The sequence below is a fragment of the Calonectris borealis genome, chromosome 2, assembly GCF_964195595.1.
Source record: "Calonectris borealis chromosome 2, bCalBor7.hap1.2, whole genome shotgun sequence".
Taxonomy (NCBI): Eukaryota; Metazoa; Chordata; class Aves; order Procellariiformes; family Procellariidae; genus Calonectris; species Calonectris borealis.
In genome coordinates, this window is record NC_134313.1 from 41,916,333 (window position 1) to 41,988,421 (window position 72,089).

General features: G+C 38.6%; 1 protein-coding gene across 3 annotated transcripts; it reads right to left on the reverse strand.

Annotated features, from left to right (window-relative positions):
• Window positions 1-346: 346 nt before the first annotated feature.
• On the reverse strand, window positions 347-48,484 carry RAB2A (RAB2A, member RAS oncogene family). 3 transcript variants are annotated; one of them, XM_075141781.1, is made up of 9 exons: window positions 48,400-48,484; window positions 48,016-48,147; window positions 35,686-35,757; window positions 31,936-32,003; window positions 21,920-22,002; window positions 20,516-20,608; window positions 16,739-16,850; window positions 4,275-4,343; window positions 347-1,979 (listed from the first exon to the last, which is right to left on the reverse strand). In XM_075141781.1, exons 2-9 carry the CDS (start codon window positions 48,059-48,061, stop codon window positions 1,884-1,886), a joined length of 639 nt encoding a protein of 212 aa, XP_074997882.1. In that variant the 5' UTR covers window positions 48,062-48,147; window positions 48,400-48,484; the 3' UTR covers window positions 347-1,883. The 3 variants fall into 3 exon arrangements, with proteins under 3 accessions (XP_074997882.1, XP_074997881.1, XP_074997883.1); XM_075141780.1 differs by having other exon boundaries at window positions 48,241-48,415; XM_075141782.1 differs by lacking the exon at window positions 48,400-48,484 and having other exon boundaries at window positions 48,016-48,386.
• Window positions 48,485-72,089: the final 23,605 nt, after the last annotated feature.

Genomic DNA, 72,089 nt, shown 5'->3' on the forward strand with positions numbered 1-72,089 from the left:
AAGTACTCTTGTTCGTTCATTCCTTCTTGTGAATTATCTAGTTACTGCAAGCCAGTTTTCCCTCAGCATCAATGCAATTCAGTCCTATGGTTTTACTGTCATGCAACACAATTTTCAAACTTCAACTGAAACAGTAAGTGTTTGTGTTTTATAAATGCAAACATCATAAAATAAACAGTTAATAGTTTAAAGTATGTAAATGGAGTACCCTCTTAAGAATTTAAATAGTTGAAACAATTATATTGCATTGCTTATAATGCTCCTGAATGTATAAGAAAGTTGAAGTTGGCACAAATGCAAACCCTTACCGGTTGTCTCTTCCCCCAGATACAAACAAAAGATTCCACACATTTTTTAAACTTTATTTAATCTCAGAACCACTGCTACGTTACACCTGTCAGGCTGATGTTTATTCATTTCCGATGTTAAAGTTCTGACAATAAGAATGGATGACATGAGGATCCATGCCCCCCAGTGTTGTGTTGCAGTCAGTATTGGTCCAGCGAGACAAAAGTTTTGCAGTCACCCCCCCCCCCCTTTTTTTTTTTAGATACATGAAGCACGGCCTAGCATTAGTGTCACCCTTTTATCTGCAATTTATATAAATAAGATGAAGGGGAAACTCAGTTGTTTCCTCATTTGTAGGAAAAGTGACATGAATATTCTGTACTTTAACAAATAAACACTTAAACACAGGATTTTGTTTTGTACTGTTGCAACCCTTTCATTTGAGGCAAAACATCCCCCCCCCCCGACCATCACCATAATAAGTACCAAAGCATTTCTAGTTTTGATTTTCATCAAGATTTCCAAACTGGCAGGTTTTATTTTCACACCCTCTTCACAATAGACAAGATGCTTACCATATATTTAGGATTACAAGTTGTCACTAAAAGAAAACTTTACACAACCACTGTACATTTAGGTTGAAAAACTGTCCTTGCATGAAAAATATACCTAGAAATCAAGTGGTAAACAAGAAAAAACATTAAGAAAAGATTAACGTTTTTATAATGTGCCATTTTAAATTTATCAAGTCCTCCTCTACTTTTCATTCATACTCTGTTTTTACCTACAGTATTCGTTAAGGCAAACAGCTAATCCATTTCTGAAGAGGTGCTGTGGAAATTGTGGACAAACAGCAAACATTTGGCATTAAAATAGATAGCACGTATGTAGCCTCTAGTAATATACATCAAGCATTTCTCTTGGACTTCAGGATAATGACAGGGGAGGATGAACATGCTAACAATGTCAAAAAGGCTTAAAATTTAGCGTCCAAGCAATTTCTATTAATGCTTCTGTAGTTTTCAAGCTCTAAGTAGTATAGAATTTATGCAAATGCATTGAAGAATTCTAGCTTGGCAAGTACACCCAAGCAGATTATTAAACTATATATACAGAAAGTGATAAATACAGAATTAAAAGAGTCCTTCCGCTTCGCTTTATAGCCTTGAAAATTGACAAAAAACTTGAGGACAGCTCTACAATATTAAACATTAGGTAACCGCAGGAGCTGGGAAACCTAACTACACAAACTGATTAAAATACTCAGATGACTTTGTAGTGTTTAATACAATTCAGTTCGTAGTCAAGGGCACAAGACAACATTTAACAAAAATAATCACATCAATTGACCTAGAAATCAAATGTAAATAGATATGAATACAATCTCCAAAATCTGTCTTTAAGTGAACATTAACCATTTATTCAAAGTTATACAAGAATTTGAAGGATAAAGTCTTCTTCTGCAACAGGAAACCAACTTACAAGTTTCATGTCTCAGCTGAATTGAAGTGGAGGCGAGCGGGGCGGAGGGGGAGGGAAGGGTGAACAAACAAGTTAGTAGGCCCCATCCAGGCAGCTAGAAAGTAAAAACAGGCTCAACAGCAGCCTCCTCCAGCTTGTTGTCCTCCCTGATTGCCTGCAAGTGTTGCATTAGTAGCAGCATGTTGAGGGCCAATTTTTATGCCATTTGCCTGAAATGAAGTTTAATATACAATGTAATTATTTTAGAACACTAATACACTTCCAAACCTTTTTTTTTTCCCTTAAGATCATCATCTAGCAAATTCTCCTAATGTATGCAATAAATACAGCAAAGTTGTTGTGTTTTTTTTTTTTTTTTTTTTGCAACATGTCCTTGGCAATTAAATATAGTTTAAAGGAAGATGCTTTCCTCCTATTTAAATTTTATTTCTGTGTTAAACTCTGTACCTTAAACTCCTAACACAAACACAGAGTAAGAATTTTATCTGAATGCTATTTGGCATAAAGCTTTAAAAATACATAGCATTTACTAGGAACGTGTAACCTCTCCCCTCTCACCAAAATCTCCATTAGTTTAATAGTTTAATATAAAACTTTTCCTCTCTAGACAGCATTTCTTTCTGTGTTGAATCAGCTGTAGAGGCTAAGGGCATACGAGTGTTCTGTGTCATCAATAATTTCTATGATCCCGAAAGACATGGCTACTTGCCAAGAACCCACACACAGTGTAGCTCTTTCATTCATCAAAATCACACTTATATCTTAACCCTCACTCCCTCAAGTGGATTTTACCTAAAAATACAGCACTTTGAGAAAAGTAATACAGTAGCTTCAGAAATTAAGCTCTTAAGGAAACTTTGCGTCACAGTAAATCTCAGATTTATAGTGCTTGGCAGTTGTTCTGCAACAGTAGTAGCCTTGGGGTTTCTGGCACTAGCTCAGTATTGACAGCAGCTGATGTGGTTTCTTTTCGCTCTTTGACTCCTCTTTAATAAAAAGCATGCCCTATGGCTCATTGGTTTTGCCCCCTCTGGGCTGATAGCAACTTCTTGAGGAATCAAGGAGCCAGACTTGGCATAAAGCCAAATAAATAGCATGGACTGTTGGCTCTTGACAGCATATTGCAATCAAAGCTCCATAAGGCACAGTAAAGCAGTCAGCTACTATATGAAACTCGACAGATACAATGAGCGTGCTTTTTCAGACACTCTGATTACTGTCCAATTTATATTGCACTACTGAGTGCATTTCCTTTAGGAAAAATGTTAAAGAAAATTTTAAGCTTTTCATCACTAAACTGAATTTAAAAAGTGTTTCACCAAAACACCATATATACACACACACACACTTTCCAGTCAGAACTAGCGTCTTTGAAGGATTACTGTTCAAGTCTTATTTAGCTACAAGTTTCCTAATGCAAATACTTTGTATACTACTGAAGTTTCTCATTATTTCCTCTCTAAAGTCATAAGAGCAGTATTTTTAATAGTCTAAATTTTCTCATGTTGAAATATATTAAGCAGAAAGAGGTGAAGCTATTGAATTGAGTCCTGCCAATTCCCTCACTACTCTTTCAACAATTCTGCAAGGACTATCACGCTTAAGAGAAGCATCAGACTGACAGTCCCTGACAGAGAATGCACCTATTCACAGAACGGATACAGAACAGAGAGTGGTGGTGCAGATTTTCACATGTGGTTTCACTAAGCACCTCAGCAACGATATTTAGGGACAAAAAAACCCTGGGCATCAGAAAGGACTGACCACTTCACATTGTCAAATTTAAACTTTATGCGGTGTGACTTTTTATGTGAATGTTAACAGAGAGCGTACACGATCCTAACATTTCTATATGATCCTGATATTTCTATTCACTACCACTGAATCTGAATCCGCTTTTTCTGCAGCTGTGAACCTCTCTCCTAACTGCTCAGGATTTTCAACAGCACAATCATTTCAAAATTCAAGAGCGACATTATAGGTCTTTCTAGGCTCTTGCATTACAAAAGTGGTCCCTGCTCCACCTTCCCCCCCCAAACAAGCAAAGAGACAGTCCCTGATAATCTGTAATTTCAGTAATGTGCATAGGCAAAATGGCTAATCTTTTATTCCCTACACAATCCAGCCACCTAAACCAGGAACATTTCAAAAGTCTTTTATGTAACTCTCAAAGCAATCCCTCCCCTACACTGGACAGCTCATGGAGTGCATCTGGCATATCAACGTGGTCCCCCATTTACATAGTGGAAAATTATCTTTGAAAACAGATGACACCATATGGAGAAGTGGATGAAAGTGGATTTTCTTCTCTTTTGGGGATTTATATTATTTTGTGATGCTTCATGGATGGATAGGGTCACTTATTTTAATCCATTTTTATCACAATGGCAGACAATTCTATACCCAAATGGAACAGACAAATATTTTACCATCCAGCCTTCTAGGGAAGGTGAATTTTGTACATTTAAAAACAAACAAAACGTGTTCAGAGGACTAAAAGTTACCTCATTATTAATGTCAAAAACTCCTTCCTGGATTTTCTCGTAGATCTCCTTTGCAGTGTTAATAAATGCCTAAAATAGAGGGGGGAAAAAAAAAAACACAAACACAATGAATGCAATATCCTTTGGTGTAAGATGCACTAATTGGAATCCAATCTCACATGCAGTTGTTTCAGCGAGACTTTTCTTCCTGACCTCAGCAGGAACAGGTATAACAACAGCATCCTAGAACCCACCCTGAAGTAGCAATAGATCACACGCTGTTCACAAAAACAGTGGCGTTTTCATAACATCTGTATTCTACAATCTGTTGTCCAGTAATTACAGGGAAAAAGTGGTTTTTAAGATATATAAATTACTTTTAAATTATTTATTTCTGACCCTTATGGATAGATTGTGTGGCAGATGGTTTCCCCTACCCTTAATATCTTTGTAATAGGCCACTCTAGATTAGAGTGCTTAGCAACATAAAACCACAGGGTACTTACAATGATGATGTAAGGATGCTGTCTGCTGGATGAAACCTTATGCTATCATTTAATATTCACCTAATTTTAAGAACGTATTCTCTTTAATTAATCTTGCACGCGATAGGCAATAGACATCTTAATAGTAGAAAGGAGAGGCCCCAGGTTTTATTATGATTTCTGAAAATCTATTGTTTTAATTCAGAGAAAATATTTCGACATTCAGGTCTGAAGAAGTGAATGACATAAATGTTTTTGGTTAAAGTTTACAATCAATGATTCCATTCTTCATCTCTCATTTAACTTTATAGGTCAAGTAATGCCTAAAATAATGTATAATTTAAGAGGTGATTAACAGCAGCTAATAATTACAATCAGTATCAACACATAGTTCTGTTTTAAAATACCAACACCAGGCAATCATACAAGATATGCTATCTTCTGCACAAGCCTATTACAGCAAATACAGATCTAATTCAAATATAAAAAAGTAAACAGGGTTCATGGAGAGGAACAAATCATACCTTTCCTCATTTCTACACTGGAAGCATTTGACTGCTGAACTTGCCACCAGAGCTTTGTTTCCTAATTAACAGGACTGATATGTTTTCACCTTTAAAGGCCTTACAGCTCCCCAGAGTAATCAATCTACTGCAGCTCAATTACTGCACCAAGCACACACCACAGCCAGTGAAGGAGACTTGAACGACTGCAGCAGGAGCGGAAAGATATGAATATGCATAAACTCTAAGTGGGTGATCGAATCATCACAGAGGGTCATGAGAATTTGCAGCAAAATAATGAGAAGAATTAATCATTGCAGATTCACAAGGCACTTAGAAAGTGAGTTCGTTTTTCAAACACGCGTTAGAGTCGAGGAGAAAAATTGGCTTTTGGCCAACTACGAATTGATTCAAATTCCTCAGAAATTGAAGTTTTCAATGTAAGAAAAAAAAATTAAAACTTATCTTGGTTTCTGATAACACACTAATTATTGTAATGGCCTCATAGTGGGCCTACCGAAAAGTATAAGTCAAAAACTTTGGAAATTCACACAGCTGGAATTTGTGAGGATACTTGCTTGCTTCTATTTCAGTGGGACATTAAACAGAACTTGGAAGTCTTAAAAATGTGTTATGGTAACTTCATGTAAACAAGCACTTAACAATTGGCACTTCTAACAATTCTAGATGATGGCTAAGTACGCCTAGGCTCTTAGAATTAATTTAATGAGAATACATTAGATCTATAAAAATCACTTTAGAGCAACAAAACTAGAATTTTAACAGACTACAAACTCCAAACTAACACAACTGAGTATAAAGTGTCTTCTGTATGCTACACTCAAGAACAAATCACCGCAGGAAAGCATTTATCCTCACAAAAAATAGTAAAATGCACTGTAAAACATAGTGTGATTTAACAACACTCAATGCACCCCCCACCTTCAACATAGTTATTACACATGTACTGTACAGAGCAAAAAGGCATACTGAGTTCAGTACAGTCTATTTTAATATTAAACATATTGCCTAAGAAACCGTTGATCTGAAAAATCCAAATATTCCATTCATCCCAGTTCTATCATTTCAGTTGTCTTGAAAAGACATAATCTGACTACCACATTCCCATCAGTGATTCTGGTGCACCACGTATCAGTGTTAGAACAGCACGTACTGTTATTCTGCATGGCAAAATGCCAGGCTGCACTGGGTCACATATAAATAATTCCTATTTGAAAACAATGGTTTGACAAGAATATAGCACATAATAAATCTACCTCATGTTTTCTTCAGTTGGTATGGATTCTGAAAAATTACTACTAATCAGCCATGAAAAGAGACTTGCATCCCTTGAGACTTCCATTTGTTTCTTGCATCCATGTATTTTAAGTTAGCTTACACTTCAAAGTGTAAGCAGACTCAAAATAACCACCTGCAAACTTTACTGAAAACAGCAGTCTACTCGCTTTAAGAATATCATATCAGATTTTGGCATTGCATGGTAGTGCCCCAATTAGCAAGGACAAGAAGGTGAACTCTGTATAATTGACTACTTCTAAAAATCTCTTTTAATACTGCATGTTCTAACTCTTATCTGGAACATGCAGTATACTATAAACTCTCAATTATTTATGGGCAGTTTATCCTATTTGCAGATTAACTGAGCCATGGATGCAGAAAGACAGCGTGGTTTTCCCCTCAAATCCAGTTTGGATTTATTAGACCATGTGCAGGGGACTGCAAGAACACAGCTGTAGCACTTCACACGCCAACTTGGATCCAGGTGCAGTTTAGCCACTTCCACACGACACAAGACCTCGACCAGTAAGCCCACAGGGACTCAGCTGGCTGCGTACCAAGCCTACTGCGTTTGCACTGTACATTCCCGTAACGCTGCTGTTACTAAAACACTATACAAAGATACTCGAGCACTTCCACCCCAAATCAGCTCAGGTCCAGGTTTATTTTCACCATCCCAGGAGAGGCAGTATCAGATTCAATCTGGATTTATGCTCAGTCACCTGAAAGATGGCAAGGCCCTAGTATACAGTACCTCCATTACTCATAAAAGGAAGAGAGACTTTTGCAAAAATAGTATGTTAGACTTCCAAATATAAAAATTCTGGACTGCATTTCAGGAAAATTAAAGAAAACAATGTAACTTCAGGAAAATGTCTACATTTAAGGTTTAACTCTTGGTTTTAATTTTTCTAAATCACAAATTACTCATGCTTTTATGCATGAGACTACTGAATGTATCTGTACCACAGCATTAAAAAAAAAAGGTTGTATACAAGTTATTCAGTGATTTGTTTTAATATAACAAGTTTTTCAATTGTGTTCACATTATAACTAGGTTCTCAAATAATAGTAATACCCTGCTGAGGAAAATTACATTACCGAACAAGTGGGAAAGTGAGTCTTGTAAGATGTGATCTGCCTGTTGTGTCACACCTGCACCTATTGCAAAGCTAATGAAGGAGGTTTTTGAGTCCCAATATACCAGTATAATATCACTTTAGATGATTTGTATATGGAGTTTCCTAGATCATATTGCTACATGGGAATCAAGAAGTCAAGTCTCACAATGCTCACCTCAAAAAAAAAAACCCAAAAAACCCCAAACAACCCAAACCACAAAAACCCAACTACGAAACAGTACAGATGCTGCATTTAAGATAAATTAATCCTAAAAACACTGAACATAGAATTAAATCAACTTTCACATCCATTTTATCACACAAAGTAAACAAGTAATGTAGGTTTACCACTCTTGAGACAAAAATGGGAAGAATGAATTCTGTAACCGGTAAAAACAACACAGGAAGTAAGGGAACAAATTCCTGATCCCTCTGTCTTACAGAAGTTGTATGCAGGAGTAATAAGCTAAGGGCAGCAGAATGCAAGTTACAGAACAGCTACATTTAGTTTTCCCTTGGCAGATGTCAATAACATCACTTCTCGTTCTCAGAAAGCTAACGCCATGCTGAGTATTTGAGGACTCAGCTACAAGTTGAGTATAACACGAAAAACTTGTAATGAATCACTGATACTTTCCAAAACTCAGATTTTACAAGTTCATGTTTGCTTGAAGTCAGAATTTATCAGGTTCTGCACTGCCAGCTCATGTAACATGCTGCCCTCTGGTGGCAATATTAAAGTTAAAATTAGTGCTTTGAAATACAAATTGGGTGGTCATTATTTCTGAATGCTTTCTTACAATTAAATGAGGACTGCTTAAAGGTTAAATATCTCACAAATTCTAAAACGTGACCCTCACCTCTGTGGTCAGCCAACACCTAGAATTTCCACCTCCTTTCCAATTTCCTGTCTTATCTTTAAGCAGTAAGATACAATATAGTTAGATTACTCTAGTATTAAAGAATGCATTTGGAAACAGTAACAACATGGACCACAAATGGATTTACCCCTAGAGCATTCACCATCCCAGTGGTGCTGGATGGCCACTTAAAAGAGTGAGATCCCAAAGCTCTGAGCAGCTGTTTTATGCACAGTAAGACAATCCTTTTTACAACTAAATGATCCTTCAGAAAGAAGTCTAGGACACTAAAGGGGCTACAGAAGGTTAATTATCAAACAGTAGGAAGGTGCTTTATAATGAACCTATACCCCAAAAAGCACCCCAACACTTCTGTGGCCTTGTTTTTGAAGTCAAGGTGCACAGGCACAAAACAGAACTTGACAGCAATTTGTTGACATGTACCCATTGAAGTGCAATCTTTCTGAAAAACTTACTGGGAAGATGCACATTACCAGAGCTCGAAGTGTCTTGAAAAGTCCTGCAGCTGCTTTGAACAGTTACAAAGGACAGAGCACCCAAAGGAAAAAGAAGATTAAAAACCCCAGAACTAAGGATCCATCTCTCCAGCAGAATCCACAGCTCAGGCAGGCAGCCATATCACACTTTCCATGCTCTTCTATAAAGCCTGAAACCTTCCATTAACTGAGACTTTTTATTCGGATTATATCTTGGGATGTCCAGAAGCCCCAAGAACTGTGGCAGAGTCAGTGTTCCTTACTGCGCAGTTAGGGCACAGGCCAAGGGTTTGCCAGAAGGACGTAAAAGCTGTGAATCTTCACTGGAGCCACGTGTCCTGCCCCTTCCCTCTCTCCCACAGCTGAGCCAACATGAGCCTCACATCTCTGTTTTCTCATGGGAGAAACTGGCTAAAGTGCCAGCTTCACAAAGCTGAAAGGTCACAGAACTTTGATTTCAAGGAACTTGAAGGAATACTGGTTTTGATACAAGTTAAGATAAACCTAATTGTTGGCATTTTTTTAAAGACTCTCATGAACTAGAAATCCTGCTCTTTTGCAAGTTCGAGTCTTGTGTGTCACTTTACCTTACTATGAAAGGTATTAACATCCTAGGATTTTCAAGTTTTATTAACTAAATCCCTGCTAACTATACTACAAGGTCAAATAACTGTTTGTTTACCAGCAATTAGTTGTGCTTAGGCAGGGTGTGGAGGGTAAATAAAAAACGGTTCAAATTTGGGAGCTATTGAGAATCTCATCTTTCCATGAGATTTTCATTTTTACCCTTCATAATATTAAAAAGGCCATCTCCCTTCCCTTATCTGTGACCGAGTAGTACTGCTGTTGAAGCTACAGGGGTTTTGAATATTCATTATCCATTTAAAAAAACTATGAAAGCAGCTGCCTGAAGAGAAAATTAAGTTACAGCTGAAACAAAACCATCCAGCTACATGTAGCAGAAGTGCTCCATTGCTCAGTCAAAACCGTTAGTCTATTCAGATTTAATCCTAAATAATGAATCCATTATCGCATTCTATTTATGTGCAGACAACTTGGAATAACAAAGACAATACTCTTAAGATGAAAGCTTGGCATAGGGCTATATAATCCCCTCCATATGGGAAACAACTTACTAAAACCAACTCCCACACCAGGAGTCAGTGATACACTAGCACAACTCAAGTGAGATCAGCTTCTGAACAGTGATGGCGTTTAGTAGTGGTTGGACCAGTATCCAGAAAACTTTTGCTTAAGCTTGATCACATTAATCATTATTAAAAGTAGCAGTCTGGAGTGAAGAAGAATGCACAATTATTCCCAAATACAGCTAGGTATCTTTACTTCTTGAGAATCAGTGCATGTAAATGGATTCAAACAAATGATATTCCAGGGACACAAAGGTAAGTATTGTGTGCTGTAGGAGACTGCATGGTCACCCTGAGTTCATGCAGATGATTCTATTCTGCCTCTAAAAGTGTTAGACACTGCCCAAGCAGAAAGCACTCAGCAAGCTCTGAACTGCATGTTTCAGATAAGACTACAATTAACAGCCACACACTGTTGTTGAACTACCAATGAAAAAACAAATCTGATAAAATTGTTAATGTCTCTTGCAAATGAGAGAAAAAAATTCTTAAGTATTATGTGTAGTTTTAATGCAAGGTAGGAAAGTAACTGATGTTATGATTAAAACAAGCGCAAACATGCCTGAGGTTTGGACCTCAGACTTAAGCGCAAACAAGTGAAAAGCCTACTGATAGGCATCAGTGTTTTCTTAGAAAAAAAAATTACATAAGCGACATTGAATTCTGCAAACAGTACTTCAGAGTGCACACCCTTCCATCCACAATTCAAAAAAGAACAACAGATAAGATAACCAAGATTCTAAAAGTTAACACTAGATTCTTTTCAGCATGAATTAAAAACAAGTTCAATGTTTCAGGTCAAATTAAACTATGCATTCTACTGGGAGAAATCCAACAGCCATGCTCAGAGTGTACATTACTGAACATCTCCAAAACATAATCAAGATTTTTTTTTTTTTTTAAACAGAATTGTAAAGAAAGAAATGCACTAGTGATACAGCTTAGAAATCACTGCAGAAAAAAGGCACAAAAGTTCAGTTATGTTTTGATAGCTGGCTAGCTTTAGACAGAGGCTAAAAGGAACTCAAGAACATCAAGAAAACCTGTTTAAATAAATATGATACCACTGAAGAGACTAGTATAACTGGCCTTGCACAGCAGTCAAATTGTAACACTGTGTTTACCCCCCCCCCCTTCCCAAAATAATCCTTCTACCCTCCCAATGATTCAGAAACTCTTCTCACCCAATCCCATTCCATATTAAACATGACGATTTCACTCTGTGGCCACTCTGAATTCTTAGAAGCCTCCACAGAAACTATAAAGGAAGAGCCTACATCTACTTCCCATTCCAACTATCAATTACCTATTGTGCAAATAGGGTATAAACATCCCCTAACAGCCTTGCACAGGATAAACAGCTAACAGGATATTCTCCACTGCTAAACATTTCTATCCAAGATGTATGTTACAAGACATAATCCTGAAGAACACAAACATTTTTAAACTGTCTTAAGATCCAAGCACTGCACAGGTCAATGTACTGCTATGGCTAGAGATTGACTAAGGCATTACACAGTGGTGGAAATTAGGTTTAAGCAAGGGAAATGGCTTAAATAACATTAACGACAGAAGCTGATTTGTTCATATAAACTGCTAAAGACTCCACCATTAGCTTGCAAACATCTACAACAGACATTTATGACACAAGGTAAGATAAATTTGGGTCAGAAACAATGTCAAACTGATCAAAACAAACTCTAGAGGCTTGTCTTGTCACTGTTGACAGAGAAACATGTATTTTCAACTAGATAGATGAAAAAAAACATTACGAAAAAAGTATCCTCTGGCCGTTTAACTGCTTCTGGTACAACACAGGAGACATACACCCATGTGCTGCTGTTTTTCAGTACTACATTCGCATGAAATGCAAGTAGTCTGTACACTGAATGGCACTGACAAGGACCGCAAGATTTTTATGGCTATCTGCTTGTGCTTTACAATGGAGATCTGTCTGTTAACTTATGTAGCACCACCAGTTTGTAATGCCACATTGCCTCTCCTGAATTCCCCAGTAACAAGAACTTGGTATTCAGCGTACAAAAGCCACATAGTTACTAGCCTTTTAAGGGCTGCAGGGACAGGTATTAGTCTGGACATGGACTTAAGAACTGCATGCCATATCTACAGATGCTGTAGAAATGCTCATGTGGTAAGCAGCCTAAGCTTCCCAAGGTAATAGGACAGACTTGATAACAAGGCAATGCCTGTACCAAAGCAGCTGTTCAGAATACGTGGAATGTGGTTAGATAACCCACTAACTGAGAATCATACAGTAACTTGTATAGCTAACAGTGTCTCAAGAATAATTAAAATGGATAAAAAGCACTCGCTATACAGTTTCTTTGCACCTGTAGGATGCAAGCTGTACAGTGATGAGACTTATTAATGTCAAACCAAAAGATATATAAGAATTAATACATTTTCTATAAACTAAAGACTTGAAGACACAGTGTGAGCAGTTCAGAAGAAAAAATTAAAGACTGCTACAATCTTGCTTTTTTAGAAAGCAGAGTCATTTAATACAGAACACTTCTGAAATTATTTTAACTTTCTCCATGAAGAATTACCTCAGAAGGTTTTTAGAACTGCCTGAGAAGTTTCCTTTACTACTTCAGAAATTACTGATACAAGCAGCCATGCTAAAGAACTAAAGAAGATGAGTTTACCCCATTTTCTACTCTAAAAACATGCATTAAAGCATTTTTGTTAAAATAAATAAATAAATAAAATTTCAGCGACTAGTATTTCGAGCAGCCGTGTATGTTTATAATGAGATAAACTGCTTCCATATACTGAGGTAGGCTCCAGAGGACTACAGGATTCAAGTGATTTGAGGAAGGGCTTCTGTGAACAATCCAAGATGATTATTTCTAAACCCGTAACAGTCTTGATTCTTTTGCTATGAGTACTCTTGCCTCAAATTCAGAAAGCAAAGTTTGAAAACCAGCTCTGTAATGTGAAAAAACATTTAATCCACAAAACAAGTTTGGCCAGGAAAAATGGATATTCTTCCTAATTCTACTTTGGACAGATACCTCAAAGTTGGATCTAACTATTTCTCTTAAATGAGTGGAAGAATAGTTTAAGCCCTATTACTGGATACTGTGCAGCTTCTTTGTTGTCACTTTTCCTGGCAATCACACTTACATTACTTCCTTCAATACCCAGAAATACACTTCCATTACTACTTTGTTGTGTATAGCAACCACTAAGCAACGCAACACAGGCACAAATGCAGCAGGCCAAGGCTTTATTAGTCAACTACATGATCTCAGTATGGTAAAATCCCTCTTTTGGGAAAGGAAAGAAAACAAGACACGAGTTGTTATCTGGGAATGTTCTAGCCTGTTATATCTATGCATTTCCATACGTATACACACATGTGCTTTACAGTCAAGTGTCTTTCTCCAAAGCACCCTTTTTGAGGAATATTTCCTATTGATGGGTAAGAAGGACTGAAGGCCAGTAACTGAACTAAAAATAAATCTTAAACATTAGTTCTACCATTCTATAAGACTTTGTTAAATACAGAGTTGAGAAAAGAACAGAGGCCTAATCGGTGCAAATAATTCTTAAATATTTCTGAAGCTGTATTCATGTAAACTTTTGTTTGCATAAGCCTTCACTGTTATCTAGTTAGAATCTACATCTATCATTTTGCTCTGGAGCTATGTCCTTATCTCAAGTAAAATCACCTGCTCTTTCAACACTGCTGATGCTGTACCTTATACAGACATGTTTGGCTTTAAAGATTTCTACAGGTCTTGATCCTGGCGTTGCAGTGGTGAACTACATAATCCATGCATGATACACTACAGTCACCAGTGATTTATCAGCATGGATTAAAAATCCTGCTGAGTAATTAAGGGGATATTTCTTCTTCACCCCAAAATCCCATAGCTTTTTTCCCCCCTCATCCCCCAATAACCTCCACACAATTAGAGAAAGCCCCTTTGACCCAGTAGTTCTACCTAAAGATTCTGATACATTCGGAAAAGATGAGCGCTCTGAGACTCAAATGCATAAAAAGTATTTTGACAATTTATCTCAAACCTAAGGAAGTAGAGTGCCTGCTTCAACACTTAATACAAATGCATTTGAAAACATCTGATATAATAATCCAGATGCAAATTCAGAGACTTGCAATGTCCAGCTTTTAGATCCAGTCTATTTCCATCAATGCAAAAATTCAACAGTATAAATACATACTTTCTAGTAAAAAAACCAAAAAAACCAAAAAACCCCACACTTTACTTTCTTAGCCCTTAATCTCCCAAAGAAGCCAGTAAAAACGTTCTCCATTGCCACCACATAAGATAATATGAGTAGACACAAGGCCACAGATTTCTTTTGCTTAAAATTTCATCTAATTTTAGCTGAATTACCTCAAAAGTTGTTCTTCCTGTTTAGTTTCTGCATCCTCAGGCAGTCACAAAACTATCATTTTTTTCCAGTCCTAAAGTCAAGTACTAAAGGCTTGCTAGATTTGTCTCCATTTTGCATACTACTTGTTCTTTCCTCAAATGTTGCCCATTCCACGTGATTTCCTCATTCCCTCCTATTTTTTGATACTGAACAGTCCAGAATCAGCATTAAAATGAAAATGGTCTCTTCTTTTGTTCTCAAAGTGGTATCTTTCACTTACCATGCCTACTATTTCTCCTCACTTATTTTTACTGGCTCAAAGATTAAGATTTTGCTCCTTCAGCTGTAACTACTCTAGATCATGCCACCTCTTTTAGTGTTGACTGAGAATAACATTTAAGGAATACATTTGATTGTCACTAAAAAGGATTATATCCTAAAGCTTTTCCATCAGAATTAGAAAGTTAGTACATGCAAGCAATCACTCTTATCATCAGAAGGAGAAGATTCTATTTGAACTTTTGAGAACTTTATGCTCATTTTCCTCTTGATAATCAGAGATGCATTAGGTACTGGACAACTCGTTCTCTAGAATGTATTTTTTGACATGGAGAGATGTGCTAATGTTAGAGTCAGGTAGTAACAAACCAGAATGAAGTCAGAGAAAGCTGTTTGTTACTTTTACTGTAACTTTTCAAAAAATACTAAATATTTCAAAACTAAATGAATTTTACCATTAAATGAATACTTCAACGGTTTTCCATCATTTTGCATTTAGGACAATTTTGGAAAAGAGTAAGGGCAGATTATGTAGCATGAGAAGCTGAACTATGCCATGTTATTGTAAAAAAAGGTTAGTAAGTGGCGATGTATGAACTGAGTATGGGTCTGAAAGACATGTGAAGCAACCTTTCTGCTTTACATAGCACTAACGTCTCAGCTGGAGCTCTTTGTCCACCGCTGTACCGTGTCTGGCTAGGATGGAGTTAGTTTTCTTTACAGCAGCCTGCATGGTGCTGTGTTTTGGGTTTGTGACTAAAACAGCATTGATAATGTTTTATGCTATCAACACACTAATGTTTTAGCTACTGGTGAGCAGTGCTTACACAATGTCAAGGTTTTCAGTTTCTTAATCTGCCCCCCGCAGTGATTAGGCTTGGGTAGGCAAAATCTGGTGGGGGGGATGGGACACAGCCAGGACAGCTGACCAGAACTGGCCTAAGGGTTATTTCATATTATATGACATCATGCTCAACAATAAATACCAAAGGGCAGTCTTTCCAAAGTAGCTGTTGCTCAGAGACTGTTTGGGAATCAATCCGTTTGTGGGAAGTTGTGAGTGATGGCCTTTCCGTTACTCTTCCCCCACCTCTTTCCTTCATTCATTAAACTCTTTATCTCAGCCCCCTGAGTTTTTCTCGCTTTGGCTCTTCTGGTTCTTTTCCCCATCCCGCTGGATGGGGGGAGTAAGCGAGCAACTGGATGGGCACTTAGTTGCTGACTGAGGTCAACCCACCACAACCAACCTTCAAGAAAGGCGTGCAGTAAATCAAGGTGAGGTATGTAAGAACTCACATCTGTCCAGGAATATGAACTATAAGCAAAGCTTCAAAAGACTTAAGTTCCTTACTCTAAAGTAGCAAAGACTGAAAAACTTATTCAAATACATAGGAGACTACAGCAACCAAGATAATGACCTCTACAGCAGCTCTGTAGAGGACAGAAAAAGAAATCACACACATGAATTGCAGCAAAGAAGATTCCTGCTAGATAGCGGAGGGGAAAGATGACAACAATACAAATTCCAAAGCATTGCAATAGATTGCTCTGAAGAGCTTGTGAAATATTAGAGGTCTTTAGAACAGGTTAGATTGACATCTGCCAAGGATACCAATAGCTTGGCTTGCTTTGGACTAGCAAATCTATCCTAGTCTTACTTTTTAGATTTTAGGACAGATAGAAGTACCCATTTCCCTGATCAAATATTTAAAAAAATAATAAGTATATTAATTACTAGAGTCTCAACAATATAATTAGTGCCATGCAATCAGATACAACGTAGACATTGTCTTTCTCTAACATAAATTCACAAGTAGTTAATTCAAGTTAAGGAATCCAAAACCTAGAGGAATAGTATCTGAAAAATAACAACGTGCAATTCAAAACAACTGTTTTACTAAAATACCAGTATTAAGCAAAGTTACCTCCTCTACATTGGAAGCAGTTTTGGCAGATGTCTCCATAAAGATAAGTCCATGCTCTCGTGCAAATGCTTCACCTTCCTCTTTCTTGACTTCTCGTCTAGATTCTAAATCACTAAGATGGAAAAAACCAAGTCAGTTGTGTGGTCTAACCTGTCCATGTAAGTATTAGTCTTCAGAGACATGCTTATAAGCCAAGAGCCCTCATTAGAACTTACGTACATTGAATATCTACTCAAGCCCTTACATAAAGTAGAATTACTGTAAGTCTTGCACTTACAGTATATGGAGTAGCCACAGACATCACACTTGCTTGAGCTATCAATTCTAGCTGACGTAGGTCTTATCAAAGACTTCATGAAATGGCTTTCAACAGGATGCGTGTATACTTATCTAGCTACTCCCTGAATGCTAACTTTAGACATTGTCATTTTAGGTAAACATTATACTAGAAAAAAGTGATATTATCTGCCAATCCACACTTTAAAGCTGAACTCATAAGGGAGTTTTACAGAAGATGTCTTACTGATATTAAAAATAATTTTAAAATTAGAGTTCATTTTTTCTATTCAGTAACAAATCTTCATACAGTCAATTTCTGTTCTGATAAAAAGACTTAAAAACAAAAATAAATTATTTTGAACTACATTAACTGTTCTCTCACAACAAGCTAGCATTTCGATTTTAGAACTCCAGGCCTGGCCCTCTAACAGCAGAAGAACTTGAAGTGACTGTTACACAATCTCGTTTCCTGCTTTTCAAGCAATTTAGATGAAAGTTAAATATTACATAAAAGAACAGAAAAAAAACTCCTCTGCGACTGGACAACTAAAGACAAATTTGCTTCTGTAAATCATACAGACACATAAGTATTTCACTCTTACTTTTTAAAGCTTCTTTAGGAACAAGGAGTACGCAGTTTCTGTGCTTCTTTGTAAGTGTATTACATCTTGAGCAATAACAATGCTACATTTATACATAGATAATAAATATAACATATATTTAAATAAAGTTTCATTTAAGTTGTGCATGTAAAAATATCTTGTCAGATACATATTTTTAAACTAAACAGCATGCAAATACAGAGGTTTAATTTGCAGCCAGAATACCAGTAAAAAGTATCATACTGGGCTTCAGTGCTGCCATCCTTGTAATTACATATATATTAAAAATAAACGATACTCACTGTGGCATCTATTTTGCAGCAAAGCAGGTTTTTGTTATTTTTACAACTACTGCTAGCTCAGATGAGTTATAGAATCAAGACAATTCAGCACATCATTTAAACATGGAGCATTTGAAGATAAGGATACAAGAAACGTCTTCTCAAAACATTGTTAAAGTTGATGTTCATTATATGTAAGCGTTCCCAGCATCTCAGCCTCAGGCTTAAGATATCTTAACAAGGTGTTCATTCTCATGTCCCTGAAGTAGCTATCCGACATTGTATTTTTGAACTTGAGCAACGTCTATATTTGCTACTACCATGCTACCCTCAAAAATATCTTATTTAAAACTTTGATTCACTACAGTGTTATCTGCATGATAGAACAGAAATAAACTCTTCTGACTTGAAATAGTGCAGCTGCATCGAAAACTGCAGTGATAACCCAGTCAAAACTCCCTACTGATATCTAAACATATTCTTAAAGAGCTTTAACTGCTTCTACTAACCACAGTTGTCTTCCTCTCTCCATTCCAATAATTCGAGGCATTTGGTCTTACTAGATCAATATAGCTATGTTTTGTTCTGGAAAGAAGATTAAGTACAGTATTTGTCATGTTTTAACACTAGTATTTGTAATGTTTTCAAAAAACAGCTATTATATTTCAGATTAAATTCTCAACACTCTTCAAATCCAGCAATAAGTCAGTACTACAAACGTATACCAAGTGCACTTTTGGGACTCGTGAGAACAAAATTTATTCCTTCAAAAATATTATGCTAGTATACACGTTCTTCCTTCCACCCATGCCTTACTATAAGAACTCCTGTAACACACTTTCAGGATAACACAATATAATTGAAGGAATTTCTTTCCCGTCCTCCTTTTTGAGGCTTGAAAATAATCCCATTTAAAAAGCTTATTAATTAACTTTTAAGCACCTTAATCTGTAACTTAAAATACATAATTTAAGTAAATTTATTGTTTGAATAAAACCTAGTTGTAACTGGAAATTACTGAGCTAGTTGCAAGTAGCATATTATAACATACAATCATGTGGTACAGTCTGCATCAGCAGAATGCACGATATAAAAATTTAGTTTAACAGCCTAGAATAATCAGGAATAGTTACAGATGTCAACTAAATATGCAGACTTATGAAGCACTTATCTCAAGTAAACAGTACACTTTACTGTTTCTCTCAGTGCCATATTTTTACTCACATAAGCATAAGAGCAGTCGGTCAGGGACATCATGGGCTTACCAAAGCTTCATTTAATAAGAGACTACATTTTTATATTAATTTGTGAAGACTATGCTTATCACATTCCTCAATTAAAAAGAAGGTCGTTAATAATTTTCCAAATTATGTATAAAAATGTGGACAAGCTTCAAAATTACTTAATGCTTAACATGTTTTTCAGGGGGGGGTAGAGGGTGGGGGTCAGAAGGAGGAAAATGGAAGGGAGAAGAAGGGGGAAGAAGAAGAAAATAAGAGGTGAACAGACCAGAGTAGCAAAACCAGACTCTCTTTACCACAAGGCTGTTTCTCAGTAGTATCTAAGAAAAGATCTGGCTGTTCATTAAATTTTAAGGGACAAGCATACACACCATTATTTCAGCTGGCATTTTTACCTTCAAGAATTGCTGAGGCATGGAGACAAGTTAAGGTCAATTAGGTAAAGGCCCATAACTAATGGGTTATTAAATTCTGAGATGATACTTTTGATATTTGGAAAAAACTCTACATCCAGCAAAAAAATCTAGACGTGATGCTACAGTTCATTGGATCAGGAACTAGAAAAATTACAGATAAACTTAATTTATTCACTGATATGTTTTTATAAAGACCTTCAATACAGATCAAAGTCTCAGCATCAATAGGAACCATTTTAGAACTTTGGACAGTCTAGCTGATGAGAACACCAAGTAAATAATCATTTACAAATTGGGTAACACACTTCCAAAACTTTTAGGTGTGTTTTCATCACCCAGTGTCTAAGAGCAGCCTGAATTCATCAGGAAATGGTCAAAAAGCATCCTCCGTCCCCAACCCCAGCTAAAACATACAGAATATGAAACAGGCTCAGAATTCAGAAATGTCTCATATAACCACTGAGGTATGCACTTTTTACATTTGAGAAAAGTTTTTGAAGTGAATCCTGTAGTATGGGCTACTTTTTTTTAATGACATTTTCTCTGCTCTGATTCTTAACCAAAAACTAAAGCACTTTAGAACACCTAAAATTAGGAGTCATATTCTCTGTATGAGGGAGAGATCTAGGTGCTTCTAAATGGTGATTCCAGATGTAAAAAACGGTCACAAGAAAAATAATTAATATCATCCATGACTTGATGCATTCAGTCAATCTTTTTAAAATAAAATTACTTCTAAAAAAGGTACTCAGAACATAAGGTATTTGATCTACATGTGCTGCACATTGTATTAGTCTAATTAGAAAAGGAAAGGTTTTAGATTCACCATAGAACTATGTCCAGTAACTGAAAGTAATTTAAAGTTAACATACTGCCTACAAATAAGAAAACACAAAAGCTGAAATCCAGAAGTCATAAATCTTTACCACTTACAAAATAGTAACTGGTTAAGTTTTACCTTTTATTTCCAATAAGCATTATAACCATGTTGGAATTGGAATGCTGACGAGCATCTTCTAACCAAGTTGTCAAGTGGTTGAAAGTGTCCCTCCTAAGTATGGAAGAGAATGAAAATTAAAAGCAATATTTAAAGAAATCTCTTTCCCTTCTGTTAATCAGCTTCTCTACTTGAGTAACCAACTCATTTATTAGTACACATGCTCTAGGGATAAAAGCTAGTAATCCCTTTGTGAGAGGGAGAATAGGCAAACAAAAATTTAGTAAACAAGAAGCATTAATGAACTCTGCATAAAAAGTAACTGAAAACACGTTTGCTACAAAGAGTAAAGAGGATTCTTATAGCTGTAAGAATCTGTAATTTTATATACATATAAAATCTGCTGAACGGAATTTAAAAGTCCCTAACAGCCTCAACCAATTCAAACAACAGTACAAATAACCACATACTCATAAGTAATATTTGTTCTACTGTAGGCAGAAAATGGTTGACCATTTTCATGAGTTTATAAACTGAATAATGAATTTAGCAGCAAAGTATTTTAAAGTAAGGTACACGAATATGGTATGTTACAAATTTTACAGAATGTGTACACGAAATATTAAATCACATGCTTGTAAAGTGTGTTTCAGATTTCACAAGAGTAAAATCATCTATTTATGAATCAAAGATTCATTTGCTGCAAATCCAATGAAAAGAATACATTGCTTCCCAATATTTAAAAATAAACGGGGAACAAAAGGAAAAATGTCTAGGAAGTCTCTAGTAAAAGTTGTTGCTTAATTCAGCAACGAGACCCAAGATCCACAAAGGGAGCCACCCACCCTAATAGGATTTTGGAGCCTGAACATTTTCATAAACCAGCCACAGCACCCACAGTTTTGCAGATAAGAAGTTGTATAGACACTTCTGAACAGCTGCCACAAAAATCACACTAAGACCTGTATTTTCCCAACCCCATAAACAGCAATGGTAGAAGTTTCCTGGTATTTTTATGTAACCAAACTTTGATGTATTACTATTTCACTCCTTTGCAGAATGGCACTTCAATAAAAACTCTGCTATAATTAAAGAAAAATTATAGCTCATGGTAATAAAAATACTAGAAAGGAATTAATGAAATATTTTAAGGTCTTTCTCAATAAAGGTAATCCAGAGGTTCATGGTCAAATAGTTTATAAAAATATTTTTCTCAACCACTATACAGAGAAAATTGGAAGTATATAGGTTACATATGCTATATCTTTATTTTGAGCACTTAAGGAAAGTTGGCAAAACATTAGATTACAAATATCTATACAAAAAGCCAAACTAAATTAGACATTTTAACACTGCTATATACCATAGCACAATTCTACAAAGACATGTAATTTTAATCCCGTTATACCTCCTTGGTATTCTCACCTTGTAATGTCATACACTAGTAAAGCCCCTGCTGCCCCTCTGTAGTATGACCTTGTAATGGAACGGAAGGACTCCTGCCCTGCCTGTGGAAGACAAAGTTTCATTATTTCATATCTCAAATTTATTTTTTGGTGCTGAAAACCACAAACTTAGAATCACAGAATCATAGAATTCTACTTTGAGATGACAGGGACAAGAAGGAGTATGGAAGAGAAATCAGAGAGGGGACAACTGGGGACAAAGTCTTTGACACTAGCAAGAGAAGGCACATAAGGAGAAGACACCAACTACAGCACAGTGCTTTTTTTAAAAAAAAAAAAAGAAAAAGAAATAGAAAATCGGAACAAGACCTCTAAACCTTTTTTGGCAATCCCTGACAACCCAATTTACTGAATGGCTTCACAATACATGAATCATTATTAGAGCACAGAATGGACTCCTAGCAACTAAGCTCTGAAGACAAATTTGAAAGGAAGCAAATAACCCAGAGCTTCACATTTGAATTCAATAACCCGCTCCCTGGGGCAGCTGTTGACACTAGAATAAATAAAGCCCATTGTAAATAAATGATGAATGACATCTTTACGCCCACCATCTGCTGGTGTAAAGGTTGTTGGAAGGCCAAGGATGCAGATTTTATCCGTTATATCATAAACTGCAGCCAGCTTTCAACAGTCTTCAGATGGAATTCTTTCAGTAATCATTTTATTATGAAAAAACAGAAAATGGTTCTGAATTCAATTTTACACAATTCTGCTCCACAGTTAATCAATTTCCTCTGTACTTGATAAATAATGCTTGTCAAACAGCTACAGGATGCAAGAGTCATCTTCATATGCACTGGTGAAAAACTTCAGAGATCCTACATAAATTAGATTGTTCTTTTGAGCATGTTTTTTTAAGTGCTGAGATTTTTACGGAATACTTTTCTGTGAGAACTCAGTCCTGAAAAATAAATATTCATAGTTGCAGACCTTGAGCTCCCCATGCTCATGTTTTTCAGAAGTGCTATCTAGCACCTGACAGTTGTTAGAAGAAACATTTACTTCTAATATTTAGTAATAACAGAAGCTTTAGCATAATTCAAAGATAACACAGAACAGTATTAAGAAACACTAATATTAATGCTGGAAAAAACCCTATATGCAGTAAGATAGTTATCTGCAGAACTATAGGAAATTACCCTGATTCAAAACCATGAAAAGCAAGAATGAAATATTTATCAAATACAAGCTACCCTTCAGCCCTACCTACAAAATTAGTGTACAGAGAACTTTCTCATCTCACAGTTACTGTACTTTTCTTAATATAAGGTCTTCTTGGATTCAAGAAGAACTTGATCTAGATTCTGTCATTGAAAAAGAACAGTAGCACAACAAGTTTCGACATGTTCAGTCTTCAGAAAGCATCTTTACCTTCCAGAATAATCAGTTACTTCAGTTTAAGAAAACACTTTCTCTTAGCCATTCCAGTGGAAAAAGTTACAAAAGACAGACAATATATTTAATAGTTTCAACACGATTAGAATACACTAGTGTTGCACTTGGCCAAGAGTCCAAGTGCATCTTTACGTAAACTGAGGTAATAGAATACAGACAATCTGCTAGAATGCACCAAGGAATAATAAAAAACCAAGTTTTTAGCAGAATACTTGGTTCCCTACCCAGAAGCTCCACTAAGCTCTACAACTTTTTCTTCGTGTGGTGATTCACTCAAGTGCATGGCACATGCATAAAACATTTTCCTCCTAAGTAGACAACAGAGAAGTTGTTACCTGTGTATTCCATGTACTGCCTAAAATCATACATGAAGTGGACTTAGCCTACCACATTAAGATTGCCTATTTCACCTTCATAAATTCCACCCTGACACATGAAATTGTTTGTCTCCCTAAGTAAATTAATTATGGTCAACCAAGATTGTTAGAAGTTCTAACAGATCTTACAAGAATGTAAGAATTTTGAGATCTTACAAGAATCATCTACTTAGAACTAAGTTCGATATCCAAATCCTGAAAATACTGTAACATTTTTAATTGTGTCTCACTTGCCCATGATGCAATTTGAATATCATTGCCTGAAGGAATGACTGGGGAAAGGGTGGAAAAGTGTTACCCCTCCTTCACCAAAGATACAATCTTCCATATAGCAATAATGAATTTTTGCTTACATATACCAATAGACAACACAAATTGAATTCCCTTTGAATTCAGAAGAAAATTGAGTTTCTTTAAAGAAACTCCATGATATTTACATTTATATAATATATATTTTTATATTATATATAAAATAATAAGAAACACTATGTATCATTTATTGACTATTTTAACACTATCATTCTGAATGAGAGATCTAGAAGGTCAATATAGCAGGGTTAGGCATATAAAATATAATCCACAGCTTTTTTTTTTTAGTATCATTATTACTTTAAGCATTTTTCATCTGACAATTTGCTCCCTGCCCCCCTCCTTTTTTTTTCCAAGGGGAACAAGCTGTTTCACAGAAGACAAAACCAAAAAAGCATAGGCTATTAGCCAAAACCGATTTTTTTTAAAAAAATACAAGTGTGTTATAAACGTACTTTATCAGTCTTGCAAAGTAGGACCAACCCAAGTTTAGCTACTTGCTACAAGGAGCAACAGATAGAAGTGGCAGTATGGAAGCTCAGTATAAATTAAAAACAGCTTTGATACCACAGAAAAGCCCTTTATCTTAAGTGGAATTAACATTGCTCTTACCATCCTTTCCATGTTCCCCCAAAATCCAGCACTTCCTTTATTTTTTCTCTTCTATATTAAAAAGGTTTTTCATAGAATTACAGAATGGCTGAGGTGGGAAGGGATCTCTGGAGGTCACCTGTTCCAACTCCCCTGGCTCAAGCAGGGCCACTCAGAGCTGGTTGCCCAGGTCCGCGTTTAGATGGCTTTTTAAGATCTCCAAGGATGGAGACTCCACAACCTCTCTGGGCAACCTGTGCCAGTGCTCAGTGTCGGGGGGCGCATGGGGAACAGTAGTGGCAGTAAGCCACTAAACAAATGTTAAACAGGGTATTTCCCAAGGCCATATTACATCTAGTCTAGGCAACACAAGCCTTTGCTCCGAGGCAACCCATGGTTATATCCACTTTCAGAGTTACACTGCAGTGGAAGTGGGAAGATGGAAGATTTTTTTGGTAACAGATAGACCATGACAGCTATTTCACATGTAGAAATTCTAGCTCAGAGAAGGCTGTCTACAGAAACCAATAAATGCATACTGAACAGGCCTGAACATGCATCCTCTCTCCTCAGAGAAAAAGGTGCTAGCTCTGACGTGAGTAGTTCACTAATCATGAAAAAGCGTGGGCCTCAGATAAACAAGTGATGTTTTAAGTGCCACATAACATTCTTTTTGGCCGTTTTCTGGACTGTAAACTTTTACAGTTCATATCATATTTGTTAACAAAAACAAACTTTCTGATATGAGAGACTTATATAATCATAGTTCTAGGAGTTACAGGCCTTCAAAATAGTACAAAAATCTTCATTCCTGTTTAGCTGTAGAACTGCATGGACATATATCCCATGTGCTTCTCTAAATATACCTCGGTATAGAGACCAAAACGCAATTTCAAAATAATGATGTAAGCAGAACATGAAGCATTATCAATCACCTTAGGTCACTAAGATACACTGAGATTTAGGGCCTGCACTAAAGTTTTCAGGAACATTTAAGGTATGTAACTGTGTTACCATTGACACAGTATCTGTGGCACATTTGAGAAAAGACTCCAAGCGTTACTGTTCCTGTAGGAAATCCTGGTGTCATTTCCAAGTGTGTGGTAGTCACATAGGTGTCAGTTGCAAAATGTGCAGGCAAGTCTTTGCTATCAAAAAGCGTTTCGTGCAAGTTCCTCAACTGCCTATTTTTGAATCTACAAACTGGGAGGAGGGGAAGAGAAGAGCCATAATGCAGTACAAGAAAGTAGTTAGATAATGAAATAGGGTCCACAACAGTGCAACTCCCCAGAAAAGAGTCCATTAATGTTACTGAATTCTCTATTCTCAGTGCTGAAGAATTTAGAAAGCTTCTTCAAGGACAAACTTATCTGAGCACATCCCAGCAGGCCTTCAACATCCAAGCTGACCAATAGTTTTTATTAGGAGGAAACTTTATAGTATACATGTACATGAAAATGAGAAACTATAATGCACCATAGGTAGCAACTCTAGACTCCTTCACTCTTAGAAGGGGCATACATGTGTGGTATGTTCAAACCCGGTGACAGAACACCTCATTCACACTGGGAATTATTACTCATTTAAACTAGTTTACACTTTTGTAAGCTGTATAGAAAGCTAAAAAGACATCCAAGAAACAACCAACTCACACAACTGTCACACTACCTATGACAACTGCCATTTGGGAACTACTCCACAAAGTTGATCCCTGGAACAAAATGTTCCATAAAGAGAGAGGAGCAATACATACCTTTGAATATAGTTTTGAAAGTTAGAAATAAATTAACAGCCTTCTAGTCACATGGCAACTTGTTTATACAAATGCATTAATCTTTCCTGCAATCTTGTCTCTACTCCAGAATAAAAAGAATTTTAAGGTGATTTATTAGCATGTAGTACAAAGAATAGGCACAAAAGTTGTATAAAAATAAAAAAACCCCACCCCTGCTGCTTTCCAGCAGAGACGGTCCTGAACAAGAACAGAACTAAAGATGCTTGTGAAGAGGAATCCATAACAATTTAAGAAAGTGTCAGAATTTATGTGGAGGATTCAGCCAAGTTACATGTTGCTTCAGAATAACCCTGTCATCTTACTAAGAACTGAAATTTCAAGAGGACTAAAGATCCCCAAGGGTGAAACCGTACATATGTCTAAATACAGATCATTTGTACATATGCCTTTTCTTCTGATGTTGTAGAATGCATGCCGTTTAGACATCCAAAGCAATTCCCAACACATCAGAGAAACAGAAAGCTTTAGCCCTCCATTTGAAGTGCCCTTATGATTTATTTCAGGTTATAAATATATTTGAAACCTTTAGGTTTTAAGTAGCTACCGTCACTAAAATGGGAGTTCCACTATGGACAAAAGGAAGTGATTCACCCTCCTTCCATCTAAGGCCTTATCCTAAGCAAAGGCTTGCTCTACTATTGTAGAAAGCCACAGATAAACTGATAAGAAATCTACAACTAGTCAGAAAATAAAATACCAATAATACAGTATTTCAATAACCAAACACATTTAAGTACGTGACAAAGGTTTGTGAACACTAAGCTGTAAGTTGTATCAAGTTACCTTAGCTTCCTAAAGTGCCATCATGGATGTGAACAATAACTTAGCTACTGGCACCAAAGTTCAGATAATGGTCCTATTACACAAACTGCAATAGGAATAACTATTAAATGGACAAATTCCCCCCTCACGATCCATGAATCCAGAAATAAGTTAATGCTCCCGCATAGCAGCAAACACAGTCTGTGAACTGATGATCAAACTAGTTTCAGGAATCAAAATAGATCCTCTGCAAGTTCTTGATGTTACTTCACAGCAGTAAAACAGAGGGCCATGAGCACTGGGTCATCATAACTCAAGCTGTAAGATGTAGCCCCATTCTTGCAGGTACAATGGTTAAAGAGTCAAATTAGTAAAAATTCAGTAGAAGAATTCACCAACTGCCCACGAACATAAAAATAACTAGTTATTTTTACTTTAACTACAAAGCAAGTAGAAAATATCATGGAGTAGACAATTAGTAAAGAACTTTAGGGGGTGAGCGCTACATCCTAGCAATTGTCAATATCACTAAGATTAAATGAATATTCATTTAATGAATTAAGGGAACTTTATTTGGTTCTACTAGATCCAAGTCGTTTGCAAATACATGAAAAATAACTGAATTTCCAAGAAGGATTAGTATATTCAGAATATCTGAAAGTGGACGGACAAGTCACACTATGGTTTTAGGGAAGAGACATGCCTTCAACAATTATGCCTTATGTCTTGCACAAATGCGCTTTTTTTGTGCAAGCTCTCAACAACTAGAAAACACTGTCAATTTGATTAGAAAGCTTGCTTGTATTGAAACCAAGAAATTACTTGAAATTATCTTCTAAAAAAGATGATTTCAGATATTTGTCTTGCTCAGACTAAGGTGTTATAGAAACTTAATAATGAATAAAAATAAACATTTTTTATCACAGATTTCCATGAAATGGAGCAGAAATAGATATTAAAAAATTATTGTATTTAAATACATAGGAAATATTCTCATTCATATCAATTTAATTTAGAGAACATAGGTAGTATTACTGAGCACCATCACTGATCTCTTCCCCTGCAGTGTCTGAGAGAACTTAAATTCCCTCTTTCAACTACTGCTTACTTTTGCTGAACAACGACGACTTGTTAGTAACAGTCAATACAATACAGAACATCCCCCTCAACAACAAAATGAAGGCTAATGAGTCGGCCTGGTAACAAGCCCAGTATCTCTCTACAACAATGACATTTTTCTGAGGAGAAGCAATTTTAGTATTTCTCAGTGTTACACTGCCACAAGACAACCAACCTCATCTACACAGCTTGCTTAAACTCACAAAGCTTAATAGCTCCCAGAACAGTCATTTTGATCCTTACCGGCTTCTGTTGACCACTTTTAGTTCCCTAGTGTCAGTTACTTTTGTAACTGACACTAACTCAAATACCACACTTCCGCAAAAGAGTAGCTTAACTTCTCAAAGTAGGCAATTATCAACTAACCAGTTTTGACAAAAATATTTCTCAGTCTATTCAACTATTGAAAACCATTACTAAGATTAAAAGACACAGGAAAGGAAATAATCTAGAGGCTAAAGATAGACCAGACAAATTAACAATTTGGTCCAATACCTGCACTTCCCTTGACTGACCTAAATGCATCAGAAAGGAAAAGTGAAACCCAAGGACTCACAGACCTAAAAACCCAGGCATGCCACAGCACACATAGCAAGCAAGCTTGCAGAGCCCAGCAGTGGGGAGATCAGGAGCAGCCTGCAGCTGGGAGAGAACAACAGGACACACTATTTGCTGGTGTAGACATACGAACAGCAGTAGAGCCAAGACTGCAACACCTAACACTAAGTATGCAAGGACCACACTGAATATTTTTCATGGAATGTGGGGTTTTCTTGTTGTTGGTGGTGTTTCGCATGCAGTTTTTTGGTTCTTTTTTTGTTATTGTTGGTTTTTGTTTGGGGTTTTTTTTGTGTGTGTGTGTGTTCCTTTTTTTTTTTTTTTGGCACCAGACTAGTTTTACTAAACTACCAGCTCACAGGACCAAATACTGGATTAAAATTTCTAATGAGCATCCGTGCATTGCTTGAGCGTATCTTCCAGTTCAGCCTCATCTGAAAGGAATTCAGTTTGCGTACTCCCACACGAAAACCAGACTGCAGTAAGCAGAGCTAACTTCTGTAACACACTCCTGATCCAAACTAAGATGCCAATGAAAAAGTCAAATATTCTTGAGTTATGATACAAGAAGAGCACAGAAATGGATCTCACAGACATGCAACAGTGTTAGCTTCAGCTGCCCCTGTAAGTTACGACATACTCCTGCAGCGAGGCATGCTCTAGGTTCCATATATTCCCATTGTTAAGATACTCCTTTCCGTGGAGCTGCAGTGATCTGCTGAAGGCAGCACAAACTGAGCATCGCTGCATAGAAATATCTGGCCAGAAAAATCTGAATTAAAGTGCTTGATTCTCTTAAGAAAGCAGGTCCTGATTCCTTGTTAACCAGTCAAAACAAATCTTATCCAGTTCTCCACTTCTTATGTCTCTGCTCAAGATGCTGAATTAAAAGCAGGTATGTAAGGCTAGCACTAGATCAGAGAAGTGCTGGTGCTGTGACACTCAGTAAGCACCAACTGAAAACATAAATGCTTCATGTGTTTCCTTAACCACAGGTGTAAAACAAACTTTCTCTTATCAAGCAGAAATTGTTACAGCTTAATAAATATGGAGATAGCATCAGTAACAGCTAGTAGTTTTTGCTAACAGAAAAAGAAACTCAGGAAATACTCAACCCAGATACACAATACAGACATGGTAACCTTGGTCATTACAGACATCTTTGTGTACCTTAACATTCTTAAATAAAACATCTCTTGACAATTACCTCATCATATTTCTTATCTTGCTATTCCTTCAATACCTTTGCACCCAAGATCAGAACTGAGACAGTGGAATTCAGATATGCTTACAAGCCAAGACTGGATTAGAATAGAAATATCCTGTGTTTTAAAAATCAGATTGTATACAGTTAAAATTTTAACTATAGCCAATATATTAAGTCATTCATTGCTTACAATTTATAAATTATTAACTACAACACAAGCATACAATCTACTCAGTGTATGAATGCTTTTAATGAAAATTTTTAATTTATGTATGATACAGTTAAGAAGCTAGCCAGATAAAATCCCTACCCAAAAACAGTTTGTAAGTTATCACCAAAAGCAATTCTGTTGAAATTTTGGTTATCGGACACATTGCAAGCATTCAAGAAACCAAACACTGCAAAGAGCTACTGAGTCAGAGGCACTAAGAAAAACACAATCTACTCAAAAATCGTTGAAGTTCACTTGGATACAAGAAGCAGATAACAGCACAGTAACAAAATCAGTTCAAAAGCCAATGAAAGACGTGGTTGCATTGGTAGTAAAATTAGTAATTTTGCCTACAGAGAATCTGTCCCAATTTTATGAAACAAGGACTAATGTAGATACGTTCTCATGTAGTCACACTACATACTAAAAGTCTGCTTCTGAAGCTCCTGTTTATGCAGAGATTTGCTTGTCTTTTGAACTTAAAACTGATCAGCCACCTTGGTAGTCAGCAATCCACAGTTATAACAGTAAAAATGCCCAGGGCAGAAAAAGTCTGAAGTAAGCACAATCCAACCATATTCTTCTATACCTTTTCATGGAGAACTTCCAAGGAGGCACAGGTGTTAGATGCCATTTCAAATAATGAACTTGTAAAATAAGTAAGGTACTTTAGACCTTACCTACGAAGTTAGCTAAAATATTGCATTTGTTTACATTTTTATATATACACGCATGTATGTAGGCATGCATATACGACTATATCTCCCTGCGTTGATTTGCTATGCCAAAAAGAGCACATCCGTGAGGCTATGGCTCGTGTATCTGTCCGTTTCTAAAGGTATCCTAAAATGCTTTTGGGAAAGGAAATAGCCAGCCCTGCCTTAGGGAAGAGTTAAGCACATTTGAAAGACATAGCTATCACTATAAGCATCTTAAAGCTGTTGCATCACAAAAAATGTAGACATTGAGGCTGACTGCTCTATGGTAAAGTGATTGACAAGAAGAAAACAGCTGTCTTTGCTAATTTATGTTCTTAACCTGAATGCCCTCAAAAGTCAAAGTCTGGATTTTGGTAGGCTTTTCGAAACTTTAAGCTTTTACCAGTCCCTTCTTGATTGTCTGGAGTATTTACTATCTTCATGATTACAGTGAACTTGAGTTCTTAAGTTGTCTTCTACGAAAACAGTGAGCCATATCTTTTCTTCTACATTGGAAATGCAAACATTTCCTCTAAAGAATTCTTGATTAAAGCTAGTAGACACACCACAATTTCCCAACAGGATGTTGTATTAACCAGACCTTGCATGAATGCACAGAGAAAGACTATTTAGAGAAATTAAGTTCTTAATAATATAGAAAACTTTCACAAAAAAGTGAGGCAGTGTGAATTCCAGTCTTACAAATCTGACAAAGTATTACCTGAGGAAGTAAAGTTACAGTACAAACAGCAGAAATTTGCACTGTTTTAAGAATACATCACACTAAAAAAGGAAATTTTAGCAAATTTTTAATCTTCATAGAAACCAAAGAAAGCTGCAAGACAAAGTACATACTCTTACATGGGTGCTGATGATACAGAGCTTAACCAGAACAAAGGGAAAGCTAGTGGGGCTATATGTTTAAATAATTTCTATGATTTGTTACTTACCGTATCCCATATCTGAAGCTTTATCTGTTTTCCATCAATAGTTATCATTCGAGCCCCAAATTCTACACCTGAATAGATTTTACAAAAGATTACATTATTAGCATATATCAGAAAGAAGAATGTCAAGTACTATGAAAGCAAGAACGTAAGTTTAAGTTAACTCAACACTGTATTTGTAGGAAACAATCTCTTTCACAATCTGCTTTTAGTTAATTTTCCAGCTGCTTGAAAGAGCCGGAAAGTTTTCCAGAAGGAAGAAAAAACTGTTACTTTCCAAGTGCTTTAAAAAATGATTAATTAGAGCAAGTGTCAAGGAAGTATTTCCTACAAAGTTTTCCAAACCATTTAGTAGCTCTAGATCAGAGGGAGAAAAACATGTCCATTTGAATGCAAACAGGAAATTGAGGAGTCACAGTTATTTTAATACTCTACCAATGATAGACTGCTGAAGCCAGTTTAGAAGAAATTAAACCTACAATTCTTTATCAAAAAATATTCTATTAAGTGAGCATACAAATTTCACCTTCAACGAGATAAATTTTATTACTGTATTAATTAAAACTCATCTGCCTTTATGAAAAAAGTGCTTCCAAAATTCTAGCTATTTAAAGATCAAATTTAATAACCGAGGGATATTAAATAAACAAAAGGAATTTCTTCAGTGGAAAAATTCAGCCTTTTGTACAGTCTTTTAAAGCAATTTTAAGATTATTAACAGTAAATTAAGCACAAATTGAGGCTATTACTACAGTAGTTAAAATTTGACAAATGCCTAGAGATAGTGGACATATTTAAAGGCTATGAAGTTTCCATTAATCTATGCTTCATATATCCATTATTTCAGAAAAAAAAAGATCTGGTAGCTTAAGTTTTGTCTAAAATTGATAACTGTCTAGATTTGGACTGAAGTCTTCCAATTAAGCAGCCCTGATTTGAAGTATTCCAAACGTCTCTTCAAAAGCTTGTTTAGAATATTTGGGGGGGCAGCATTGCTTTCTGCAGAATGACTTTTGGGGAAGGGGACAGGGAGGAACCACTCTCCCCCAACACAGGATATAGGAGCCAAATAAAAGTCATGGGCCAAAGAACATTGTGCTCTCTTTAGCATCCAAATTACTTGCAGTAACTGTATGTAAACAAGTTGAAAGAATGGAGTGGGGGGGGGGGGGGGAGGGCAGAAAGGAGGAAGCAGGTGAATGACAATGCTCTCTGTTGATTGCAAAGCCAGGGGAAGGTCCTTGGACTACCACAAGTGTCAACGCTGCAGGTATTACTTGATCTCAAAATAGAGCTGCCAATTTAAATCCAGCAATCACCCTAAATGTTTAGTTTCTACACATAACCCTATAGAAAAATTAAAAGAATATTTATCCTGTTCCATCAAAATATCTGCTGAGAGAAAATTCTGAATTTGGAACAACACACACAGTTTGATGGTAAGTTTGTTCTCTTAAAGAAGGAATAGAAGCTGTTCAGGTTTTACAGCAAGGGCATTTCCTAAGGGCAATGGGCAAACCAAAGAGAATATTTACCGTGGCTTTTGTCACCCATATCTACCTACAAATGTTGTGGGGTTTTTTTTTTTTTCAGTTGGGTTTTTGAGTGTGTGTTTGGGTTTTGTTGGTTGGGTTTGTTTTTTTTTTTTTGTTTGGCTCTCCTCCCTGCCTCCTTCATTTCTTTTAATAACAGATACTTAAATTCCCAAATGAAAAATAAACTGAGACAGTCGTTGCATTGTAAGCTCTTTTAGAGTACACTATTACAATTATGCACAATTCTGAATGTAGCTCAAAGACAGAAAAATACCTGCTTCTATGTATTCTAGCTATCTTTCCTCACCGCCCCCACCCCCCCCATCTTGTTTTCATTAGAGGTAAGGTTTCTCTCTGAATTTCTTAAACCTTAGAGATAACATTCTAGGCTAGCTATACTAAAATTTGGGGCTGAATTCTGCACAACTCTAGATGAAATGTCTTTTTTCCACGTGTCCAATTTCAGTTTCCTTTCTCCTCTCCCGAGTTGCTTACAGCAGGAATAGAATCTGCACTCCCATACGCTAAAATCATTGTATTACATTGAAAAAAAGTTAGGCTATGTAACACATGCCTTTTTATTCAATCTACAGGTTCTCAGGAGTTTTAACATCAGTTGGCATTAAGTAACATCAACCCATCCCATCTCGCCCTGCATGGGCATTCCTATAACTTTGAATCCATGTTCTTTATTTATCTCTTTATTTATTTATCTGTCTTTCTAAATCTGTTTGGGTACTAGGGAGCAGCATTCTCCTGGCCAAAATACACACACACGCCCTATCAGTTAAGCAAAAGGAGGCTGCTTCCAGCCTATGCCCCTTCTTCCCCTTTCTAAGCAGCTTCCCATGCTCCATTCCCACATCCCTCATTACGTTGCTATCTAGGTTCACCTTCTCATCCCACTAGCTTCAGTTTCTGCTCCCAGATTTCAGCTAGCTATATGCCAGGCAAAGAACTAGCACTACAACCACCCTGCTGAGGTGAAGCTGTTTCCCACAGCCTATTAGTTTGCTGATGTGACAGGGCTGCCAAAGGCATAAGTGATATATATGGTGTCATATATTTGGCAAGACTAAAGAAGAAAAGATGACAATAACTCATGCTTCCCTAAAGAACTCAGGCTCTTTATTCAGTCAGCCTATCTGCTGCCAAGACCTCAGAAATATTTGAAAACTGATGTTAGCCTAAGAATTTGAATTATATCAGACAGCCACACACAAGGTGTGGGAGGACTGTCAAACGAGAAAGGGAAGCCATAACCAAACCACCTGATACATTCTGTTACATGAAGAATATTTGTTTATATTTCAAGCGTCTATTTCAGTACTCCCAAACACAGGAAGCCTACCTATTCCAGGGCACAAACTAAAAATAGAGACTAGGGATACATTTTGTGCAAGGCTCATCATGATTAGAGGTGATAGGTTCCTTGAAATAACACCAAGAACAAGTTCAAAGGTTCTGCAACCTTATCAGAGGCTAGCATCTGTTATGCTTAACATTGAAACTGATCTGAAGACTAAGCTTGCCTACAGAAGAATTTATTCCTATACTATTCCTCATATTTTGTGTGGAAAGATAAAGAAAAGTTTGTATCATTTACTGTAGTTAGATCAGAAGCAATGCATTCTGTTAACATGTATTCATTTCCCCTAGTATCAATAACAAATTATATCAAACATAAATGGTCCACATCCAGTTGAGGAGTCAGGAAGAAACCCCCTTGTCCCTTCCAAACAGTGAATACCTTCACACTTCAATCCTTCTCTATCCAGAAGTTAGTCTTCCCAAATAGTAAATTAGTTTATTCACCTTTCAGGTTAACTTTGTTTTAGTTTATCTGTAACTTATCTTCAAGGTTCTGTGGCCAGGCTAATATTCTGTTCCCTAGTGAAAAATCTGCCATTTGCATCACCATCAATGCATTTCAAGCTTGACCAATTCTGCTTCCATGTCCAGTTTTTAGCTTTTCTGAAGAGACAGCTGAGATACTATAGCTATGAATTTTTTAAATTGTTTCAGATTGTACCTCCCCAATAAGAAAAAAGGCCTCCACTTGGCTTTATTAGCTAAGAAATATTCATCAGCTAAAGATTCACTGCTACCTTAATACAGCACAAATCCTACATTACTGCAGCACAACAAATTCATAAATGCATGCTGAGGCACCCTAGCTGCTTAACCATTAGCATTGCAGGGGACAAAAGAGACCTACCAATAGTGAGATCGTGGACTGGTTGAAACCGCTTGTCTGTAAACTGTAACAATAAACATGATTTCCCAACACCTAAAAAAAAGAAAGAAATTTTAAGCAAATTAAAAAAAAAATCTGTTAAGAACCCATAGAAATTAATTTAAGTGAATGGTATATATTGTTTAAAATTCATTACTAGAACTTGAGATACTAGGTTTTACCTACTTCGAAGTGTATGCAACTCTTTCATAACATAACAGCTTTTAAAAGTTCCAGAAACATTAGAGTCAAAGCAGTTATTTTCAAAAATTGAACAAAAATTAATTCTTCTTTTGAAAAAGTAGTTCTGCCTTTAAAATTGAGCAGAAAAGTTTCCTAACAGACCTTCCAAGTATCATTTCACATCCTCTCTCCACAGCAACTACAGGTCTTGCTGCTCCTCACAACCCTACGTCTGCTTCCCCTTCAGTACGTTCAGCTTTCTTCCAAGCTAACTAGATCCTCAATAGCACCTCACTCCCACCTATCTCCTAATTTATCAGCTGAAATAACAGCAGTATACATATGGCTGCTTACAACCACTATGTGTTACTGCCCACTGGTTCCCAATATGCCCAAAAATAGTCCAAGCAGAATTGGCAACAACTGAGTTCACATTACAGCCAGACAGACAACACAAACATTGTCCCTCTCAGATATCCTGATTTCAGACCCAAATGGGTTAACTACTTCACATTACATGGACACTGTATGGTGTCACAATGGTCAGCAAAAGGGCAATTTCTTCTGTTCACGAAAGCACAGAAAAGCAAAAGTTAATGCAGTCAATAGGAATACTCAAACTACCTAGGTTTATAAACTTTATATTTATAAACTAGATTTATAATACTTTTTACGGTTAATTTTTCCTTGTTCTTTTACTTGGAGGGGTCATTCTTCCCATTCTGCTCAGTCAAATTTCGTATTTTCAGCCTTTTAAAACTTGACAGTCATACATTTGGTTTACATACATTTAAACTCTGAACTATATCACATAACATATAATACTGCAGCATCCAAGTTCCCGCTGTACTTTGCTTTATCTGTCCAGCAAGATAAGGTTACTTTAGCCACATACTAGAGGTCAGCAACAACTGATCAGGAGTGACAGATCTGATAATAAAAAACAGCAAACAAAGGGATAAGGAAAAGAACCATACTGCAAGACACAAGATGCGCATACTAGAGGTTCGCATGTAGTGACATTGATCTTTCTACTACTAAATTCAGCATTCTCAAAGCTTTTTAGTATGGTTTAATGAGGAATCAAAGCCTATATGGTTGTAATCACTGCCCACTTGCCATTTTGGTCTTAAAAGCTAAGTGGCCAGTTTCAATCACGTCTAACAGAAACAGGGGACTTGCATTTAATTTTGTCACAAAATGAGTTGTGACAAATTGATGATACTCTGAGATTAATATCCCAAGCAATGCAGAAATTCCAGCAGCCTAAGCCAGTTGTTGGTGCTGCTATCCCTACTCTCTTCCCTACAGCATGTTTGTGCCCCTTTCTCCATATTGCTTCAGAACTCATCTAAACCATTTCAGTTGTCTGCTGGGTTAGCATGCTAACCTGACAAGTAGAGTGACAAAGTAAACAGAAATGGCTTCATGCAGGGTCAGACAAGCACGAGAGTTAGTTCAAATGAGGGAAGAGAAATGCAGCAGCCAGCAGATCAACAGCTTAGAGTGGCATGGAACTACAGCCCAAGGCAAAGTTTGCAGCATTAGCCTTTACAGGTCTCTCTTCTGTAGCTCTCTGGCTTATGACAGCAAGCTGTCAGAACACAACAGCTTGGAAGCAGGTATAGATTTTATTCAACAAAATGAGTGGACATAAGAGAAATGGATGAGGAATGGGGGAGAGCGCTGGAGGTAAGAAAGAAACAGGGAGAAGACAGGCAGAATACTGGAGCTGTAGGGACAGAGAACACAAATCTCTACGGAACCTTAAAATATTAAAATTATTCTACTCCCAAAACACTGTTTACATACACAGATAATTTTTATACCACTAATGAAATACAGCTGCCCCATCACAGAACATAATCACCATCCCACTTACAAAAAACAACCTATAAATCACACCAGAAATAGAATGTGGAATAGCTTTTGCCATTAACTTTACAAAGTGATTTCATATCATTGGATAAATGAGAACCTCAAAATTATCCAATATTCCTGCACAAATCTGACAAACATTAGAAAAATATTTCAAAATCTAATCAACAAAGTGACACACATTAGGTGTCCCAGCACTAGTTCTCAAGCGGCAATCTGATATTTCTTCTTCTTTTAAGGCTGGTGACCAGCTTGTTGGTTCAGGAGAACATACAAACACTAGCATCAGCACAGTGAAGATGACAGACAAGCACAGCCACTTTGATACAAGCCCCGTCTCAAATGGGTACAAGATGACTGCACCTCTAGTTACTTCTATGTATCAGGCCTTTCAGAAGCAGACTGACAGCTGTAGTGCCTGTTAAGTTTAGGTTATAATCCATTTTAGATAGTACTTATAAATATTTTATTGCCTACATTTAATAGTAATATTTTGTTTTAATTTTATAGTTTTAAGACATTGCAAGTTTGTAACAGGAAAGTTCCTACAAGAATAGCTTGTGGCCTATTCACTTCCAGAGCCTGCGTGGACTGTGCTATCATAGACACAGCCAGGAACCTGCATCAGGAACAGGAGGAGCTATATATGAAGTCCTGAGCAGTTTATCACCTTGTGGCATAAACAGATGCTGCAAAGATCAATTAACAGTTGCATGGCAGCTAATTCCATGGCATCCAAATGGTTTAAAGTAACTACACTGGTTAACTCTAAGAGCAAAGTGGCAGTTTACCGGGTATCTCATTCACTTAGCACTGTAAATCTTATACCTTGAAATGAGGCAGACACTCTCGGAAAAGTAGTTGAGCATGTGTTATGATAGTCAATTGTAGAACCGAAAAAAGAAATTCAGTTATTTATTAACTCATTCTCCATTTTACTGCCACAATTACTTTAATATAGCTTCAGATAAACCACCCCCAGAGAAAAAAATCTTAGTATCTTGAAACAAGAAATGAGCAGAGCTTGGATACACTTCACCAACAAACACAGTAAACAAAAGCTCTTGCTTAGAACAAATTAAAGCAATGGATTATGTGCTCAGAGGGGAGATGCCTGTTCTAGAAGTCCTTCATCACTTCTTAGTACCCAAACAGTCATGGCAAGTGGAACTTGTGCTACAGTAGTTTCACCTTCCAGCTCTGAATTCCAAACTGTCAGCCTGAGTTGGTTCTCCAAATTCGTCTGCCTCCCTTAACAGTTTCCTCTATCTGGGTGCCACTCTGCAATCAATTTCCCTAGGCAAAGCATTGCCAGAGCTTTGCTATTGTCCACCTTGGCCCAGCCACGCTCCAACACCTCCCTTCCTTATATCAACACAAGTGTTCAGTTCGCTGCTCGGCAAGCCAGAACAGCTAAGTGGTAAGCTAACCTCTCCCTTCTCACTCATAAGGTTATGCAATGAGCTAAACCAAGAAATGGATCCAGCATAAAACAGTCACCCAAAACACTAGCCGCGCACGAGACTAGGGCTACAAAATACATAGCAAAGGGAAGCGTTGTTCTTCTCATAGCAGGCTGCACTCATGGCAATTAAAAAAGCAGCTCTGGAACCATAGCACAGGTGATGATAGAACTAAGACAGGTAAATGGCTTTTGCTAAGAAAGCTGACTTGCATCCTCCTCCCCTTCCAGCTCCTGTGATTCCCTGTGAATAGGGCAAGGAAAGTTCAGTTGTCAGCTGCAAAGTCAGAGGTGCACTACTGTCAACATGAGGAAAACTTCCAGGCTTTTCTTACCACTAGACGAAACTCATCAGTGCTCCTTCCACTGATGCTTGAGAGTCTTAGAAAGCTGATCTGGCTCAAAACTAAAAATGCCTCAAAAAACGGGGGGGGGAGGGCGGGAGGGGCACGCTAAGATCATTTCCTTACTTGTTCACATAAGCATCACTATAGCCCAAGAAAAGTGACAGAGGAAAAGAACTGCAGTAGTAGTCAACCTGGGTACCAAAACTGAATCCTGAAGACCAATCTCTTCAGTTAATCTGCTAGCTGCCTCTGATGGGTAGACTCACTCCTTCCCACACAGTTCCACCTCCTTACTCAAAATGGCTCTTACGCTTTTCTGACCGTACCTGCTATTTGTTCGGTTTTGTTTTTTAAATCACCTTTGTGAGCTGAACTGCCTCTCTGAAGGATCAGACAAGTGCTGATGCTGACAGCTAAAAAGCAGAAGTTCATAGCTGAGACAAGGAGTGGTAACCAGCTCCACCCATTTTGGCAGCAGATAAACATTGGCTTAACTCAGCCATCTCACAGAACTGTATTTTTCTTGCTGCTTCACAAGACAGAGTGATCAATCAGCTCACCACCCACAGAGATGAAGACCTACTCCCCCTTTGATATCTTGCTATCACCAATCCTCCTAGGTCCAGTTTCCTCTCTTGAAAGTACTCCAGACCTGGGTAAGCACTTCCCTGGGCCAACTTAGCCAATTCAGCCACCAAGCAAAAATTTAACCCAAAAAGTAGGTAGTTTTCTACTGCGTTAGCAGGTTAATTCAGCTCATGGTAGACTACTGAAGTCGCCACAAGGTAAAGGGAGCAAGACCTCTTTTCACGTGTAATCAACTATGTCAGCTTGGAAGCCCCAATATCGACTGAGCTGAAACAAGCTTCCTGCTTCTCTTACCTCCCTTTAGAAAACAAACAAAACCAAATCTTTAAATAGGCTAAGGATGGTCTCAAACAACGGACAAGTCTCAAATAACATAGATTTTTAAAACTGACTCAGATTTAAAACAGGTACTAAAATAGTACAAATGACACAAGATACATACCGCTAACCTGGCTTATGAGCTACTTCTGAATTTCCTAGTAGTCTGCACAGCTTCTAGATGTTTCATAAGCCCTTTTCTTATCACAGGCCACAGCTCATTCCCTCTCTCCTTCCTTTCCAACCACAGCATCTTTATGCAACTCAGCAAAGTGCAATATTACCCTTTCACAGGCCTAAGCATAATGAGACATTAACCTAAAGCAAAGATTTTTCTTAAGCTCTTTTCAGCCAGTTATCTGTTACTCATAACCGTCACCAAATGGGCAAATTTTATTTAAATTAATAGGGAGGACAAACTACAAAATTCCAAACTGCCAGTTACAGAGCAAAGGGACTTCACATACCAATTATGGCATGGACAAGAAGGGAAGAAAAATAACAAAATACTTCACAATGGCTACACAAGTTTGGGAAAAGTAATGTCATAAAAATGGCTTTTTAACTCTTAAAAGATTCAGCTTCAACACTTAAATAAATAAACATTGCTGTAAATTATTTACAACAGCATATCTGAAGCCAATGATGTAAGTTTTCCTTTCTACACAAAAATTAGTGCAGACCTACGAACTGAAAGGAGCTGTTCAGCTTTATCACATTTCATTTAATATGGCACTACACAAGTGCTAACTCTGCAGGTTTTAAAAATAAATAAATAAAAATTCTTTCCAAACAAAATTAAACTACATGAGTCTGTAGAAAACCTCTTCGTGTCCTGGATGATCACAAAAGACTTAGAAAACTGCCAGCCATTCATAATAAAATGGTTTTAGTCAAGGTGGGGGCGGGGGAGGTGTTTGTTGTTTTGGGGGGGGGGAGTTAATTAAAGGTTAGAATTCATAGAATCATAAAGGTTGGAAAAGACCTCTAAGATCATCCAGTCCAACCATCAACCCAACACCACCATGCCCACTAAACCATGTCCCTAAGCGCCTCATCTACACGTCTTTTAAATACTGCCAGGGATGGTGACTCAACCACTTCCCTGGGCAGCCTGTTCCAAGGCCTGACCACTCTTTCAGTAAAGAAATTTCTCCTAATGTCCAGTCTAAACCTCCCTTGGCGCAACTTGAGGCCATTTCCTCTCGTCCTATCGCTAGTTACTTGGCAGAAGAGACCAACACCCACCTCGCTACAACCTCCCTTCAGGTAGTTGTAGAGCGTGATGAGGTCTCCCCTCAGCCTCCTCTTCTCCAGGCTAAACAACCCCAGTTCCCTCAGCCGCTCCTCATAAGACTTGTGCTCCAGGCCCTTCACCAGCTTCGTTGCCCTCCTCTGGACACGCTCCAGCACCTCCATGTCTCTCTTGTAGTGAGGGGCCCAAAACTGAACACAGGATTCGAGGTGCAGCCTCACCAGTGCCGAGTACAGGGGCACGATCACCTCCCTAGTCCTGCTGGCCACACTATTTCCGATATAGGCCAGGATGCCATTGGCCTTCTTGGCCACCTGGGCACACTGCCGGCTCATGTTCAGCCGGCTGTCAACCAGCACCCCCAGGTCCTTTTCCTCTGGGCAGCTTTCCAGCCACTCTTCCCCAGGCCTGTAGCATTGCCTGGGGTTATTGTGACCCAAGTGCAGGACCCGGCACTTGGCCTTGTTAAACCTCATACAATTGGCCTCGGCCCATCGATCCAGCCTGTCCAGGTCCCTCTGCAGAGCCTTCCTACCCTCAAGCAGATCAACACTCCCGCCCAACTTGGTGTCGTCTGCAAACTTACTGAGAGGGCACTCGATCCCCTCATCCAGATCGTTGATAAAGATATTGAACAGGACCGGCTCCAGTACTGAGCCCTGGTGAACACCACTCGTGACCGGCCGCCAACTGGATTTAACTCCGTTCACCACAACTCTCTGGGCTCAGCCATCCCTGTCTTCCAGCTCAGGGGGCTGAGTACCCTCAGGATAACTGGTCTGACTATTAAAGACTGAGGCAAAGAAGGCGTTAAGTACCTCCGCCTTATCCTCGTCCTTGGTGGCAATGTTCCCCTCCGCATCCAATAAAGGATGGAGATTCTCCTTGGCTCTCCTTTTGTCATTAATATACTCGTAAAAACATTTTTTGCTGTCTCTCACAACAGTGGCCAGGTTCTAGATGGGCTTTTGCCTTTCTAATTTCCTCTCTGCATGACCTAACGAGATCCCTGTACTCTTCCTGAGTTGCCTGCCCCTTCTTCCAAAGGTGGTAAACTCTCCTTTTTTTCCTGGGTCCCAGCCAGAGCTTCCCGTTCAGCCAGGCCGGGAAGCCTTCCCCGCCCGTTCTTCTTACGGCACATGGGGACAGCCCGCTCCTGCGCCTTTAAGACTTCCTTCTTGAAGAACGTCCAGCCTTCCTGGACCCCTTTGCCCTTCAGGACTGTCTCCCAAGGGACCCTCTCAACCAGTGTCCTGAGCAGGCCAAAGTCCGCCCTCCCGAAGTCCATGGTAGCAGTTTTGCTGGCCTCCCTCCTTCCTTCACCAAGTATTGAGAATTCTATCATTTCATGGTCGCTAAGCCCAAGCCGGCCTCCAACCACATCCCCCACCAGTCCTTCTCTGTGAACAGCAGGTCAAGCGAGGCACCTCCCCTGGTGGGCTCGCTTACCAGCTGCGTCAGGAAGTTATTTTCTACACACTCCAGGAACCTCCTCGACTGTTTCCTCTCTGTCGTGTGGTATTTCCAGCAGACGTCCGGAAAATTGAAGTCCCCCACGAGAACAAGGGTTAGCGACTGGGAGACTTCTGCGAGCCTCTGGTAGAATATTTTGTCTGCCTCCTCATCCTGGTTAGGTGGTCTATAACAGACTCCCAGCAGGATATCTGCCTTGTTGGCCTTCCCCCTCATCCTTACCCACAAGCACTCGACCTCATCATCACTATCATTGAGCTCTAGACAGTCAAAGCACTCCCTAACATACAGGGCTACGCCATCGCCTCTCCTTCCTCGCCTGTCCCTTCTGAAGAGCTTATAGCCATCCATTGCAGCACTCCAATCGTGAGATTCATCCCACCATGTTTCCGTGATGGCGACTAAGTCATAGCTACCCCACTGCATAATGGCTTCCAGCTCCTCCTGCTTGCCGCCCATGCTGCGTGCATTGGTGTATATGCACTTGAGCTGGGCTACCAATTTCTCCCCCAACATTGGCGTGCCGCCCCCAGGCTCTTCTCTAGTGAGCCTGGTTTTATCCCCTTCCCCCTTTGAACCTAGTTTAAAGCCCTCTCGATGAGCCCCACCAACTCATACGCGAGAATCCTTTTCCTCCTGTGAGACAGCTGAACTCCATGCAAGGGAGTTAGTACAAGGGAGCACAGTAACAGTCTCATGAAACCTTTTGTATGGGCATCTACTTACAGTTGTTATTTCTAGTTAACTTCTAAGACGCTAAGAAGATGTACTATACAACACCTAATATCTGCTCTTTTAGGGATCAAAAGGGTCTCAAAGCAAGATATAAGTAGTACAGATCAGTACTCTGTTTTTCAGTATGAGCAAGTTCTCCAACTATCATGGGATGTTAACATCAGCTCTAGTGGGATGAAAACCTGTTTAGTTGAGAGGTATTGTTACATACTCATAGAAAATCAAGGCAAGAGGTTCTGGTCATGCACATTGCTAGCTACTAACGACTGCTGTTCCAGAACAAAGTGCACTGACACTAGAAACATTTCACAAGAAGGCCTGAAAAATAAAGCCAATGCAATTGCTTAATTTCAACATTTGAGAATCTCCTAGACAAGTGAAATGGTTGACTAGACAGCTTACTTTACTCTAGAGAGTAAGGAGAATTAGATCACCAAGTAATTCTATTTTCCTTCATCATCTTCCCCTAATAAGAATAACTTTGAGATATTGTTGGTTTATAACTAGCAACTATCCGCAGATATTGAAAGGCAAGTGAAAGTTCATTACACAAGAAGCTCTGAGGGTTGCTGAACTAACACATTCCAGAAAAGCGGAAGACAGACCTGCTCATGGATGCAGCAACACTGATCGTTAAGAGACATTTAGATGGGATACAACTTACAAGTTATGTTGGTGGCAAGAAATCTGACCATTGCAAAAGTGGTATTTCAGGCATACTAAAGTTCAGTAGCATTCTCTGGTGGAATCTAGTAAACTAATATAAGAAAATCCTGTTTAATGCATATTAAATATTCCAGAAAAAAAAAAAAACAGCTCTAGTCTTCACAGAAATCTCATGTATCATTCACAGTTTAGTCCCATGTGGTACACTGCTGGTAACGAAAATATTTAAGCAGAAAAGATGACTTCACTGTCATACAGAAAAACTTTTAACTAAAAAAATGACAGAGTTCCAGTCACCACTTGCAAAACTAGGCAATACTTGTGTGCTAAGAGTGTTCATCCTGGCTCAGCTCAAGGTCCATCTCAACTGGTGGCCAAAAACAGATGTGTAGGGAAGAGTGGATGAACACAACAACTCCTACCAGCAATCAAAATGAAACAAACACTATCAACCACCAAGGCAAAGGTCTTGGAAACCTAAGCAGAACGCACCACATGTGCTTCTAAATGCATTTGCAAACTCCTATAATGTTTTGGAAATACCCAAATCAAAAGATTTTTCCTGGTTAACTCTCACAGCAGTCACTATTCCATAATACTTGCATTTTTCTCTTAACAATACCAACTCTATGAAATTCCGCAGCTACTGTCCCTGTGATACAATGTAAAAACCATGCAGATTTATGACAATGTTGTTTCAGTACCTGAAAGACATCCATGTCATTTCAGGTCTCTCCTACAATAGAGAACTAACTAGATCTTAAAGTAGTTCCGACTACATAGAAAAAATATATATTTTTTATATATATATATAAAAAAATGTAATAACCATAATAGAATCAATCCCATGTTCATAAAGCTACCGTGCCTGAAGTACCAGCAAAAGAAAAAGTCACTGAATGTCAACAACCAATGAAGCAAGCAATGCAAGGGGACAAGAGCTGTTGAGCAAAAAGCAGTCTTGCAGAGTCAGTTTCTGTGGCTGTCATTTTAAGAGACTGAGATCATACTGAATTCCTGTGTTTAAGTAGATGAAAGTATGTGGAATCACAATTCAGAGAAGACACATGCAGGTGTCTTGTATGACAGCAGGGATTTTTCATTGGGTTTGTTTATGGCTCGCATAACCCACTTTGTTTTGTACTGCTGAAAAGGAAGATGAGCTAAATGTTAACATCTGTCTTCAGCTGATGCTGTCTTACTTTTCTCCTACAGTTTGTTTACAACTAATTGCTGAGTCACCAGGCAGCTGATCCATTTCCAAAGACTCTAAATCAAGTCCCAGAGATAAATTTCTTGATCGCTATGAAAATTACATGGCCTGCAAGGCCACTGGCATATCTTCACTGGTTGGAATGCTGTCACAGACCACCACTGGAACTGAAGAGGACAGTCCCGATCCACTCTTAATTTCCATCTGCAGAGCTGTGTGAGGAACAGTAGCAACACCTAAACTATCACAGTCATTTTGGCAACAAACAACTGTGCACAACATAAATGGGCTCTTCAGTGCTAGCTATATTAGAATACTTTAAAAGTTCATAGGAGATCTAAATAAAAGCAAAACCAACTTAACACTATTGGCATATTTAATTAACTTCAAGAATGATTGTTGCAGTAGTTTTAATTAGCTTTCTGTAGCAACTCTGAATAAAAGCCACCAGAATTAAAAAAAAAACAAAACAAACCACACACCACCAAAAAACCCAAACTTGTGAGCTGTTTTCCTCTCTGTGTTTCCCTTCTCTATCTCACTCTTCCCATATTTGGCTCTTAAGCAGCTGAAACAACTTCAGAAGTGACACATATCCATTCTGTATTTCACATTTCAAGCAACTGAAATGCAAAAGTGCAGCACACGCCATTACACTGAGCATATTTAATTGTAAAAATTCAATCAGTATACGATCAATGTACCAAACCAATTATTTGCCGCCATCTCTACCACTTTAACGATTATAGTTTTTAGAGATGCACCAGAATTGGCCACCTGTTCTGAAGCACTGTCATTCTGAATTCTGCACTACCATTTGGCATCACCCTGGGCAGACAAACCTCTTCTTACTTCCCCTGAATCTCAGGTAATCTCTTGTCCTCTGGTTTAATGAACTGTCACTCACCTAAACGCTCAAGAAAAATCAGGATTTTCGCTTATCATCTATATGCTTCCAACACAGTCATTATAGCTGTGATGTATGTCTTAAGATTCATTTGTACTACAGCTGCTACTGCAGTAGTCTAAAAAAGCTTCCAGAGTTTAAACGTAGGTTTAAAAAAAGATACATAGTAGCTACATCCAGTGTATTTAACAACCTCACATATAACGCAACTGTAGTGTATAATTACACTCCAGCAACAGATAATTTGGTTCATAGGTATGAAGTACAATTACACAGGTATCCTTAGAATAGCATGTAAAATGACAGCTGTGTCATGAAACTTATTAAAGAAGGCATTTATTCAGGTATGAGGAAAACAACAAGACAGACGCACAATACACAGGCACAATAGTTAACTATGTTAGTTACCTGACAACAGTTTGATGAAAGTATGCTACTTATATCCACACTATGCTGAGGAAGCATAGAATATACTGGCAAAGGGGCTTCAAACAGCAATTGCTATCACCGTATGGTTACGCCTGCAGCACTTGTAAGCATTATTTATTACACAGCAGCCAATGACAAATAGAATGGAGTAAGTTTTTAAAAAGTGGCAAGCAAATGGGTGAGGAAGGGAAGAGACCACAGAAGTAACTTGAAGCATCTGGGAAAGCAGTAGTCAAAAAAAAAAAAAAAAAAGAAAAGAAAATAGTCCCTGTAAATTAGAAGGAAAGAGCCAGGGCTTTGAATTTTCCTTTGACAGCATGTCTCGACACTTTCACAGTTTGCTACAGCACCTCCAGCCGGGGCTGGAAAGAGCATCCTTGTGGCCTGAGCTGAAGGTACTGCACAGCAGTAGTCTCGGCCCCACCACAAAACTGCGGGGTGGCATGTGGCACCTCTCAGGCCTCATTGCTGCGGGGATACAAGTAAGGGGCACTACCCAGGTACAAGTTTGGCAGTGACAGCGCCTTCTTCCTCCCCCCTCCCCCGCTCAGATGCCGCAGCCAGGGGCGTGACACAGCCCGACCTGCCCCGCGGCCTGTCAGCCAGGCCCGGAGGCGGCTGTCAGGCTTCCAGGCCTGCTGCGCGGCCCGAGGCCGCCGGGTGCGGAGCTGCCGAGAGGCAGGCCGAGGCCCCGGGCGGGGCCCAGCGCAGAGGCGGGGGGAGCCGCCTCTTCGCGCAGAACCACCACGTCGACGACGCCAGCACTGCGGAAATGGGAGCGGGGAGCCGGGCCCTGCTCTCCGCTCCGCCCGCCCCCCGCTCCCGGGGCGGCCTCGCCTCCCCGCCCCCGCCGCTCACCTGTGTCCCCGATGATGATATACTTGAAGAGATAGGCGTAGGCCATGGCCGCTCGGTCCTCGGCTCTCCGGCTCTCGCTCGCTCCTTCCTGACGCGCGCGCTCTCCCCCCGCCCCCGCTGTCAGGGCTCGCGCTGCGGAGAGGTGGAAACGGTTAACGGCCGCCGGGCGGCGGCCCGCTCCCGCCGGGCGCCGCCGCCACCGCTCGCTCGCTCGCTCCCTCCTACCTCCGCCCCTGCGCCGGCGGGCTCGCTCGGTCGCTGCTGCCCTCCCGCCGCTCCCCGAGGCGCCGGGGAAGGCAGACGCGGCGGCGGGAAGAGCGGGCGGCGAGAACAATAACAGGCGCCGAGCGGCCCCGGACCCCTCCGGCAACGTCACGCACCCACCTCCTCGCTCCGCCCCGCCCCCGACCCGGAAGTGCTGAGGTAGCCGCTGGCCCGGCGCGCGCGCGCGGGCGCGCGGCCGCCTCCCGCCGGCGTGGGGGCGGGGTTCCGCCGCCCGCCCCGCCCCGCCCCGCCCCGCCCCGCCCCGTCCCGTCGCGTGGTGGAGCTGAGGGGAGGCTGCGGCTCGGAGCCGTTGGGGCTTTCGCTGAGGGGGCTGCTCGGCCTGATCCCCCCCTCTCGGCCGCTCTAACGGGTGCCGGGGCCTGGGGCCGGTATTTTTCCCTTCACCTTGGTGGGAGGAATAGGTGACAGGGTGCTCCGACCTCTCCGAGGGGTGTCGTGGAGGCGGGCGCGGTGGCGTCTCCCCCGCGGTGACCCCCGAGCGGCTCCTCCGGGGTAAGGGGGGAGCAAGTTGCCTTGGGGGGGAGAGGCTGGGGAAAGGAGAATGGCGGCAGCCCGGCCTTTGTTAGGCGCTGCCGAGCTCCTGCTTTGCACCAGGGTCGGGGGTGCAGAAGAACGAGGATGCAGGAAAAACCCAATGCTGCTGTTTGAAGCATTTATGGTGTTTCTGGCTGAGAGAGTCCAGGGAAAAAAGCTTGACCTAAGGCTGCGAAGCCAGCTCTGAGCTAGAGAAGCCTTTAAGCGTAAACACTAGTGAGCCATTCTGTGCAAGTTTATTGTCATCACTTATCAAACTTGAGTTTGGCTTGGAAAGGGTTTTTTCCTTTCTGTTTCTGTCTTTCCTCATCAAAATGGAAGCAGTGAGCCAGGAGTGTAGCGTAAGTTCACAACTGCTGTTTAGGACTTTCTACTTAGAGCTCACATGATACTGGTGAGTTGGAAGAAACTTCAGGGTCTTCCCTAGCCTAAGCTGCCTCAAAAAGTGTCCAGTGTACCCAGACCTTTGGCCCTGGAGCAGTCAAAGGTAGCTTGGCTCACAGGTCGGTTTCACACCAAGGCTACATCAGATGCCTGGTGATGGTAATGCGGTAGGACTCTCCGGTCAGGTGCTAAGGCTGATGATGCTTTAGGGTGCCCTTCAGCTCAGCTGTTTGTTGACTGTGAATTGGTGGATCTGTTGAAGAACCATTGGCATTTTCTCCATATGAACTCACAGGTCTGCCTTTCTGGCTGTACCGGTCTGGTAGCTTTTAACTTTATAAAGTTTTTTATTTGTGGTGTGTCACATCAACAACTTGGACAACATTGACTTATACACCACATCTAACAGATGTGCATCTAACTTGCTCGTAAAAACCTTCAATAAAGCAGATTGTGCCAAATCCTGTTTCCATATTTCATGACATGAAACCCAAAATTAAGTTTTTTTTTTTTATTGTCCTCTTCCCTGTGGACGTGCAAAAAAAATGATTGCTATAAAGAGAAAGGAGCTCCTTTATATATTATAAACATTATTTCTACCTTTTCCATGTGAAAAATTCACGTTTCCGATGTTCTCTTGTCAGTCATTTTTCTCCTCTTTTTTTTTCTTCTCTGTACTTCTCCCAGTTTCTCAACATTATTTGTAAATTGTGGAGTCCAAAATAGCAGTTCTCGTGTGTCTGTAACACCAGCCTCATCACCTCAAAACAAGGTCATATGAGTATCTCCAGTCCTGCTCCTCTCTGAATGTGATTTTTTTTTTTTTCCAACAGCATCTGAATTTTATTTTTCATCCTAGATGCCTATTGTAGACGATTACTACCCAAATGTATCTATACATTTGGCATCTGCTTATTAAGCATTATTTTTCCCTTTCAGTAATTTTGATCAGGGCCACTCAGTTTGTCAAATGTATTCGATTTTATTCTTTTTATTCCATCTCAGCCATTTTGTTACCCAGGCTGTTCATGAAAATATTGCATAGGTCTTGCCTGGACAGGACAGAGCATTGGAAAGCGGCATGTGAAATTTTCTCCTAGTTTAAAAACCCTTTACACACGGAAGAAAGCCACTTCCCCATTATTCTGTGTACAAGAAGTGAAGTTTCGATAGAAATTTTTGTTAATTAACAATTCCTATCCGGAATGAGTTTTCACAGAAAAATGGGGTTTTGCCTTGTTTCCTATGAAAGTTGGGCTTGGCTTTCCTGTATCCCTGCGCGTAAGGGTCTGCCTCTATGTTCCCTGTCCTGATAATGATCATGAAAATGATCATGATCATGATAATGATCTTGGCATCTGGATGGAGTAGAGTACTTTGGGTGAAGGAAAAGCTGCAGCTGGGTCAGCTGTTAAACCCAATCAAGAATTCACACTAAAACAATCTTCCTAAATGCTCCCTCTACAGGTAAGACCTTCAGCTGGCGTTCGCACTGTTCATACACGGGTTTGTGTGACCTCAAGCACAGGTAACAAAGCTGCGGGAAACCAGGCCGTAAGTAGATAGGATTTCATCCAGTGCAAGTGAAGGTTGCTGCTAATAGAGATGGGGCAGCTCAGCCCCCACTAACCTGCTCTTGGACCCTCCCTTGTTCTGGCACTATCAGAGTCGTCTGCTGAATCGGGGAACTGGAGTGGCTAAGCTTTAATTTTTCCATATTAGCTTTCAGGCAAATTCATTCTTGTCCTGCAGCCACACAAACTATGCTTTTGTGTGCTTTGACATGCTTTTGACAGCTTTGCCAGATGAATCCCACCTCTGCCCAGCAGTCCTCAAGGAGGGTCCCATGGTTGTGAAGGCTAAAGCCCATTCTGTTACACCAGACAGGCATTGACCCAGTCTCCTCTCCTACAGGACCCTCTCCCTTGGCTGTATTGGGAAATACGAAGGAGAACTTTGTGGGCTTCTGTGTCCCTCACCTTCTCCTCCAGAATCCTGCAGTCACTCATGACATGCTCTAAGTCTTCGTTGGTACTATCGGGGATTCCTACACGGTTGAGCCGCAAAGGGTATTACTCTGAGGGCTGGTCAAGCCTTGGCAATCTCTCCTCAACATCCCAGGGTAATAAGATTCAAGTGTGTTTGATGGGGACAGACTTTTTAATAGGGCCTGTAGCGATGGGACAAGGACTAATGGTTTTAAACTGAAAGAAGGTAGATGCAGACTAGCTATAAGGAAGAAATTTTCTATGATGAGGGTGGTGAAACACTGGAACAGGTTGCCCAGAGAGGTGGTAGATACCCAATCCCTGGAACCATTCAAGGTCAGGTTGGACGGGGCTCTGAGCAACGTGATCTAGTTGAAGATGTCCTTTGGAAGACCTTTAAAGGTCCTTTCTAACCCAAACCATTCTATGATTCTGTGAGTCTATGATTCTGTTTACCTCACTGATGGGATTTGGTCTCTTAGTTTCTAAATTATGTGATCTTCTAGACTTCAAGTTTGACACAAGCAAAATTGGCCTGATGTGATTGAATTAAATCTGAGCAGAAAAGGGAATTTCCATTTTGTAAAAGTGAAGATTGCTGATGGGGAGAAAATACAGACACTGCAGAATTTCCAGTGAAATGAGTGGGTCTCTTTAACACCACTGCTTAGCCATCTAACAGCCTGCTGATGTGACTGACAGTTCAGAGAGAAGGCAGCGCTACCTGTTTCTGCTCTGGCAGACCGATAGGACACAGAGGTAACCAACTTGCAGGCGACCCGCGTGGCAGGGCTGTGCCCGCTGAGTGGCTCGGTGGCTGCTCGGCGTGGGTCAGCAGCTGCTCAGTGAACAGACTATTTCTGTATTAGGAATAGTGTGGCCAGGAGGAGCAGGGAGGTGATCGTGCCCCTGTACTCGGCACTGGTGAGGCCGCACCTCGAATACTGTGTTCAGTTTTGGGCCTCTCACTACAAGAAGGACATGGAGGTGCTGGAGCGTGTCCAGAGAAGGGCAACGAAGCTGGTGAAGGGCCTGGAGCACAAGTCTTATGAGGAGCAGCTGAGGGAACTGGGACTGTTTAGCCTGGAGAAGAGGAGGCTGAGGGGAGACCTCATCGCGCTCTACAACTACCTGAAAGGAGGTTGTAGCGAGGTGGGTGTTGGTCTCTTCTGCCAAGTAACAAGTGATAGGACGAGAGGAAATGGCCTCAAGTTGCGCCAAGGGAGGTTTAGACTGGACATTAGGAGAAATTTCTTTACTGAAAGAGTGGTCAGGCCTTGGAACAGGCTGCGCAGGGAAGTGGTTGAGTCACCATCCCTGGCAGTATTTAAAAGACGTGTAGATGAGGCCCTTAGGGACATGGTTTAGTGGGCATGGTGGTGTTGGGTTGATGGTTGGACTGGATGATCTTAGAGGTCTTTTCCAGCCTTAATGATTCTATGATTCTATGACAGCCAGGCCTCTTCTGGTTAGCCAGGCAGCCGGCGGTGCTGGAGAGGTTTTACATGTGCACATCTGTGGAGTATTTCAGTGATGCTGCTGTTGGGATGTTTATGGAATCAGTGTTTGGTAGAGGCTTGCAAGGATAACGTGCAAGAATTTGTTGCTTATGCTATCCCATGGTAAATACAAGCTAATTTGCTGCTGGATAACAGACTATACACCTAAGTTATTGAGTGTTGTCAGCTGTTCTGCAAATCTCAGATGCCTCCAACTACAGATTAATGCAAAATTGATTTTCCTCCAAGTTATGTTTAACATACATTTGTTTAAATGCTATTAAGAGGCATGTAAGTAAATAGTATTGTGGGTTTTTTTAATTTTTACCTCTCACCTGTCTAAATTTCTGTTTTCCAGACAAATTAATGTCTTCTTTTGTGAAGAATTAATACTTTAATAGAAGGCTACCACGGACTCAGTCTCACTTATTAAAAAAACTATTAGCCAGGAGATATAAAAGAAGCAATGGTTATTCAATATTGCAGAGAGTTGCTTTGCTTTTGTTTTTTTGTTAATGTTCTCTTGAATAATACATGTTATTTGTTAGTGATTTTATATAACATGCTCTTTAGAAATATGATGAAACATTTTCACTAAGATGACAATATCAGGATTATATTCTGGCAAATTTGATACACTTGAGAAAACTAGAGTTTGCTCTTTTTTCTGAGTCACTCAGTTTTTCCCTAAATTTCCATCATTTATCCCTGTGCAAACTCACTTGGGGTTTGTAGCAAAGCCTTAAGCTTTGCAGGATCCTTACCACTAATAGTACTATTTAGGAAAGAGCCATGGAGGCATCCAAAGCTCTAGATACTCTGCAGAGCAAAGCATTAGACAGAAAACTAAAACAAAAAAGCAGAACCCAACATTTCAATACAACCACATTTTACTTATGATTTGCATTGTACTATTATTTAACTGGTAGAAATCAATCTCTACCTGCTTTTCAGTTTAGCATAAAATTTTTGAATCATTCCTTTGTGCTGTTAAATTATTTATACAGATGCTGAGTAGAAAATGTTATTTTCTAGTGTCTGGCATTTAATCTGGCTGTATGTGCTTCTTCTGAACATTAATTGTATGCTACAATTTATCTTATTTGTGAATTTTACTTAATAATTTTTAGAAGATTAGATTTGTATTTTACATAAGTTACAAGGCAATATATAGCATATTTTATTTGTTATAAATGTTGAGAATAGGACCCCACCTGATGTAGAAATACATAGAGCCGATCCTGGAGGAAGACAAATTTATGTAAGTCTCAGTGAAGATCTGCCTTTGGAAGGATAGAATTTCTAGGTACCTGTTAAGCATAAAAAGTAAAGAGCAGCTTGTTAGTCACCCTAATTTCTCCTTTATTTGTAAAAGATCTAGGATATTTTCAGGTCCCACAAATTCCATCATAGGACCCCTTTTCAATGTTAGTAAGATATGGGGACAATCCAGCCTATCGATAAATCTTCTGGAATTAATCATAAACTGATCATTATGTCAATGGTGTAGAGAAAGATTTGTCAACTGATCAATGTAGTACCTCCTCCTTCCAGTCTAGGATTTTAAGTCTAGTACTTTGTTGTTAGGTTCATAACACTTCTCCCTGCAAGTTTTCCAAACGCTGAAGTAATGGTAGAAGCCCATGTAATGTCTCTGATGTGCAGCATAAGGCGGTGGTATTTACAGACTTTTTATTTTGTCTGTGGTGAAATTATAGATACTTTACTTTCATAGTGGATTATCACAACAACCACCCATGCTGGATTTTTAAATTTTTTAATTTGTCCTTAATATGAGTTAGATGGCATACAATTTTTTGTTGTTGTTGTTGTCTCGCAAAATCGGAACATCATCTTTTAGGTCTGTTAATGCAAGCATCTTGTATGCTCAGGTATGTCATTGAGATGTAGGAACAGTTCTCACTTGCAGCCAGAGAGCTGCTGAAGTTGCTTTTTGAATTTTTTTCTCCTTAACATTGAAATTTGCTGTTGCAACCTTTCTGAAAGAAAGATGATGTATTTCTGAAATTCCCATTTGGTTTCTGATCCACTCATTGCTGATTGGGTCTTATATGAAGTGCTCCAACCCACACCCTGGACTTTATAGCCCAGTTCAGTGATGAAATTCCATTTTTCTCTCTAGTTGCAGGGCTTGGGATACTTCATGTTGGCAATTTGAGGTTCTCATTTGTTGTTTGTGTTTGGTTTCATTTTGTGACCAGGGCATTTGGAAGCATCAGGAAGGGCTCAGATGTATTTGGTCTTTTTACCTCCTGCTGATAGAAATCTGTGTTCCCTTCTTCAGGTCAATCTGACAGATTGTGGTCTATCTTGAATGGGCGATTTCATGCAGACTTCTAGTTTGCACAGAAAAAACGAAGCAAATTAGTCTCTTAATTCCCAGTCATTCATCCCTTGGTCTTCATAATAGGGTTCTCACTTGTGGAGCTGGAATATAAGCTTGTCTTCCACTGCTTTTTTAATCTTTGCCTTCAAGAAAGTGAGCACGTCTTAACACTTGAACCGTTACACTCTGACTGGTTTGCTAGGTATGTAATTCATGACATAGCAAACACATTAGAATCTCTAGTATTATTTTTTATGCCATTTAGGCCCAGAGTGTGGGAAGCAGCAGAGGCTGTATATGCAGAGAACAAAGGGAAGAGGAGGGGCAGAGCAGCAGGTATCTGCTGGACTCTGGGAGGGGTGGTCTGGAGCAAAGAAATTAAAATGCTTAGACATTGCCACTCAGGTATGAGGAGGGTGAGTGCAGGGAATAGAAAGAGCAGTGGTCTCTGGACTGGGAGAAGTTGGGGATTGGAATGAGAGAGGATTTGGGTCAATAAGACGAGAAGTACCTCCAATGAAAAGTTGGATAAGAGGACTTGGAAGACCAGGGGTTTTTGGGCCAAAGAGTTGAGAAATTACAATTTTGCAGTGGAGAAATGGGAAACTGGAGAATGCGCTTCTGAGTAGAGTACCTAGAAATACGTGCCTATGAGGGATGTGCGACTTGGGCCCTGAGGGCCCTAGTCCAGGCAGCTTTGGCTAGGATTTCAGCTGGAACATATGTGCAGAGCCTGTTTCCCCACCCTCTTCTGTAGCCTCTGTTTTGCTTTCAGAAATACTGCAATCTTACTAACGCCAACTTTTATAATTTGAAAGACCCAAACTAAGTTACATTGTTGCTTTTGATCTGGTGAAAAAAAAAGTTTGGAAATTAGTGTCTTTTGAAAAACCTTTATTTAGAATAGTGTAGTATTTAACTAACAGCCGTAGTTAAATGCTATTAGCTAAACGCTAAAAATAAAAGTAATGCATTCTGAAAGACATCATATTTCTCCAATCACTATAGTTATTGAATGCTTTATTCCAGATCAACTACATTGGTAAATAATTTTTGGGAATGAAAAATTCAGTTTTAATAGCATTTTTTGTTTTCAAAATATAATCTTGAGACTACATTTTCAAGCCAGTGCAACAAAAAGTAAAAGTATAGTTCTTCAGTTTCCCAGCTGTATTCATATTTTAGGTTTTTGCACCCGTGGAAATATTTACATGACCTCTGCTTTATCCCTGTTTATTTACTAATGGCCTTTGCCACTGTTATCATTGCACCCTGTTTTTCCTTGCAAATAACCTTGTTTTTCACTGCCTTGACATAAACAGTTTGATAAAACAGCACATGATAAATTTTAATACAATTTTCCCATAAAAACTGGGAAAACAAAAGGATCCTTGAAATAACCTTGAAATGGCTAACAAACCAACTGAAAAGATATGTTGATGGTTTTTTTTTTATTCTCAGGAGCATTAGAAAATGTGTGCTTGTGTAACAAGAATCACAAAAGCATGGAGTATTAGTGCTACACAGACAATGTCAGAGAACCATGCAGAAGTCTACTTAAACTGGCATCAAGGCCAATTTTCCGGATTTTTTTTATTTCAGAGGCAGATTTTTTCTTAATTTTCTTTAGAGCTCTTTTTAAAATTGTTTTGGCAATGGTTTGATAAAGAGAAAATGGAATGTAAATAAAATTACTGCACAGGCTCACAGGAAGTGAAAATTGTGAAAACTTCCTGTTTACTCATAGCAAGAAGTGAGACAACTTTAAGGAAACTGGTTTGCTTAAAAAGGAATATGAGTAGGCAAGCTTGGTCACATTTTTTTCAAATTGAAAATATTTTGGTCTGAAAGCATTGAAAAGAAGCTTTTTTTAAAAAAAAACGTGTTTTTTTCCAATTTTTTTTTCTTTTTCTCTTCCAATAGTAATGATTTTTTTCTTTTTCAGACACCTCCATTGATGTCTTTTGGTGGCTGTAGAAAGTAAGGAACTGTCTAAGACTCTGGAAGTCAGCAGAGTTGCTAAAGGATTTGAGTTGAGGAAATCTTAGGGTCAGCATCGCAGAAATTATCTTTTTCCACCAAGATATTAGCAGATAACCTACCCTACATTTTTGTCTAAAAGGTATAATAGCAATGTCTTGTAATTCTAATGCAAGTACTTGTAGGTAAACCATAGCTAAAATGATGTCAAAAGGCTTAAAGGTCCTATTGAAATTATTTAAAATTTAACAAACCAAAATAGCACAAAACTAGAGGTTTATTTCTCTTTTAAGTACTTCTTCAGTGTGCATTCCACAGAATAAGCTTCATCTTAGGTATTTTAAATTAGGAAATGTTTTACTTTAACAAAGTAAAGGCTCCTTTCGTATTCAGCCATTGTTGATGTAGAGGGCAGCACGTGCTTCTGCATGTATTTTCCTTCATTTGATTGAGTTCTTTTCAGAACTCCAGCCTTTTTAAGGTTATTTCAGCACAGTTTCCCCCACTTGTCTTCAGGCTCTGAAGGTCACACCAAAGCTGTTATTGCCCACATGAGCTGTGCCATTGTAGCCTTACATTGTAAGCTAGGGAGTCTTTAATTCCACAGATCAGAAGGTGGGCAAGTGTTAATTTTTTTCTCTTCTTTAAGATTCCTATATCACTATCTGTCGGCCATTCATACACTGGCTGAGAAAGGTAAACAGTACATCCTAGAAAGGCAAAAAACCCGGGAGAATGAATTGTAATGGAGCAACACCCCCCTGCCCCATCAGCTTGCATTCATTTCAGATGGCAAATTATTAGGTGTTCAATTTCTACATGTTTATTGAGAATATCTTGTTCCTCTGATCATGAGATGCCTAGTAGTACAAAATTTTGGATGTCTAGGATTCTGCCTCATGTTTTATGGCAATAACTATAGGAAGAAAGTAATTCTTCTGGCTCCAAGGTCCAGCTTATTTTTAATCAGATTTCTCTTTGATGGAGAGTCTCTTCCTTTATAGTTCTATAGTTTACTTCTGTATCACTTAAAAAAGGGATTTTTCAATTCTTTGTTTCTAGTCCACAAATAGAAAGAAGGGTTGTATCGCATCTTGACTTAAGGAAGCTCTTGTCTGCTAAAATTTAAATTCAGATGATATCACTAGCCACTGTAATCCCATCCTTTTTAACAGTGAAGTTTGTTTAATTGTCACAACCTTCATGTCATCATAGTTACTTAGCATAGAAAATGCTTGCAGTCTGTGGCAGTGCTGAGCCCTCATCGCCACAAGGCTTGCCCTGTGGTATGTTGGCAGTCCACTCCTCCAAGGCCTATTCCTTTTTAGCATTTTTTTCCTGCTATGTTTCTCAGTCCTAGTTGTATTTTCTTCAGAATGACCTTTATTTATTTTATGTGGTAAAAAAATACACGAAAATTGACAAAATGGCCTTCTAGGTAACAATTTCAGTCATGGTATTTTCTTCCCATCTTTTCAAAAAGTAAGATGACCAGTCCCTTTGCAGAACTCCTTGGTGCTGTAGGAAAAAAATACACAGTATATAGTACTCCCTAGTATAAGCACAGAGTGGTCGACAAACTATGAAAAGTAATTTAGTGTTTCAGAAATAAAAACCAAACTTGCTCCTTTTAGGAAATCATCAGCCATATAACAACTGGCCAAGGGCATATAACAAGAGTCAGCATGCTAACTTATAGGATATAATCATAGAATCATAGAATCATTTAGGTTGGAAAAGACCTTTAAGATCATTGAGTCCAATGGTAACAGACTGTGGGGACTGGGAGCCTACTCCTGGTACTACTTCCAGTAGTTTCCTTTGACAGAGGCAACGGAGGAGCATACAGGGAGGAGTCTGAACTAATTCTTCCATGAGCAACAGTAACGTGGAAATTTTCCATCGTTCTTGCCATGCACATGAACCCAGCTGCATGATGGGGAAAAGCAGAGCTGTCCCGGACAAAAAGAGTGACCGGGAGCATACTAGGTAAATTCTTTTCGCATTAGCTGTCAGGCCACAGCCATCCTCTCATCCTCTCCATTGTGTATGCTCTGTGAAACTTAGAGTTAATCAGTCTTTACCCACTCAGTAAGTGGGGCGCTCCCATGGTGCATCAGACTCACTATGCTGAAGGTACACAATAGAATTCTGCCGTGTATTGGGAATGGAACTTGTCTTGGCACAGAAAGAAACAAAACAGCCAACCTTCCCAGAAAGGCATGGCAGCACTAAACTAATTCATGTGAGTTAGACTAAGTAGAGATCAAAATATTTGTATCCTGATGACTCAAAGCAAGGTATTAAAACAGTTCCCTTAAATGAAAGCAATGAAAATGTATAGTTCCTCTAGTATCATGTCAATTGAAGCAAAGAGAAAATACAGAGAAAAGCTTATGACAATTATAATATTTATATCCAATAAAAATGGAAGAAATAGTGCAATATCCACTTTTAGTAGTACAATATATAAAATAAAAACAACTGTTTTGGAAAAAATATGTTGATTACAGTAGACATTGAAAGGAAGAAGAGAAGACAAAGAAAAGGAAAAGATAAGTACAGATCAATTATACAAATGGACTGGTTTCCAAAACAAAGGGGCCATACAGAGATTCATAGGCTTGTTAACATTTCCCAGTAAATTCATCCCTAGTTTGTCTGAATTAAGCCTACTTCTATTTCCACTTTTACTGGAAAGAAAAATTGTAATTGGGACTTTTTGGGGCATGAACTGGATGGGTTTGCTGAACATTCCATCCACCCTGTGGCTCATTCTTTCAGGTTTCATCTTAATAAGTTGAATTCTCTGTCAGTAATTTGCATTTAAATTATGAAAAAAATACTGAAGATTTCATTGTATTTTCTTACATGAAAATTTTGCTGTAGGGACAACAGGCATATTTACTTTGTTTTACAAGTCAGTTTGGAACATGGAATTGTCCCATTGTTTGGAATAGTTCAGTAGTTCAGCTTTACAAGCGCTAAGTTTATGAGTGTCTCTTAAAACATGCAAACATTTTATCCTACACCTCAGATAAAGATCAAATAGGTTTAAATACCATAGTTGCAGTAAGCAGATGTTTGACTTTATGTTCTGAGGTGAGTAAATTCCATGCATTTTTGTATATGTAATTTGGGCTCTGCCTTTTCCACCAAAGAGAATTACAGAGGTAATGCATGTGATCTAGCTGAGTTTTAGAGAAAAGTAGTCTGGAACTAAGAAACCAACCAGTAAGAAATAGTACTTTGCTGAGCCTTATTTTAAAGTAATTACCTTGATCAGAATTGAAGTTCTGTTAATCCTGTCTATTGAATGGGAAAAAATGAAATTACAAATTTAACTCTCATGAGTGCAATTCTGTGAGGGGAAAAATACGTTACCTATTCTATGTTTATTTATAACAAATTAATACGATTAGTATCAGATTTGATAAACAGAAATTATGTAAGTCCAAAGAAAGCTGTGACACAGTGTATATGCTGGTTTATATTTAGGGTAAATGTGAAACAAAATGATGGACTAGAGAGGATCCAAAGCACTTTTGACTAAGGTACTGCCACAGACTGGAAGACATAGAAGATGTGCCTCTGTGGTATTAAAGCAGTTTGGAAATGTACATGTTGTGTTTCGGGAATCAATGGAATAATAACATTATTTCAGATTCTTTAAAATTGACACATCTTTAAAACTGACAATATCTTTAAAATTGACAATATCTTTAAAATTTACACAAAGAGAGATATACTCATCGTTCCCCAAACCTACTTCAAATTATATGCATGAAGCACTTGATGTTATTGTTAAAACAGCAACCATGCTTTCCAAGAAATAAATACAGCTGTCTGCAGTAAAGGATCTCTGACACAATTTTGTCATGTGTATTGTCTTCTTTATTTATGAGAAAATCTTTTCTTTTGTCAGAAAAATATATACATTCCTTACCCTGCTCTTTTGAAAATACCCGGTTAACTGTATCTGATATTTCTTTGTTTCCTGGCTCTAATTTTCAATACTATTCAAGAACAAGCATTTTCAGTATTACACTAATACTGCTTACAAACTGTTGCCTCTTCATGGAGGAAATAGTAGGTGATGCAATAAAGATAAGCTTAACATCATGGAGAATACATTGCAGAAAACAAACAGCACATTGTGAATGAAAAGCCTTAAAAAGCAACCAAGGAGCATCAGCCCGAGGACTTCAGATTTCAGTTAGAGCTGATGAACTTGGCTCAGAGTATTTTGCCTAAGTATTGAACTTAGACTACTGACTAAGATTCTGAATCTATTAAAGTAAATCAGGTAAGTCCCTGGCAAATTTCCCCTGATACTGAAACAAGACCAGATTTTAGACTCAAGTTGAACAGTTTAAATTCTTTGTAAAACAATAATGGTCTTTGCATCTGACAATGACTAGGGAACCATTGCTGAATGGAGGGCAGTACAAGGGCAAACATAATCCCTCATCAGAAAAGCTACCTTGTGGAAGCGTTGGAGAGAAGGGGAAATGAGCACTCCAGAGCCCTCTTCCAATGGTGGAACAAGGTCAGCAAGAGTTTCTCAGTTCTTTTTCCTCAAGACAGAGTTGTGGAAGGGCAATGGAAGTTTGGTACATTGTCTTCGTTGTGGTTGAAAAGCGCAGAATAAGAAAGGAAGGAGACCTTAAGCATCATTCAAGTTGATAAGAAATTGCAAACCTAAGAAGCAGCCTTTTTCTAGAGAGTTGCTAGTAACCACAGGAAGGAGGAGCTGCTGGAATCAGAGTATGATGGTCCATTCTAGAGTCTTCCTCTAAGTATCAGACTTTGCCAAGATTTGAAGTATGGACAAGATGCTTTACTGAATAATTTAGCTCCTTTAACTGCATGGATTGCGGGGACATGCAAACATTTCCTAGAGCTGCAGTTACTCCAGGAAGGTTACGAATAGGTTGTGGAGTAGTTCACATGATAGCAGCCTCCACGAAGAAACAAAGGAAAGAAACCACTTAAAATTTACTAATAGTTTCTTTTTTAACTGGATGGAATTTACCCTCAAAATCCCACAGATCCCGAAGGTTTAAACGACATCCGTAATACGGTGACAGAACCATAGATTCTTAATGTTGGAACAGTCAACCGTTCAGAGCAGCATAACACCTCCCCGAAGATGCATTTTGGCTCGGTGTACTTTTCCTGGCGTGTTAAGTGATACTGGAGCTTTAAAAGAGGAATTACTGAGAGTTTAAATAGCAAGAAACCTATCTGAGAACATCAAGGGAAAAAAAAACAGCCTTGGCTTTGCATATACTAAACAGTGATGTCTGTCTCACAACTAACAGCCTGTTCTAGGTATTGTTTTTTCTATTTGCAATGTCTTCTATTTTCAGTTAAATAATTTAAAAAATTGCGTGTATAGAAGCACACATATAGTCTTACAGTTCTACTGCCAGGAATTTGAATTAAAGAGATGAGAAATAGAGAGTTTAGATTTATATAACTAACTCAGGGCTAAGCAGTGCAACTCCAACTACCTTGAGGAAGCCTAAATGTTTGAGATGATCGTATATATGAATAATAGCTACATAAAATCCTTCCAGGCTTTGCTTCTGTAAATAGCAGCTATAGTATCCCCTGTAGTTTAGTCTTCAGTGGAGCTTATTCCTGCTTTACTGTAATTATTTTATTACCAGTGAAAGTGATGCAAATAACATTATTGGCTTTTAAAATCTAAATGCACTGCAGTTGTTTCCTACAGGCTACCATTTCGGTCTTTGGATGCTCTTACTAACTGCAGAAAGAAATTCTGAGATAATCATTAAAAGCGTCCACAACACTACTACAGTTAGATAACTATGGTGATTTGATACTTCAGAACATAGAGCTTCTTTCCCCAAACCATAATTTACGGTTAACCATTGTATCCAACATTGTCAATACCTCAGATATTAAATCTTAAAACTGAAATTATTGATGTTTAATTTAACACAATACTGGCTTTTCATTGTTTCCATGGGCCAACACTGACTGCTGACCACTAATTTTAAGGGGCTGTATGTTTGTGTCCTCCTCCCCAAATCCACAGAAATTATCAAGGTTACCTTGGTGCAGTTCCCTCAATAAATACAAAGATTGATATGCATTTCAGAACAACGGCATTTAATCTTCAGTTCAAGTTAATTTAATTTAGTCATACATGTTGACAGTTATTCTGAAGTACACTGTTTTGACATTGCATTTCTTCTAGGTACTTGGAGAGTTTGCTTTGACTCATTTGGAAGAAACCTTGACGAAGGTCAGCAGTCATGGCTGAAACATCACTTTCTTGAGTGACTGTCAAAATAAACAATTTAGGCTAGCATAGGTTATTGAAGTCAGTGTTTCTTTTGCAATCTTCTATGTTAATTGAGAGGACTACATTACAAAATTTACTTTTATTATACACAAAGAAGTTTCAAGGTCATTTTTACCACCCCCCCAGTCACATCTTCCTGGTTAAATAATGTAGAAACAGCAAAGCAGCTTGTTACTGCCAGCTTCTCTCTCTCCAAAACTTCACTTAAAAGTGGAAGTAGGATATTTTTAGGATGGAGAGTTTAAATTTACTTAGGCCATATCATGGAAAGTTGGCTTAGGAACTGGGACATCAGCTTGTGTCTTGAATTTACTACCAGATTTGCTGTTGCCTTGATGAAATGATGGTTAGCACTTTCTTGCATTACTCAAGTGTTATCAAGATCAATTAAGACTGAAGAGCTCAGATATTACAGTAATGGGGGCAATGCAAGCATGTTAGATATGTTGTCAACTGAAACTAGATAACTCAGTAAAAAGTATGTACTTCCGTAAGCAATTGTGCATGCAGAAGCCACCATCATCTTCTGTGATTCCCTAGCTGGAATGACCAAGTCTGTTTATATTTGGGCCAGCTTAGCAATGATATTTTGACTATGGTTAGATGACTCAAGATCATTTAGATCTTCAGTAAGACATCTTACTGTACTATTGTAGAATGCTATCCCAGAGATAGATGGATCTTATGTTACTTATTTATATAAAGATTCTCAGAGTTTGGGATTGTCTATATAAATATTCTCTCTCTATGGGATACAGCTATATGAGCAACTCTTTTCTGAATTTGTTATGAAATGTAACCAGAAACTCTGTAACAGAACTGAATTCAGTCTTTCACTTAAAACAGTGATTAAGCTTATACTCTCTAAAATTTTATCACTCTTGTAATAGGTAATGAATTCTTAACAATTTAGAAGTAATTACTAACTATTTGGAGTTATTGAATGTATTTTCACCAAGAAATTTAGCTCACTGTGCCAACCTTTTTTTCTAGAAATAGCATCTGTGCAAAGTTAATTCTAGAGCTGACCAATTGCAGAGGGTAATTTTAAAAGGAATTTATTTAGGGCTAGTGGTTTTTATTCCTTTTCTATAACTGAGCATTTCTTCTTCATTACTGGTTAAGATTAGCAACCTTCGTCGGGAAAGAAAAAAATCAAGAATTGTTTGCTTCCAAAGCAAACTATTTGGAGTCATATATTTTTATTAACATATGTATTATAACAGAGCCAAGATTTACTAAAGTTATTTTAGATACTTCAGAAAAAACCCCACTTGATTAAGTTTATATATAATCTAAATTCTGCAAGAGGGTACTCAGCCATAATCAACTCAACCAGTATGTCAATTGTTTGTCATACTATGTTTTAAACTCTAAGTACTTTTGTGACCAAATGTCTTGTAATGAAAGAAGTTAGCGAAATCTAGTTCTTTCTTCTGGATAGTGAAATGTTTCCTCATGCAGAAGACTTTAAATCAGGCAAATGTTTTTTTCTGTCAAGAGATTAGTAACATCTGTGATACCTTCCCATCTCTTTGCCTATCTCCTTACTGCAAAACAGAACTATCACTTTTTGCAATTTGTTTAACTTCTGGTCATTTTCTTACCATCAGAAACAATCTGGAAAAAGTATCTGTCTCTTCAGTAGACAAATATCTTTTCCCCTTTTAACCTCTAAGTTGACTGAGTCTGCACTGAGTTTCAGCCTTGTAGAACTGAAGGCACAGGTTAAGGAGCTGCCATCACTGTAACTCCTGAAGGAATTTGTGTTGCAGAAGGTTACAACATTTGCCAATTGCAGCCTAATTCAAAGTCAGAAAGTCCAGCCTTCATGAAAGAAAGTAATTATTTCTTTTAGCCATAGTCAGTGGTCCATTACCAATTACTGGGTTTACCTTCTAAAATTTGGTACAAGTCAGCACCTAGGATGGATTAGCTGCAACCTGTAGTCAAGTTAGTTGGTTTAAAATTCTTTGAAGTTCCCAGTACTTTTGATAGTATATATCCTTTCTGTCTCTCCCTTCTTTCCTTAGTGTTTTTGTATGTATTGGTACTTGAAAAAAGTTTCAAATATACTTCTGAAAGCACAAGAGGAAGTTTAAAAACTTGCGTCAGTACTATGACAATGAACTTCAAATCCCTTACAGGAGTATGAATTTCAGGCCAATTTTAATCAAGCAAAGAGATTTCTTTGAAGGCTCTCCAACTTCCAGATGTATTCAATGTTCTTATGATAGCTGCAACATTTTTCTTACACTTACCACGTAGTCTTCAGTAGTGATATGACAACAATAAGGCTATTCCACATTTGGAATACATATCTCACCTTGAAGTTATACATGATATTTTTATCCACTGTTACAAGCTTCATGTATATTTGCTCAACCAAATAGGATTTTTGTGCCTACAGAAGACTGTGCTTTGTTCAACTGTTAACCTTTAACTGTAGGCTTTTTCTTGCTCTAAGAGCGAGTAGCAAGATTTACCTGCTGAAGGGCCTGGACTTGAGAGATCTGTTGCATACCAGTATGTTTTTCTCCAGTTTCTCAGCACCTGATTTTGGTATGCTTTATAATTCTTTTTTGTTTTCCTTAATCATTTGATATATTATGTAAGACATTAGTAAGTCTTCTCTACAGGTTACTGGTCATATCTCTTAATATACACATGCAGACTAGGGATCCAGTCTAAACCTTCAAAGATGTTTGAACACTCTTCTTTGAGTATTTTGTATGCTATTTTCCTGTACATCTCCAAAAAGTGGCTTACTGCTGATTCAAAGCAGCTATTCTCTGTGTTGGCTAATCCAAGACACAAATTCTTTCTTTTTACAGATAGATTCCACCTATACATCCTGAGTGTCCACTGCAATTCATACCCATAAACTTACCAACAGTGTTGTCTTTTTAAAATAACACCAATATAATTCTTTAAAATACTTAGGTTAGTATGTTTTATTTTCTCTTCTTGAGTCACTGAGCAGTAGTGTTCCTCCAAAATACTGCTGTTAAATTTTCAATAACCAGGTCCAACATGCCACTTTAGGGACTTTCTCTGGAGAAACAATTAATTCTCTTTCCTTTTCAGTCTGCCTAAATTATAGGAATGTAATGATGTCCACAAGTGCCAGCCTGATGAAGAACATATTCCACACTCTTAGCGAGGTCAATTTTGATACCACACTAGTGAACTGCAGCCATATTACTTACTATACTGTACTGCACTATGTTTATAATTTCAGGAATATTGTAGCTATTGATCAAGTGCCCAGTCCAGTTGGGGACAATTAATGACTAACTCAGTAGCCTTTGTCCTTAATTAAAATAAGATTTCCCTCCATAGTTTCTAATATATTTATGTCCACTGACAGTCAGGCACGCTATTTCCTTACTCTACAAACTTTCTAGGGCATATCCATAGAAAATCATCTGCCCATGGGCTTCAATGTCCCACAAAACCTCATCTTTTACTCTTCTCTTTCCAACCAAATTAGTAATTCTAATTTATTCACAGTATTTTAGGTGCCAGTGTTTTCTGCTTTGTGTCTGTTCACTTGTTATTCTTCTGCATGGCATTCTGGATGATACTATGTAATCCTGTATCTCAGCCACCGGTCCCAAGTACTACTTTTCACAGAATAACACTCCCCTTTTTCAATTATCCTGGATACAGTGGTCAAATCCCACTTTCAGTATGATAAACCAAACTGGTTAAAGCTGACTTATCTGTCCGTTTACAGGGAGCTGTGATTTTAAACTGTTCTATTTCAATTGTTCTGGTTTTGGCCGCTGGCAGTTTACAGAGTTTCCACTGGCACATAGTTTCCTTTATGCTTTCTTGGAACAGTATGTCAATTTTAGTTTTTCATTATAGTGTTTCTGAATTCTCCCTTCTTTTTTTTTTCCTTGTTGAATTCATTTCCATTTTTCTAGCTCTTCTTCTGTAAGTAATTTAATATTTGATTCTGTGAGAATGGATTTTTGCTGTAATTCTATGCCATTTCCCCCCAAATAATACTCAAAGACTTCTCTGAAATATTCTTTCTTTAGCTGATGTAAGAGTCATCCTATCCCAATGCAAAAATATTTCAACTAATCATTAGATTATACTTGTGAGTAACTAAGTCTTCCACAGTAACTTCTCCTAGAGCAATCTGCATCAGGTAAATGAGACTCTTAACAGTTCAGCTTCTCCTGCCAGGCCAGTTAAATGTTACAAGAGGCAATTTTAAAACTAGAGATCTATCAACTTGAGGCATGTAAAAACTCTCATACCATAGCCTGCATGGGTACCTGTCTTGTCTGTCGAGTTTCTGAAAAACAAACAAAACATGACTGCTGCAATCCTTGTGATTGCTCCCTTTTACCTCTTTCTTTGAGTTCCAATCCTGAATGAAATAGAATGTTTATAATTTAGCTTCCCCTTAGAAGTCTTGTGGCTATCCCACTAACCTCTTACAACATAGACCTTCTAAAATGTAATTGAACATTGGTCTTTCAAAAAACCTTTCTCTGCACCAGTCAGCACTTCATACTGAGCCTACTGGCTTAGAAACATGTCCCAAAGGCAGAGATCTAGAGGCACTCGGCCCCAAAGGGCCAAATTAAGGACCAATAGCTTGCTGAAACTCAGACATTGAAAATATAAATTAATTAGAAATTGCTCTGCAAATGGCATCCTCCTTTTCCTGCTTGCTATAATTCCATGTACTATAAAGGCCACGCTTAAAAGGGAAGGACTGAATCAGGCTTTGTGCTAATTTCTGGAAAAACACCCAAGATTGCCCAAGTTATGTGGGGCAAAGTGACAGCAACAGTGACATCTGCAGAGCTAGTACTGTCACTATCAGCGACACAAATGTGTTCTTGCATCTCTTATGAGTTTAATTCAACACAGGATAGAATGGATCTTTTGACAAATTCTGCGCTACAATTACAAGTCTGTTGCTCAAAGAAAAGACTGTTTCTCAACTGAGAAACCAGAGCCTTTGGTCATCTGTAGGCTGAACTGCTGCAGTAATTTAACACAGAAGCAAGGAACATATAATCCAATTATGGGGAGTAATATCTAAATCACTTCTATTCCTTTTTTAATGGTTTGCTTTGGAATCCATTAGGACAAAAGGATCTTTATGTATGTAAAATATTAATAAAGTGAAAAACTGAAATGATCATACTTAGTTGTAAGTGAACAAAGTGCATTCGTTTATGATGTTTCCTGTAAGTTCTGTCATTCTTGTCCAGAATATGTTGTCATGTTATCCAATATGGCCATCTCAGAAAAGTAGTAATAACAAATGATGGTGGTTAGGAATATGTAGCAGATTACTTTTCCAGTTTGGTACTTAATGCGGGGTTGAATAGGCAAAGACAAGGATCTGTTTCAGATGCAGAGATAACAATATTCTGAGGCTAAACTCTGGAAAAGTGGGACCCAAGTATGCTGAAAATGCTGAAAATACATGACATAGAACAAATATTATAGGGGATTTGGAGTATTTTTTTTTTTGAGAAATGAATAGGCCTTAACTTATTATTAAAAAAAGCTTGGATCTCAGCTCCTATAAACCAGGTTAACATCTTCGAATTAATAACAGTTATGTAGCCACATTATACAAGTCAAGATTTTGAGCCCTTCTCAATTAAGAAGGCCTTCAGATAAGACCTTGGTTGTGTTTGAGGTCAAAAAAACCCTTTGCAGCCTGTGGCCAGAAACAGGCTGCTGTCCAAGTTTGCCAACATGCAAAAGTATACCGATTTAATTTCAAATGTTATATTAAATTGGGTTAGTTAAGACTGTGATTAAGGAAATGTTTATCAGAGTCTCCCAGTCTTTTCCTGGCCTGAGACTCAAGACCAAATATTCTGGCCAATATTAAGGGTGTAGAATTACTTTCATATGAATGACATGAATGGAGAGATTAGTTGTCTTGAAAGAATTATTTTTCTGTCCCAGGCCTTTAGAAATGTTTTCTAGGGTGCTGGCAAATCAGTCGCTAGTCCAAAAGCAAGACAAAGGAACAGTTATAAATATCCTTCTCCTTCCAAATCCTGCAGAAAAGATGGCAAGATTAACATATATGTGGCTGCATAATTTTTTTCTGCTGTCAATCACCCTTAATCTCTTCCTATCGTAGGGAAGCAGGAAGACACAAGGATTTGAAGGGCCAATTCAGAGCGCAGGATGGCAATCCATTTTGCTTAACTGTAAGACTGCAACTGTGAATGGAAAGAACATTCAAAAAATCTGCATATCACAATCTTAATGTCATGAAAATAACAACCACCCCCTTGCCCAACTAAGCCTTCCGTTGCTGTTTTCTTAAGAAAGACGATCTCAGCCTTGCAAATAGAAATGTTTAGCTGTTGTTGCTCCAATAACAAACTCAGAGTTTGACATAGTTCTTCCTTGAAGCTATGCTAATTTACATCAAAATCTTCCCCAAATCATCTACCATTTTTTTCTGCCTCGGTTTAGCCATCAGCCCTTCTAAGTTCCCTCTCTAGTCAATGGAGAAAGACAGACATCTTCAGAAAGCAATTCAGAGAGCTCCTTCAGATAGCACTTCGACCTGTCTTCCTCCATGAACTTTATACAGAGCCACGATTTTTACTTTGGGCAGTATGAAATCAACCTCTTTGTGTTCTGGGCTTTATTTTAGCAGGTAATAAGCAAGTGATGAATCTGTGGTACTATCCAATAGAAACTGAAAGTTTCAATTTTCTAAAACTTCTCTTGTAAATCTTCAGTTAGGGATTGTGGTACAGGAGAGAGGAAAAAAACAAGTCATATACACATAAATAGACTACATGTCTCCACGATAACCACAATCATAACTCTGAATATAATCCTTGCCAACAAAAAACGTCCGCCTGTGAAAGGCATTTTAGAATTTCTGAAGTACTCAGTAAATGGTCAATTCATAAAAGAACAATGTGACAGATTTTGTCCATGTACCCTAGATAAAAAAAGAACAACAGCTACTTAAAATGTTTTGCATTTATCATCTTTAGGAAAAAAAAAAGAATTTGGAATCACTGTCCAATCCCAAGGGATACTTATTCTGTGTCCAGTATGACCCTAATTATAATGATAATATAATGAAGAAATGTTCCTTCTCTTCCTGTAGCTGCACAGTGGCAATCTGCAGAAAATTGCCTTCAGCTGTAGATATATGAATATATGTTTTCTAATAGTGAGCTGTGTTCTTGTAATAGCACATGGTTTTTTAAGGGATCCTTTCATGAACTGCGATTAAGAAAGGAGAATCTGCCATGCTATTAAGAAAATACCAAGTAGCCCAAAGTCAAAACCAGATGCCAGCTTAATTTAATATAACCGAAAAAAAAGCTAAACCCAAAAGGGCACCAGCATTGATAATAGTGTGAATTATAGGCAGTTGTGACCTTATTCCAAAGTAAAGTACATAGCGAGCTTGCATACTCTGGTGCATTAGTTGCAAGTCTACTTATTGGTCAATATTTCCATGTGTTCATCTCTTCTAGAAACTTCCATTTGCCTCAGTTACATTTGCTGATTCATAGGGGTTTTTTGCACAAATTTCACAGAAGAATTCAGCCTTTTTTTTTTAATCATGACAAATAAAAAATATTTCTTCCTATAATAATTATTTTAAAATTTGTTACAATCCTAGCACCAAAGCAGTAGGTGTTAAGCAAGATGAAATTTGGCAGGGTAGGAGCTCTGAATTGTGCTCCCAAACTTCATTGTGATTCCTTCAGTTTGCATTGCTGGCGTACTGAAAACATCGTGCAATTCCATAAGGGAGTTTAAAAAAACCTCAGAGCTATGCAATTGCATTAGTTCTTACACTTGAAGCAGTGCCTTGTAGCTACATCCTTATAAATTACTAGCTTCTCAGTATCAAGAGATTTCTTGGCAACCCTTGCATGAACACATGTAAAAATCAAGGCATACGCCTCGATTAAAGGGTATTTTTTCAAATGTCTGAGGATATCTTTTTCTCTTTCTGGTTATTTGCATTTTAGCAAGGAACGTAAGGTCAGTTTTCATTCAGATAACAAACTAATTTCAGTCAGACTACAAAAATTTAGGGCTTAACTGAATATATACGTACAGCATGTGAACTCTTTTCTTTGTGGAGAGCAGGATGGAAGAATATTGCAAAGGTTTTCTAGCTCATTACCAGAAACCTTGTTGTTGCTATCTCAGTGGAAGGAACCTGGCAAGCAGGGAACGTCGTTACCCAGTCTATCTTCCTGCCTCTGAAGGACAGTAATATTTATTGATTCTCAGGAAGAAATAAAGGGAACTTATAAGCAGGAGTAGCAGATGAAATCAGTAGACTACAGACACTGAAGAAGAAAAACTGAAAAGCAGTATGTTGGCAAAAGGCCAGCATAGCTACAACTGAAGAGCAGAAGACATGTTTCCAGGCGGGAGAAGAGTGAAGAGGGGTCATGAATTTTGCCCTCCTGCTTCAACCAGATTGCTCATATGGTCTGATCTTTCCTTGACATTGTGCTTGGGGTATTTGCACCCTAGTAGTTGGCAGCCCTTGTTAAGCAATATTCTTTGATTTCAACCATGCAAATGACTGCTGGAACACACCAAGGGCCAGAAAATAGGCTTAGGGCACACACACTGGCTAACTCAGCGGGCAATCAGGCAGCCCCAGCTCCCTGAGCAGCCCTCTGCAATAAGAAGGGTTACAAAATTTACCCCATGTGCACGGAAAA

What these genes read in the sequence shown, in the direction of transcription:
- RAB2A (XM_075141781.1), bottom strand. Translation starts at nt 48,061, where the DNA reads ATGGCCTACGCCTATCTCTTCAAGTATATCATCATCGGGGACACAG. An exon ending in CTAGTGTATGACATTACAAG is followed by an intron (nt 20,609 to 21,919) that starts GTGAGAATACCA and finishes TTCCATACTTAG; the next exon opens with GAGGGACACTTTCAACCACT. An exon ending in TTTTTGACATTAATAATGAG is followed by an intron (nt 1,980 to 4,274) that starts GTAACTTTTAGT and finishes ACTTCATTTCAG; the next exon opens with GCAAATGGCATAAAAATTGG.